Here is a 72089-nt window from a genome sequence, read left to right on the forward strand (position 1 = left end):
TTCATAACTAACTTCTTATAAGCTTTTCAACATGTAATGCTCTTCTTAAAGACTTTGCATATACTGTTTTTCTTATTTGAAACAACATACCTTCTCTTTCTACCTCTCCCAACTTTTTCTCTATCTGGCAAACTCCTCTTCTTCATTCACTTATTTACTAATGATTTCCCTTAAGAAACTCTTTCTGAATTTCACCTCACTCCCAGACTCAGTGACGCACCCCTGTCTTCTGTTCCTGTCATACCATGTGCTTTCCTTATTGTGAATTTTATTAGTCTATTTTTTAATTAGTCGATTAATACAACAGTCAGAACTGACTGTTAATTCCATTGATACAATAATCATGTCTATCTTCTGCATTTATCATAGCACCTGCCTGACACATAGTTTGAAATTCCATGAAGAGTATGAATTTCAGTTACTATATATGAAACATAGGCACTAAAGGACAGCAAGAGTAAAATATATAAAGATCTTTACAATTATAATGAGAAGGTTTATATTAAAACTTACTTCTTTTAGTTTATTTATAAATATTTTTCTCTGAACTGAACTCCTTTGCTCTGAACTGAGATCTCTGTCGCTTAAGCTTTAATGCCCAGATATCACAAGTCTTGGATCTTTTCCTACTTTTAAAAATCTATAGATATGTGGTATGTTCTGGTCGCTTGGAGCTTGCAGAACAGAACCGAAAAGCTTACCTCTTAGCCTTCTATTTATAAAGAAAAGGCTTATCTCTGGAGAACTCTATCAATGCAACTCACAATTGTTGCTGAAGCTTCTAACCATTTGTCTCCAGAGAGTATACTGACTTTCTTGATATGTGGATTTCTATGAATTATGTGACTCACTTCTGAAATGCCCTTTCAGTTTTCTCATTTGCTCTTCCTTTCATGGGAAATAAAGGAGAAAATGTGCCAGAGGGTGATCAATGAAGTTTTTATCATGTCTGATGATAATATCTATCCAATAAAAAATGATTTTTGTGGCAACTAAACTTAATATAATTTTACTCTACCTGATATTTCTGTCTTCAATCACTATATTATTTAGATAGAAATAACCTCCCGGGGATGAGCCTTCTAGCAGTTTTTGTTTGTAACTTGACCTTCTGTTAAAGAGTTTTTTAAAAAATAAATCCTTTTCTCCTTAAACATTTTAAAGATATTTTAAACAAACTTAAATATTAGTTTCTTGAGTGTAGTTACGTGTTATTTATTACACAAGAACTGAACTTTCTTAGACAGGGTCATCTTCCCATGGAAAGAGCTTCAGATAATTGAGGATGAAAATAATTCTAAGAAAGAGAGCACAGATTTTTAAAATTTACAACTCAGATGAAAGTATATAACAGAAAGTACAAATGTATAGAAATACAGTCACCTAGATATAGCAGGGGGAACATCAACATTTATAAAAAATGTGAAAATGTTGTCATATTCAAAAAGACATCTATATTTAACCTGAGTAGTGTTTGAAATACATGGAGCCAAAAAGATGTATTTCTATTTTTTTCCCCTTAACTTTATCTTTTCTCTTCTACTCTGAAGTGGATGTGTCTCTTGAGAAAACTCTTTTTTGCTCTTATTTTTTCCCTTTTATTTTGTTCTTTTATTACTTTGAATATCATATGTGTAACTTGATATAAATACTTTGCATATAAGACATTTAAGTGTAAATATCTTAAATATAATAGTTATATCCAGGCATGATAGTTTAAACATGATGACCAAGGTGTAAATGTGTTTTTTCCATCTCTCATACACACACACACGCACACACACACAGGCACAAACACATAAATACACAGTTAGGCACATAGATAATATTCATTCCTATAGTAGGATATAGGAATTTATAAACATGAAAAATATAAACTTCATACATTCATAGATATACATATAATAGTTTCCTATTAGAAAACTATCAGTGTCTAATATGTTTTAAAATATTTGTGTGAAAAATTTGTAACAAAATGGGGAACTGAGAAGACTTATCTCCCATTTATATAACTCCTCAACTAAAACCTAATAAAAAGTCTTTCAATATAATTAAAACATAATGGAGTTGACTATAAGAAAAAATATCCACTGATGAGCTAGAAATGATAAGAAATTCTGAGAGCTAGAAATCAGATGCAGTCTGATTGACATATGGGCTCAGAAGACTGGTAGAGCAGTAGAAGCTATCTAGGATCACAGGTAATGAATAAAATGAGTAGAAATGGCCAATTAGGCAAATATTTGACAACTGACAGAGCATCCATAGTCAGAGCTATTGGATTGGTCTTCCCTTTTTCTGTGCTAGTGGAGCAGTGGAGTGGACAACAATATTAGCTATCACAGGCTGGATATGACAGTGAGGAAATCTTGACATTGAGCATTTCCCTAGGGAGCTACTGAACCTCCTCCTCCCCCCGCCCCCCAGGATACGACAAAAGACCAAAGCTAAGGAGAAAACAATGGCACAAACAACCAAATACTTTTCCAGAAAAATAAACAAAGGCTAGATCCTGTCCTCAGAAACTACATCCACAGAGAATAATATAGGAGTTCTAAAAATATGAGACTCTCAGCTCCCAAAACAAGAACAACCAAATTTTTAGGCAAAAAATCTAAAAAATTACTGCAAAAGAAAGACACCAAGTTAAACTAGCAAAGAAATTCCTGGTTGAGGGGACAATTAACAGAACATATAAACCTATATGCTAAAAGCAAGAGAACCAATCATAAATCTTATAAATTAAAATTTTCACTACAATATTTTTGAAAATTGTATGCTATTCAATAGCATAATAGAAAAAGTAGAAGGGTGAAATAGAAACCCGAAACACTAAGAGAAGGGATTTTTCCAAAACATGGAAAAAAAAGCAAAGGGATAGAGAATGCGAGAAGGAAAATGTCAGCAGACATTTAACATTAATTAGTTAGCAATACAGAGTCTACCTAATAGAGATTCCAGAAAGAGAAAGCAAACAAATGAAATAAATAAAATAAAATAGGAAAAAAATCATGGTCAAATAAAGCGACGAAAATGACAGGCTTATGATAAAATTCATTTGGAAATACAGGACCCAGAGAAATCTTTAAAAAGAAGAGCAAAGTTTGTGTGTTCACATGTCCTGATTTCAAAACTTATTGCGAAGCTACACTAATCAAGACAGTGTGGTACTGGCATATGGTTAGCCATATAGATCGATAGAATAAAATTGAAATTCCAGAAATAAACCCTAACATTTATAATCACTGATTTTTCAACTAGACTGCCAAGACAATTCAAAGGGAGAAAAAGTCTTTTCAATAAGTGATATTGGGTATCTACATGCAAAAGAATGACTTTCTACCCCTACCTCACATCACACACAAAAATTAATTCAATGTGGATTATAAACCTGAAAGTAAGATTTAAAACTATAGAACTGGCAAAACCACAACAAAAATCAATCAGCCAAATGTAAAAATGAGGAAACGACTGGAATAAATATTTCTCCAAACAAGAAACTAATGATCAACAAGCACATGAAAGTCAAAACCATGATGAAATGTCACTTCATACTTACTAGGCCATCCTTTAAAACAAAAAATAACAAGTATTGGCAAGGATGTGCAGAAATTGGAACCCTCAGGCACTGCTAGTGGGAATGTAAAAATGGTACAGCCACTATGAGAAACAGTTTGACTTTCTCAGAAAGTTAAACATAACATTGCCACATGATCCAGTAATTCCACTACTAAATATACTCCAAACTCTAAATTTTTAATGAAAAAGATGGATATATCCCTATGTGGTTAATATACAATTAGTAACTTTTTTCTCATTTGCTGTTAACTGTATTCCTAACATATTTCTGCATATGAAAATAATATAAAATTGAGGATAACATGGAATATAAATTATGATAGCAATTGAGAATTCAGCAAATGTGAAGGAAGCTAGAAGTTAACTAGAGGAATATCCAATGGACCTGAATGCATGATAAGAATACCCTTGGCAAAATTGAAATAGCACAGAATTATTCTACCTTCTACATAACTTAAAGCAAAATGCATAATACTTACATATAACACTATAAATGTATCATATTCATTCTCTTTTTTTTTTTCTTTTTTGAGACAGCATTTCGCTCTTTCACCCAGGCTGAAGTGAAGGGGCATGATCTAGGCTAACTGCAACCTCCGCCCCATGGGTTCAAACGATTCTCCTGCCTCAGCCTCCCAGGTAGCTGGGATTACAGAAGCCCTCCACCACGCCGGCTAATTTTTGTATTTTTAGCAGAGAAGGGGTTTTTGCCATGTTGGCCAAGCTGGTCTCGAACTCCTGACCTCAGGTGATCCACCTGCCTTGGCCTCCTAAAGTGGTAGGATTACAGGCATGAGCCACCGCACCTGGCCCATATTAGTTTTCAACTTAAAAAAAAAAAAAAGAAAAACAGAAAAAAAACATGTTAAAAAACGTATGCAATGTTCATATCATTTACAAGCAGAATTTAATGTAAGAAGACTTGATCTTAAAAGTGATAATGAAATTTTCAAAAAGTGCACATAGTATACAGAGGAGAAATTCGAGTGGATAGTATTTTAATTCTCTCATATTTCATAGCAAGAAAGTCCATAAATACTGTCAATAAATCAAGCATTAGCATATGGCTTAATATAAAGCAAGCCAATAGAAGAAAATAAAAGTCAGAAGTTGAAGAATGAGGGAAATACAGGAAGTCGTGTAAGTTAATTTTTTAATTATTTCCAAAGGAGAGGTAATGTATATTTTCTAGGGCAGATAAATCAAGAAATAGAGGCATATGTAGACACTATACAAAGCAAATAATGGTAAGCACAAAGAACTAAAGAGAAGCTGTTGTATTAACATTTGCCTCAAGGGAATAGATGTGAGCCATAGAAAGATTACTATTTTTCATTTTGTTTTGTTTTCTTGAAAAATGTTTTTCATGTACATTTTATAGAATTTGCAAAAACCAATGAAGTACATATTTTGGAGAAAGAAAAATTCCAGCTCTGCTTTGCATGACTAGAGTCCAATTACTGGAATGCCATCCATTTTGCCATATATAGGTAGCAAAGTAAATGAAAGCACATGGAGGTTATACCTAGGTAGCCAACTTTTCCCGTAATTGCCCACAGCTCATTATTCAGTAACATTACTTCTGATGCTCATGAATATTCTGCAATAGGCTTTATTTTAATATTTTTCCTGTGTTCATCATATTTCTATATATTTTTAAAAATCACATGGTAATTCAGGGAGACATGGTTGAAAATATTTTACGATATATTTTCTTGACCTCATGCACTTTAAGTCACATCTTTTGTTTGAAGAGGAACTTTGTGGCCTTTCTATCCCTTCCTTTCTGTGGACTACTGAGGCTTATTCCTGATTTTTTATGTATTTGGTTCTGCAAGAAAACTGAAAAGCAAAACAGAAATTCACAGACTTCTGGAAGTCTCGGAAGTCCAGCATCCAAATGTAATAGTTAAAAAAAAAAAAAAAAGGGTGCTCAGACTTTCAGACTTACAAAAAACAAGAGGCAGACAAAAATATACGTAAAAAGATTGCTAAGAACAAGCATGCCAAAAAAGAAAAAATAGGTTAGCAGAGTTAGATACTGCTATCTTCACAGATAAAAGTAAAGCCAAGAGGGGTTCAATTAGACAGAAAATTTAATACAAGTACTGATATAAAGTGATTAAACAATGGGCCAAAAATGAGCCTAACTTATAAAGTAACATAGAGAATTAAAGAAGGAAATAAGCCCAAAGCAGCAATAAATATTAACATAGACATGAGGACTAAAATTCACAAATGGAAGTTAATACTATTATGAAGGGTAAACAATTGTGTGTATTTGGGGGCAAGGAGCCAATAGTTATGAAAAGATTTATGTCCTCATGCCAAGGACTGGTTTGGGTAGAATTCTGACAAAGGGTACTAATGCAAGTCAAGGAATTATTGGTAACATTAAACACAATCCAATATTTGTTTATCCAGTCTACATCCTACATACATTAATGGTTTTAATTCCACATGTACAGTCTTAATCTTGATTGTGAAAAGATTAAATTTCTTAAAATGAAAATTTCTTAATCGTAATATTCCATGTAATTCCTTTATATTTAAAATATGTTTAGGATGTATATTATAGGTCATTATATATAATATGTATTATAGATACACGTATATATAATATGTAATAGTATATATTATATGTAATATATATAAGACTGTAGAACACTAAAGAGTTTAAATATTTAAGCATTACTGAACAATGTAGAAAATATCCTATTTTTAAGTATTTCTGCCTCCAGAGTTAGTACGATCAGTTCTTTGAATTTGTGGTCCAAGAGTGAAATTGAGCTCTTTGATAATTAATTCTCTGACAGTTTTATACTGAAAGAGAAAGATCATAATGATGAAGACTAATATAAATGTTGACATTTAACAAAATGTTGTAAAAGAAAATTTTATTGTACTACAGTGACTACTTACCAATTGATTTCTTAATAACCCAAAAGAATAAATGGACCTAGCAAAAGTCCCTAAATTTCTCTTAGAGAATAGCTTCCATGGGTATATCTTGCTTTTAAGGAGGATTTGAAACTGTTCTACTGCTATCTTTGGCTTCCCATGGATCATGAAAAATAATGAATTCAAGTTTCTCAAGCCCTTTATCCTTGGGTCAAAGGAAATTGAACAGGCTTGTGAGGTTACTACCACTTGTTCATTGTTGAGATTAAAATATATTCAGAATATGAACAAAGTTTAGCTCAGATAATGGAAAAAATAAGTATATCTATAGAGCTTGTGATTTTAAAAATATTTTAAAATCATATAAATTTGCAACATTTTATTTCAATATGTTACTTTTACGTTTAACATGTAAATCTAATTGCACAGCATTTTATTTTTATGTTTATAAATGTAATAATGTCAGATTGATTGCTTAGGTGTGTTGACCTATGAAATTCTCTTGGCATATAATGGGATTCATTAACGATAATCGTTAAGTCTGTAATAAATAATCAGTTTCTGGAGTTATTTTTTAAAGACACACTGATAAAGCCTAAAAGATAATTATTTTGCATGTATCTTGCCCTGGAACAAGATGTACAATTAAAATGACCACCAAACAGCAATAACATCTTTATGAAGATGGTTTGATAAGAAATTTAGGTCAAGGATGCTAGCTAAAAGACTATTTCATTTGCTTTAACAGGCATCCTTTCAGACATTCCTTGCTACAAAAAGACAATAGATTAAAGAGAAAGAAGGGAACAGAGATTCTTTGTAAATATTGGCACTTAACTCTGTGAAGCAGATGACTACTGACCCTGAGTACTCTAATTTCTTTGTTCAACATTCTGCCTCTTATACCCCTGTCAGGTTGTAAAATCAAAAGGTTCTCCAGGGTTGCTCTGAACATAAGTGTCTATGCTCTTTTGTACATACTGAATACTGTGTCAGTATTTTTTTTATAACATATCAATTTTTAGTGTGTCCTTTTTCCTGTTTACAAAAAGTGCTGCAATATAGGTTTGGGGCTGGATATCTGTGCTATCATTTTCAAACTTTGTGAAATATTAAGAGCCCTATTTTATTATCCTAATTTTTTAGTATGCCATATTCAAGACAGATGTGGCATTTTAAAATATGTCTTTAAGGAAACCAACACATTTAATGTTTTGGGAGGTTGAGTGTTACGGCATTATCCAAAATCATTTTTAAAATAATTCATCTACTTGTCATATGATTTTGTTTCTTCGGGATGACCTAAGGATTGGAGAAATTTATTCCTCTCATTTGTGCTTGGTATTGATGCTTGGTTTCAGATGTTATAAAATCAGTGTTGAATGTGAGTAAGTTATTCATAATACAGCTTCTAATGAAGTGTAGACATGACTTGAATAATAAATATCCCAGTCCTTTAATAAGGCTTATCTTATGCTCATAATAAAACCCTACACTGTTTCCATAATCCAGTGGAATTTTACCAAAGTTAAATTAAGACACACAAAAGCACATTCTTAAAGTACGATTTATAATCCTTAGGAAATGACTGTAATTGATTTACAACAAACCAGCTGTACTGAGAACTCAGCAGCCCCAGGTGACTGTAGCGGTTTTGCTTGAGTAAACCTGCGCACACAACATGCTAGTCTGGAATTTTTTGTCAGATTGTAAAATCCAAAGATAAAACACATGGTTAATGGAGGACTTATAGCCAAAACTACTGGAGAATAATTTTGCTTAGGTAAACACTTATTTAAATACATTTCTAAAAATGTCATGCACATTTAAAAATCATAATGTATAGAAGCTACTTTATGTTTCTAAAAAGGAAGATTTTTTTAATGCCTTTTTCTTTTGTGGATTCTGCCTACTTCAAGCTTTCTTCTTTTTATAAAATTCTGGCATATGCAATGTACTGTATCTGAAAATGATAGAGTGTGCCTTTCTGGTACAGTCTTGTCAATTACATGTGCCTTGTTTCATTAACTACAGCTAATTATTAGCCATAGTGTTCTAGGCTATGAATTTAAATTGAGTAAAATGAGTGGTCATTTTTTATGATTTCTTTCTAGTCATCTCAGATTCATCAGACTATTTTTATTACATGTGAAAATATTAAAAGTATAATAATCCAAATCTTTCACTGCCTTATTCAGTAACCAAATAAGTGTTCATATTAAAGGTGACAGAGATAGATGGCATTAACTCTGTTTTTTTACTTGACAGCTCTTGCCCACAACATATGTTCAGTGCTATCAGGGTTATTACAGAGAACACAAACTAATCAGGTGGACAGATTCACAAACAGTGTCTAGAACACATGGTGGCCTCCCAGTGTTAACAAGAAATGTCTGAATCGCTTGTAAACATCGTCAAATAATGTGAAGATTTGTCATTTTGATTGCTGGTTCTTAAGACTGTGGTTAAAATAATCTTGTTGACTATGGACCTGCTAGATTGGAAGGTGAGATGCTGTGACCTGACCTTATTTGCTGTTGTGTCACGGAAAAGAGAAAAAATTATGGGCTCTGTAATAGTTCTGATATTGATTCAACAATCCGTATGTTTTACCTTTAAAAATAATTTGGAATTAATGTTTGCTCTTGAGGCTGAATTTATTAAAAGGGATTAATATACAAAACCTTTTTGTTCAAAAGTTTATTAATAGTTACCCACTTATTAATTTCTTTCTCCATTAAGAGAAAACGTTAACTAAATCTGATTGCAAAGAAGATAGTTCAGGAATTCTAATTCTAGGGTAATTTGATGATCTAATGTTACAAAGATTAAAATGTACTTGAAAACTACCACTAGCTTCCCATGCAGTAGCACCTCTATGTGCATATGGGTACATGAGTTCTTATGTTTTTATCTTTAATCTACTACGTATTGTGTGTGTGTGTGTGTGTGTGTGTGTATTTGTGTATATTTACATATACATATGTCACTGCAAAATTTCTCCTTGACACCTAACAAAGATATCACTTTTTACTTGCAAAGAAAATCAGAATGGAAAAATAATACCTAAATGGTGAGCCAGGTGAAGTAATTATTTTGGGATTATAAGGAGAATGTTGCTGGGAAAAGAGCTTGAAATTGTGAAATTTCTAAATAAAGAGGCCTTTCAACAAACTGGAGCAGTCTGCAAGGGCACTATCTAAACATAAAGCCTACTGATCTCAGCATTTATTCCACTGACTTCTGGCAGGTTTTAAAGGGAGGGGGGAGATTTTGTTATAAAGTTTATATTTTTAGGTGTATAGCTTTTTTTCTAATTATTTTTATCTCCACTGAGTCTTCTTCCCTCAATCTATTTATCATACTCACGGTCAGAGGTAATCTTTACTATAGCATGACAATATCCTAAAAATTAGAATTATATGAATTTGAAGTAAAAATATATACCATCTTATTAGTGAATTAGCTTGTCCAAAGCTTAAATACTTGGTGGTTCTTTCCAGATAAAATAGAATATTGTATAAGAGTGTAGGCTTTAGAGACACGGAGGTTGTTTTGGAATGTTGATTACGACACTTTATAGATTTGTGAATTTGGGTTACTCATTTAACTTTTTTGAGCTTCAATTTTCTCATCAAAAAGTATAGATGGTAATATCTATTAAATGGAGTTGTTAAGAAGATTAAAACAAAAACCTATTTTGGCAAAGCATTTACTAGAATGGCTGACCCATAGGAAGTCTTAGTCAGCTGCATCTGTTATAATTATGTGACAATATCCATTGTTACTTCCATTTTGAATTTTCAGGCTAGCCTCTAGGTTCTAATCTTGGGGAAAACTGTTCCTATTAGTTATCTTAATTTCTATCAACTAGATTAAGTTTCTCTCCTATTTATCAACTCATTATAAGAAACAGTGACTTCTTCTACCTAGAACAGTGCCTCTCTTTTGCTACAGTTTGAAACTGCATATTATCAATCAGCTGAAAAGGGAGCTACTTCAACCTCCTACCATCCTCCGGGCTTCCCCCACCCTGTGCTGCTGTTCCTAATTTCTCTCTTTTGTTCATTAAGTGTCAAATCCTGCTGTTGTCTCTACCTCTTCAATAAATATATTCTTCCTATAGTCATCAGTGATCTCTGATTTGCAAAGCCCAATTAATTACTTTTCAGTCATTTTCAACATTCAAAAAGTTGACCATCCACACCTGGAAGTTCTCCTACTATAAGTTTCTAATAGCATTATTCTCTCTGGTTCTCCTCCTATCTCTCCAGATACTTGCTATTAAAGTCTATGAGATCCTTTTTCCTTTTCCTGATTCTGCATTGTAATTATTTTATCTTTAGTTTTCTTCTTCTTTATTCAATCAAGAAAAGCATATTGGTTGGTCTGACACACAATACGATAATTTTCAATCTATATCTCCAGCTCAGCATCGTACTCAAGGTGTCAGCCCATACAACCGCTACCTAGTAAACACTACTTAGAAAACATTTCAAACACAACTTGTCCAAAACAATATAACATGACCCCTCTACAACTCACTAACTTTACTTTCTACTCTGGTAACTTAAACCACCATATTCTGTCTTAGCCACCCTGGGCTGCTATACCAGAATGCCAATATAGGTGGCTAATCAACAACAAATATTTATTTCTCACTCTTCTGGAGGTTGGAAGTGTGAACTCAGGGTGCCAGCATGATTGAGTTCTAGTGAGCACCCTCTTCCAGTGGCTTTGCCCTCATAGGTGGGGGGGGGGGTAGGTGTTTCGGGTTTGTTTTAATAATGGCACTAATCCCATTCATGAGGGCTCCATAATCATGACCTAATTACCTCCCAGAAGCCCTGCTTCCTAATACATTACATTGCAGGTTAGGATTTTAATATATAAATTTTGGAGAAACACAAACATTCAGTTCATAACATATTTCCAGTTTTCCAAGATGCCTAAAGGTCATTTTATATTTCCCACTTTCCGATATTCCACTTAAACATTATGTCAATTCTACCTTCATAATATCTTACAATTTATTTTCCTTCTGTACTATCGCTGCCTTTGCCTTACATTAAACCCTCTTCTTTTTTACCTGGATTTCTTATGAATTTTCCCTTCTCCTAGTCTTCTTTCCCTCTATCCCAAATCCATTAGCCATACTGCCACAAAAAATCATTTTTCTAAAGTATAAATTGATTGCATCATTCTCTTAAATCATTCCAAGTTTTCGTATTACCTTCAGGATAAGTACCACCATAGAATACATCTTTCCTGTTATTTTTCTCCCCCCCCCCCCACTTTCCTATACAAATGCTCCTTGACCTAAGATGTTGATATGGTTTGGATGTGTGTCCCCTCCAAATCTCATGTTGAAATGTGATTCCCAATGTTGGAGGTGGGGCCTAGTGAGAGGTATTGGAAAATAGGGGCAGATCCCTCATGAATGGATTGGTGCTGTCCTTATGGTAATGAATTCTCACTCTATAAGTTCACATGAGATATGGTTGTTTAAAAGAGCCCAACACTTCCTCTCTTCTCTCTATTGCTCCCTCTCTCATCATGTGACACACAGGTTTCTCTCACCTTCGGCCATGATTGTAAGCTTCCTGAGGCCCACACCAGAAACAGATGCCAGCACTATGCTTCTTGTATAGCCTGCATAACGGTGAGCCAAGATAAACCTCTTTTCTTTATACATCATCCAGCCTCAAATTATTTTGTTATAGCAAAGCAAATGGACTAACACAGGTGGGGTCATGTCCTGATAAACCCTTGTTAAGTTGAAAATATTATAATTCAAAAATGCATTTAACGTACCTAACCTTTGGAACTTTGTAGCTTAGCCCAGCCTACCTTAAAACTGCTCAGAACATTTAGACTGGTTCACAGTTGGGCAAAATCATCTCACACAATGCTTATTTTATAAAAGGATTGTATATCTCCTGGTTGTTACCTTCATGATCATGTCCCTGTCTGGGACCTGTGGCTTGCTGTCACTCCCCAGCATCCAGAAAGACTACAGTACTGCATATCACTAGCCCAGGAAAAGATCAAAATTCAAAATATGGTTTCTACTGAATGTGCATTGCTTTTGCACAATTGTAAAAATTAAAAAATCACGTCTAACCTTTGTAAGATGGGGACTGTCTGTGTATATTTTGTGCTATCAGCATGATGCAATATTTGTGTACCCCTGAAGATTCTGTACACATTCACATCTTGGCTCTGCCCATACTTTTCCAACTTGCCTAAAATATCGTTCACATTCTTCTTCAATCACATTGTTCTGGTTCTTCAACATTTATCTCAGCTTTCACCTGCTGACTTCATCTCCTGCCTGAGATAGGTGTCCTTTTCCTGTGCTTCTCTTTGTCTGTATGCATTGCTATCATAACTCTTACCATTCTGTACTTCAACTGTTCATTGATTTGTCTTATTGGACAATGAGATTCTCTAAGACGAGAACATGAGGCACACTTTATCCACTACACAAATCCCCTCACCTGATACACATCTGGCACTCTATAAATGTTCATTAAAGCAATAGCTAAATAGCCAGTGCCGTTCACGTTTTGTGATCTCTACCATCATCTTCCCTCGGTTCCTTCCCTGAATCATCTTCTTGATGTGTGTACGCTAGGTTCTTTTCTCTCCATCTTTGCTTTTCCTACTTCCCCATTTCACACTTTACTTTTCAGGTTTTCTAAACAGGTTATTACCTCAACATAGCCATTATAGAACTCTCTCACTCTTCTTTCTTTGAGTTCTGATTTTCACTTATATTTTTCAGTGAACCCAAAGTTCACTAATTATAGGTTCTTAGCTCTTCAAAGCATTAGTACCTCAGTAGCAAAATAAGATCTACCTGGAGATTTCATTCATCTCAAAGTTCATCACATCTCCCTCAAGAAGTTACTAATTTAAATACACTATCACATGTTAAATTGGTTTGATGTATTGGGAAATGATAGCACTGGTTTATTTTAAAACATGCAATATAACTGAGGCTTAACATTCATATTTTATAACATCAATTTCTTTCCCTTCCAGAGGTTATATCTGAATCAACAGTAATGCTTTAGAAAGAAGAGTGCTTTAATGGTAGCCAGACCATTTAAAAATATTCCCTATACTCACAAGCAAGAGCAATCTAAGTGAAAATATACCACAAAATTAACAGTTATGAATTTAATGTAAACATTTAAAAGAATGGGATATCATAGAAAGCTCTTTCTAATTATCAATAGGACTATTTTTGTGTTTTTATGTTCGAAAAAAAGGACATTGCTTTAAGGCATTGATAAAGGAATAACATTTTTAAACCAAGTGATTTCAAAGCCTTGTCTAAATTACAATCTCAAAATGTCACCCATCTTTCTTATTTCTTTGGAGTCAAACTTAATTACAGGGCCTTTAAATTGATCAGACCTGATATACCAGGAGGATTTCCCAATATATTTTAGCCAAGTAGAGATACACCAATGATGTGCTGAGCTGAATAATTTTAACCATCCTATCTTTTTCTGCATAAAATTGAGTTTCAGATCATGCCTTCAACTGAGATTATAATTAATAACAACTTTTCTCTTGAAATGCTGAAATAGCATGCATTTTGCTTAGATGAATATGTTCTAGAAGCCAAGTGCCAATACAAAAAAAGAGTACACAATTTGTTCTTTATGTGAGGCCACATTAATAACTGAGATTTACAGCTAATCAGTGCAAATTGTTATTATTTCCAAAACTATAAGCCTAGCTGCCTATACAATTCTACATATTTACAGTGACTTTAAAAGGGTGTGTCTGATTTTAAAGCTCTGGCCTTTAAACAAAAAGGTCTTTCATTATGCCAAACAGAGAGGTGATGCTGTTGAATAAATTTATGCTGTTCTTTTACGTGTGTGTGTGTGTGTGTATGTGTGTGTGTAGATACATACACTTATATATAACATGGAGGACTGCAATAAAAATGACTATAAAATTGGGGGAAAGGTAAAATGTTATACAAATACTGTGTATATTCCTTGTCTATCCAAGGTTTCCTTCAAAATTTAGACATTGTTTGTATCTTGTATATACCCTAAATTGCCCGATTTCACTAAATCATTTGGACTTTTTATAATTAACAGGAATATGCTACATGAGAAGCGTAACTTAAATTTTCTAATATTGTCCAAGCTGTAAACTGCTTTTAGAGGTATAATCTCTATCATTTAGCCCCATCACGTACTTTATGAAGGTATTACCTGTATTTTATACTCTTAAAAAACAGTGAATTAAAGCATTTTTTGCCACTCATATAGTGAAATAAGATTCTGTAACATAAGCCTAAACAAACTTAACTTAGTCCTTTTGTGATTTCCATAAAATTAAAAGATGATAATTTGACACATTAAAAAGCTGAGTGGTTTATATAGCCATAAGAAATTTGATACACATTGTAGCTTCAACATCTATTCTCCTGGAGGAGCTTGCCATAGCAGCATGACACACAAATACTTATTTTTAAAATATATCTTAACCCCTAAACTAAAAAATGGGTAAAGAATATATATATATATATATGCAATTAATAGAGAAATATAACTGGCCAATTAGCATTAGAAAAATGTCCAACTTCAAAAAATAAACAAAGAAATAAAAATTTAAATAAAAGATAAAAGTGTTGGTGAGGTTTTGCTGTGTTGGACTGATAGAACTTAAATTGATAAGAAACTCAATACATGGTAATTTGACAATAATTTAAAGAAACTGATAAAAACATATACTCCTTTTAATACAGATATTCAACTTACCAGAATTTATCCTAAGAAAACAATTATAGATGTATGTAAAAACTTAGGTTCAAATATATCTTTAGCGTTGTTGTTAATGATGGCAAAAAAAGAAATAGAAACGATTTGAGTCCAAAGATAGAAAAATAGCCAATTTACTATTTAATAGTATAGCATTACAGACATTAAAAATAATATTGTAAGAGAATAAATTATGTCATTGAAAAATAGATATATTTAGTTAAGGGGGAAAATAAGAGCAAGAAGAAGATTGAAATTATATGTATAATATAATCCCAGTTTAGAGGCAATATAAGTTTTGTAGCCAAGACCCACTCTAGTTTGAAGCCAGATGAATGAATTCCAGTTTGGGCTGCACCGTTGACTAGTTGGGTAACCTTTAGGATGCTATTTTAACCTTTCTGAAATTCAGTTTCCTTATCTATAAAATGTCATTAAGAAACTTTCAAATTTGCAGGGCCTTTGTAAGATTTCAAAGGAATAATTTATGTATGGCTGTTAGTACAATGCATGAATAAAGTGGGTATTCAGTATATGTTAATTTTATAATTCTTATTATATAATATGTATATTTTGTGTCATATTTTATGTTTATGTTACATCTGTATAATATGCATATTTTATATTAAATGTATGTTTATGACCAAACATTCACTGAAACTGTTAAAATGACAGTTTCTTAGTGGTAGGATTCTGAATGGTTATTTCATATACACCTGGATTTTTCTTCAGTGAATACATATAACTTCTATAACAGGGAAAAAATAAAATTATATAGGAAAGATTAAGCTAGAAGCTTCAGCAGCAATATCCAAACACTGAAAGTTCAGGGTCTTATTTCTTGTTTCTGCAGTCTCCACGGGTTAGGTGGCTCTCCAGAGAGGTGCCTGCCGAACAGTGATGTGAGTCTGTCTACATCATAAAGCAGCAGTATCTAGAACATGAGATTTCTAGACCTCTATAGCAGCAGAAGTGAGCTAGAGGGCTCTCTGGGGACTTTGCACTGCTTCTGCCCAGAGGTAATACATGTTCCTTCCACTCCCAATCCATTAGCCACACCAGTCACTTGGCCCTTCCCATGTGCAAGGGGGTTGCAGCAGGGGCGGCGGGGGGACACATGGATATGTGATGAAGATCAAATGTCTCTCCCACAAAAAAGCGAAATCTAAAAGAAAACTAAATTAATAGATTTTACTCAAATCAGACATTATTTCATGACTTCACTTGGCAATTTTGATTTCATGAATCTTTCAAAGAGAGTACAGGTTACAAAAGCTCTTTAACTTTTTCCCTAGACAGACCTTCCACAGCAGCTGCAGTTGAAGAGCAGAATTAAACAGGCACACTATTCTAGGACCTGCCTCTCACCAACTTGCAGTATGACTCCAAAATACGAGTCAGTACACATCTTATTGTGGCATAAATCTAAATGTCATAGAATACTTATTTTTGCAGCTTTTTCATGGAATGCTTGGTAAAATAAAGACAAATAAACATATTCATAGAATGAATTATAATTCCATGTCAGCTTAGCTCTTTTCAGCTTTGGTGAAAAGCATATACGTAGCAGAAGTGGGGTGAAATTTATACTTTTTAGTAATTGATGCTTATAACTACTGTCTGAGACAAGTACGGTTGTACTCAGTCTAAAGGCATGAGACTTATCCAAGTTAGTAAGTAATCAAACTGGGTTTTGAACATACCTAGGTGCTCAACAATTTTGCACACAACCTTCCTGCAATCAAGTTGGGGGTAAGAAGGAACAGCAATACTATTGTTTCATTTTAACTAAAACAGAGAACTGGGAACCCTCCTCAACTACTCTGGGAAAAACTGGGCCATGTTACTGCAGTCAGTCTCTCAGTCAGAAGAACCCAAGAAAATTGCCTTGTGGGAGTAACTACAAAGGAAAATGAAACAATGCCTGCTACTCCAGTTTATTTTTAATAAAATGAATTCATTTTCATAAACGGTAGCATTATATGTAGCACTATATGATTAGAGGAGACTGAACTTGTAGCCAGACTGTTCCGAGTTTGAATCCTTACTTCACTACCAGGTAACTTACATAAATCACTTAACATTTCTAAAGCTCATTGTCCTTATTAGAAAGTGTGAACAAAAATAATTATAAATCTATGTCATAGGGTGTTGGTGTCATACATTTTATCATCAGATAAATTTAAAAATAAATGAAAACTGAAAATACCACCTTGGATCTTTGGAGGGACTCTGCAACATTGGTGACACCAGTGTTCCTGGCCTGATCCTCCATAGGATGGGATTGTTGAAAATTGAATAAAGTTGATGGTAATTGCTGCATTTATTTCTATTTTCTGGACTTCTGTTTCTAGAGCTCACGGATCTATCCTAGACCCTAGAAGAGACTACTGTGCACTGGCACATAGACACTTTGACTGCAACGCTGGATAGGAAGTTTTACTGATGAGAAGGAACATTCGGACATAGACAGGTTAAGTAATTTTCCCAATTGCAACATATTTCAGAGTTGACAAAAGTCTAATCATGCTTCTCTCCTTGGACTCCCTAAGTAGGTCAAAGATATCATCATCCTACAAGTTTCTGAGCTAGAAATGTCCCTGCCATCATCCTTCAACTCCTTCCATCACCAAATTTTATCTGAAGCAAAAGTTGGATAATGCCACCGAAAATCCTCATATGTATCTGAATGCTTATTGGAGGAAGTATAGACAAATGGGCAGATAATTCATTCATCACACTCTCCTCACTGCAGCCTCAGAGATGCAAGTTCTATAGGTACAACAACTTTGCAGAGGCTAGAAAAAGAGGATCATCTCAGCAAAGGGCAGCGGTAGTATACCCTGCCCACATGAATGTTAACAAACCACGTTGTGAGTCTCTCATTTCATTGGTTTTCCATTGCTCTATTGCTTAGTCATAAGGCCCACTCATCCTTTGGCAGCAGTTTACAGAGTTCTCTTTCCTCCAGCATCTCCTGGGAAGTGATGTGAGCCACACTCTGCAGGTCAGAGTCAGAGGTGATCAGAGCTCAAGGTCACACAGCCAGTCAGTAGTGAGTGGCAGAGTTAGAAGTACAGCCAGCTTGGGCTGTATCTCCAGGACTCTTTTCTCTCTGTCGACCATGTTAAAGTAATCCTTTGTGGCTAGTCATTCAAGATCATTGAAAGCACCAAGCACTAAGAAAACATTAAAAGAAAATACAATGTTTCTTACATTTCTCTCTTGCAAGGAAGGAAGATTCATCAATATTTATTCTAAATCAGGATCGAGGATAAAAGAGTTTAGCAAAAAAGAGAATATAGAAAAGAGAATCCCCCAAAATACGTTTACAGCCCTTTAGGATTCATCTATAAAGGACATTATATATTGCCTTATTTAAGCTACCCTTCAACTTGGTGCAAGCATAATACTATCAATCCCACTATATAAAGGAAGAAAGCAAAGCTCTCAGAGATGAAGTGACCAATTCAGGGTACACAACCAAGCTAGGATTTGAATACGGATGTGTAGAAAATCTACAGGTGGAAAATAGGAAGGCCTGGATAAGAGTAGAGGGGTCTAGAGACCAGGTGCAGCAGTGGGGTCTGCTTAGCTCTGTGGGTGTGGAGGGGCTGTTGGTGCATGGTCCACTCGCTGTTTCTTCCCCCGTGCTCCGTAATTCTGTGTGACTTCTTTAGCTCTGTGTTGCTGGCATGGAACTCCAGACTGGAGCTCACGTTCTCTGCGCTCAGCTGCCAGAGGCAGCAGTGTGCTTAAAGTGATGAAGACCATTGACTGGTTTCTTTGTGCTTTAGTGAGTTCCATATTTTTTTTTGTATGAGGTCAGTATCTCCTTTGTGTCATGTTATTACATTCAGTGGAATCCATATTCACCAATATTTGAAAAAGTCAGAGACATCAATTAGGCAAGGAAACCCTGGGTCCAGCTGACAAATGAGATTGACCCTTATTGATTCTTGTCCTTTTCCTATGTTTCTAAACATGTCTACATTCACAGTTCCTTTTCTTCATCTTTCTATTAGAAGAGAGAGATGTAAGAAATGGGAGCTCTCAGGAAAGACAAGAACATCAGCCGTCTAGGGCAACAGGTTGATGAGGGACAGAGGGCAGAGAGGAAACTAGGGCTTCTATCAAAGCTCACAGACACGCCCCCACCAACCTGGGTGTGGTAGAGAGCTCCAGGATAAAAATCCCAAACATTGTGATGCTGAGGCTACAGGCTGGCTTACTCCAAGAGAAGAGGCCCGCAACACTTACTCATAGCCACCTTTCCATCTGATGTGTCTTTGGGTCAAGCCTGTCCCTTGCTTTAGGGCTGAAATGCTGAACTTGTAAAAACCTCCTATCAGATATGACTTAGTCTGTCCTCAGGGAACAGGATCCTATGGAAAGGAGCATATATAACCCTGAAGACTCGAGATCCTATGTCCTTGTCATTCAGCAGAGGACTACTGACTGAAATATCAATTTAAGACCATATGCAGAAAAACTATCATCACTTGAGTTTTTCAGAAAGGGATCAGTAGAAATTATTTATATCCACTTTCAAAAGGAAAGAATAGAGATCTTTAAATCAACATAGGAAGTCACATTATTCATTTATAATGAATGTCTGCTGCTTGCTTAGAAAGAGGAGACTAAGAAATGGGTTCCACCCTCTAATTTTTTTTTTGCTTTCAGCATCAGTGCAGACAGAGCAAGAAGAACAAAGTCATAGCTTTAAAAGATAAGGTTCTGCTATTCAATGCCAGCCTCCCAGCGTTAACCTTAATCTCTCTTATTTCATGAGATCCCAGGTCCACAATTGCTGAGGATGTCAGTTTCTAGAGGAAAACAGAGCCCTGAGAGGAAAGGCCCAAAGGAAGAATATCAGAATTTAGGAAACTTCTCCAATTAATGCTCTGCCCCTCCATGGGAATTAAATAACAATAGAGCTGGGCAGTGGGTCTTTCCTACTAAATGTTGATGTGAGATATAGTGGAAAGGATATTGGCTAAGTTTGGAAAGAAAATTTCCAGGTCAACCCTTTGAACAAAGTGTTAATTTCCCTGAGTTTTAGACTCCTCCTTTGAGAGGGCATCCTGCCCACAAATCTCATTGAGTTGTGTTGATCACATGGGATAATGTATATCAAGGCCCTTTTTAAGTGACATAGCACTGTACCTATGTGAGCCTAACTATTAATGTCACTGACCGTTGGACCTTGAATTCCTGGAGCTCTCAGGGCCTAAACTTAAATCTATTCCCAATGAAGCATATTACAAACCTCCTACAAAGTACCTTTGCTCCTACCTTCACCTGATGCAATACAAGCTACTTTTTCTATTTAAAATAGCTTGTTTGCAAAGGGCTAAGGTAGCATAAGACCACCTTTGTCTTTGCAAAAGGTAATTAATCTCTTCTGTTATCCCAGATAACCCACTTTCTAGCTTGTCCCATGGAATTCCAGTGTCCCAATGCAGTCTGGGTTTGACATGAGAAGGAGAACCCAGAGGGAAGGGAATGTGAACACCAGATGTGGGGTGAAGGATCACAAGAGTTTCATAAATTCCAGGATATTCAGGTATGTGACCCTTGCCAGGCCCGCCAGGCCCTCCTGTCCCCATTCTCCTTCTGGATCCACTTTGTGCCTCCTGACCCCTACTGGTGCAACATTTTTACTATCTATGCCCTTTCTTTTCTTTGTTGTTTTGGTGGTAGTTTTCTGGAGCATATACAGCAAAATTTGTGCTCTGTAGGGTATAATAGAGCAACCACAGAAGCAGACATTCTGTTCTTCTATGAGGAGGCAGGAAGAGATGCTGTGCTTTCTCCGTCACCTTTGGGATCGCTGAGCATCACTCACTCGGCCTTCCTTCCTCTGGCCTCCACCCTCCCACTGGACCCTCCCATTTTCTCATTTTCCTTTGTTTTGCCATCACCACTGGGTATCTTTCTTCCCCCAGAGTCTAGTACAAAACTGGATCCCATAGTGTCCACATAGCATCTTTTACCGCACCAGTCTTTTCTTTTCCACCCCCAGAACACACTCAGATACTGGACCCTATTCCCCAGTCACACCCTGCTTTGTCTTTGGGCCTTACCTCCTCACCTGACTCCACACTCTCTTAGGATTACAACCTCTCTCATCAAAGTTGACACCTGACTCTCTCCCCTCAATCATAGTTTCTAGTGTTTCACTGGACTGTCTCCTCACAACCATAGTTTCATATAAGGGACTCAGGAAGGTTCAAGACAGAAAAAGACACGGACGGGGGCCTCCTGCACAGTTTCAAGAGGAACCTAATGAAGGGTCTCAGGGCTGACTTCCAGGAGGAGATAATAAGTAAATTCTGTGAGACATTCACAAGATGATTTCTCAAGGTTCCCAAGGAATAACCTAAACAAGAGGGTTACTGAAAACACCCAACCCAAAAAAGTTACTTGGGGAAGAACATGGGGCAGACCAACTAGATGAGGGTCCCAGTGGCCATGCACCCTTCATGGACTGCTGCCCACTCTACATTGTGCCATCTGGGAAGGCCCACATCCACCCAGCCACCATAAATATCTTCATCTGATCAATAATATCACAAGAATGCTTCTCTGGAGCTTTCCTTTCTTAATTTGTGTCCTCAACAGTTTCTAGAAGCTCACAGAGTGTACTTTTGGATACACCGGATATGGTGTCCACTGTGTGAGGTCCTTGAATCCAAAACATTGTTTGAGGTGAGCCAGGCCTCTTCCCCATCCCACTTTCCCTGGCTCATTTATTCATATTTCAAGAGCTGATACAATAAATGAGGCAGTGATGATTCTTGAGGTAAACCCTCAAGCAGTCTAGGGAGAAGAGGTTGTATCAGAGTCAGGGTTTTACAGAGAAAGAGAACCAAAAGGATGTATCGATATAGATACAGAGATAGGTAGGTAGGTAGGTAGATAGATAGATAGGATAGATAGATGGATAGATAGATAGATAGATAGATAGATAGATAGATAGATAGATATACAGATAGATTCATAGATACATAGACAAATGAAAAGGCTTATAATAAGAAACTGGTTCTTACCACTGTGGAGTCTAACAAGTCCTAAAGTCTGCTGTCAGCAAGCTGGAGACCAGGAGAGCTGATGATGTAAGTTTCAGTCTAAGTCTGAAGGTCTGAGAACCAGGAGAGATGATGGTGTAGTTGCAGTCTGAAAACTAGCTGTCTCAAGACCCAGGAAGATCTGATGTTTTGGTGCAAGCCTGCAAGCAGAAGGAAAACAATGTCCCAGCTTAAAGGCAGTCGGGTAGGAGGAACCTAACAAGTTATACCTCACTCCCAGATCTGTGCTTATCTTCAAAGACACACAGGTGTGTGGTGAGGTAGTCCAACACGATGTGTGCACATGAGGGGGTGGCTACAAAAAGATCTGCCCAAAATGTCTGCACACTACCGGAAGGATTTCTTACTCTAGCTTGGCTTCTAGCCCTGGTTCCCCTTCCCCTTCCCTAACTCTTTCCCACATAGGAAATAAAGAAGGCCCTCAAAAGCAGGAAAGTCTATTAGCTAAATGATGATGGGCAGATGAGGACCTATTCCAAGAGAAAATTTTCTAGTGCTTTTTTGCCACACTCAAGGCCCAAGTGTAGGGGCAGAAGGATCAACTCCAGGAGGCATTATTCACATTTTCTACAGTTGTGTTTGAGGAGGAGCCATAAATAACAGAATGCAACAGGGATATGGCTCCCTGGTAATCCTTGGTGATTATCCATCACCAAGTCCTACACCCCTGTGCTCAATGTTAGGGTAAACAAAGTGCATGGCTGAGCTGGCACCTTGGTATGGAGTGGGCACAGTGTCACCAAAGGGCAGCTGTTGATGCCCAAAATTCCAAGAGCCAGCTCCCATCTAAAGGGCTTGGATTCCTGGAGGCAGCCCCATGGAGGGAATCAACACGGAGCATTGAATCCAAATCTTCAAGTTTAGTGCAAGGCCCTGGCTAGTTGAAGGGTTCTGCCTTTTGAGTCCTCTCATCTGGAAATGTCATTAGCTGTGCAAGCTGCAGCCTAAGTTACCCTTTTAACTTGTTGGGGTCTCAAGGACAGGTTTGGGTTCATTTAGAGAGGCCAGTGGCAGTTAAGAGACGCAGAATTTGCTCCCTCTCACCTCTTCTGAGAGCCCTGGCAAAGGGGTCAATGATTATCATGTCATTTTTAGAGGGTTGGGCCAGGCTTCAGTGTGAGGGAGTTTAGGCTGACAATGACATAAGGGTAATTTCTGAAACAATCCCTGATCTACCTGCTCACTCTGTATTATGCAATTTACCTTCAGGACACAATATCCAAGTTATTAATTTCTATACCTATTCCCTGCCAGAAGAGACACTCAGAGGTTGGAAAGGTCACTTTGCCCACCTCTCCTCCTGGAAATTCTAGGCTTCTGGTCTCAGAGTTTGTTAAAGGTATTATATTTGCATGGACCAATACAAAAGTTGTTAAGTATCTTTAATATATGTTTAACTGGATTTTTGTGTGGGAGGGGAATGTAGCCACATGTTCCTGAGAGGGAGGGGATGGAGTGTGGGGTGGGAGGGGTGTTACTGTGTTGAAAGTGAGGGATTCACCCAAGGATAGCAGTCTCTGCAGTCTTGAGAAAAGATAAGTGGTGATGTGTGTGCTAATGTCAGAGCCTGGGTTAGAAGTACCCCAGGAGGCAACAGGACTTTTGATGAGTGGGCCAATGTGTTTGCTGAGGAAGTGAAACTTCGTGCACCACAGACTTGAGCTCTGCAGCAAAGGATGACAGCACCCTACCTGGCAGAGAGGCAGTGGAGCCACCTGCCTTTGAATGGATCATGTCGCCTCGTACAGTGACCATCTCATTTGCAACCTGGATGGACTAAAGCCTAAAGGATATTTCTAAGTATCTGACAGTGTTTACATTGCCAAACAGAGAAATAAGTCCCAATTAGTGGTTCATATTTAGTAACTTGGCATCATATTAAATGGGAACTTAGAGGCAGATTCCATTGAATTTTTAAAAATTAAATAATTTGGTATATCTTATACCTCAGTTGTAGGCAAATTTATAATTTTTTATTTATTATCCCATTTAAACTTTACAACTCTTTGAAATGAATATTGCTTTCCCCTTTTTCAGAAGGAGAAACTGAGGCGCAAAGAGGCTCATATATATTTGGTGGCCTAGCATAGAAAGAATCATGATTGGAAAAGCCCCTTGTAATGTGGAGAAGGATTTGGAGGAAAGTGACAGAAGATACAATTTAAAAATATCATTTCAGATCAAGCTCAACTACAAGCCATATCATCAGGAGGGGCTCTGAATTTTAAAGTCTAGAGTCTCACCCTTTGATCTCAATCTCTACTCCTTTCAATACATGCCCACCAAATGCCAGTTCTCCAGAAACTTTGGTCCTGTCCACGAGCAACTCATCTGCATTCCTCCTTTGCCGTGTTAGACTTCACAGTCCAGCACTTAAATAATATCTAACACACCCTTGTCCCTTTCTATTTTCATCTTTTCTGTCTGACAAAATCCCAACTCTCTGCTTCTTCCAGACCTACCTTCTGATATGTGACTAAGACCTACTGAAATAAATCACACAATCAAGTATATTGTACCACCATAATTTTAAAGTCTATAACTAACAGTCAATTCCAACACTGTATGGTAATAATTCATTCATTCATTCAATCATTCATTTCATATAAACAGTAAATATTTTCCACGTGTTTTTTGAATGCACAAATGAACAAAATAGATAAATCTCCCTGTTTGTTGGGTCTTATGTCATTATTTCTCATTCTTAACAAAACTACTTCAAATGTTTCTCACTTTAACAAACTTCTGTTTCCCCAATCCCCTCAGAAGATGGACTGGAACCCACTTCACAGAGAAGCCAGAAGTCAGCAGGATGCAACTTTTCTTCCTCAATACTCTGTGTGTGTGTGACTTTTGGTTCATATTCATCTTCTCCAAGAATAGGGATCATATCCATTATCACACACTTCTCATGAGCAACTTGTGCTTAGCATCTAGCTTGTATTTAAGATCCATTTGAAGAAATGAAATCATGCAGGATTTCCTCCAGATTTTTCCAGTAAAACACAGTAATCTTACTGGTAAACAACTGAGATTTTACATAAAAAATTCTAAATATAGCTTTCTAATGTGACATTTATGACTTTTTTCGCTGTCAAGAAAAGAAATCAAAGCTATGGGAGCATCATCCAAAGTTGTCCTGCTCATAAGAATTTGAAAAAGCAAAGCCATCCACTAATTACATGAAAAATATCCTCCTCTGGGAGAAAGCAGATTGGAATACTGGCAAGACTTTTATGTTAAATGGGGATGTCACATAATATCACTGTTTTTTAATGTTGGAAATCATGTTATTAGATATCTCATTTTACATTTTGATAGAATCATTAATGTTCATATTATACAATAGCTCCTGGTATAAAAGTCATGGATATGGGGAAGAAGTACTTGGAAAACTTCCTGTTAGTTACCTCCAAAAACACATGCTATGGAAGAAGACCGTTTTTAGCTAAGAACTGTATTACAAGTTAGAGTATGAAAGGTGCATTGAAATCAGTGCTGATGAAACAGTTGTGTGATAACAAAGTCAGGGGTTACTCAATGGATAATAAAGAATTGTGTCTGATCATCGATTCTGATATGGTTTGGATCTGTGTTCCCACCAAATCTCATGTGGAATTATAAGCTCCCATGTTGAAGGTGGGGCATGGTGGGAGGTGATTGCATCATGATGAAACTTTTCTTCCTCAAACTTTTAAAACATGTGCATCCTACTTCTCCTTTTCTCCTTTTTCTTGCTATACTGACAGAGGGTTAGCACCATCCCCTTGGTGCCTGTTTTGGTGATAGTGAATGGGTTATCATGAGATCTGGTTGTTTAAAAATGTGTGGCACCTCGCCCCTCTCTCTGCCTACTGCTCCGGCCATGTAAGATGTGCCTGCTTCCCCTTTGCTTTATGCCAAGATTGTAAGTTTCCTGAGGCCTCCCCAGCCGTGCTTCCTGTACAGACTGTGGAACTACAAGCCAATTAACATTCTTTTCTTTATAAATTACCCAGTGTCAGGTATTTCTTTATAGCAATGCAAGAACAGACTATTACAAGTCCTTACTCTTGTTTTATTTGTTTTACTCAACAATGTATGCCTTCTAATGTACATTTTAGTACTGAACACATTGGTGAGATTAAGAAGAGGATAAAACCAAAACCATTTAATATATGCTTTTTAGGGATTGTGCAAAACAAAAACCAACAACAAAGACTGTACATCCATCCTGAAGTATGGAGGCAGCCAATCAGAATGGTACTCACAAAAATTGTTTGAAATGAGTAGTAAATAATGAAAACATTCTTTCATGATCATGGTCATTCTGGTAAGTATCATTTCCACAATTTCAGTTGGCTTTATCAAGTGACGTACCTCGGCAATGTATTAATATCTTAAATACCTTTAAGTTATAAATTCAAGTTGAAAATAACAAAACTTTTAATTTGATATGTAATATAATGAGGTTTCCTAAGATTATTGAGCTATGATGTAAATGCTTCAATCACCTAGGTTTTGACTGCCAATATTAGTAATATTACCTACTTATTAGTGAAAGAAACCAATGATAGTTTGAGGCAATATACACAAACTACATTCAGCATATGAAGAAGTATGGCCCTAAGTTGTCTATAACCAAGGAGTAAATTGAAGATCCATTTGCTGCCATTTCAGAAGTCACTAACATTCAAGCTTCCATTTTTATTTTTTTAATGTGCTATGAATGCTGACTTAGTATCTTTTGTGAGAAATCATTCCACAATTTCAGATTAATGTTTGATCTAAAAATATGCAGAACTGCCTTACAAAGTCAGGATACACTTGCTAACATTCTCAATAGTATATAAAATGAATTATAATTTCCTACCTTAAAAGAAATAAGAAAAAATAACATCTGGATCTGGGACTGACTCAAACTATACATCACCAAGCAGAAATAGATACCTCAATGAAAATTTGCAGAGAATTGTATCCTTCTTAATAACTGATCACTTTTACAATTGTATTTTATTTTATTAAATTACAACAAACCTTTTTCTCTGAACTTTATGTAAAACTGATAGTCTCTTTGTAGCTAAAAGCCCAAATTTTCAGGGAAAGAAAAATGCAGATAGTTTGGCTAAAGCACTACCATGTTTCTTTGAGCTCCTTGAAAAGCGTTATTTTTAGCAGAACGTAGTTAAATGCCCTCTCCACCCCATTACCCTGGTGGATAACTTTCCAGATTCAATGTGTTTACTCAATTCCCCAAGCTAGAGTCTACAAATTCTCCTAGACTCTTCTTAAAACTTCCATTCACCTCTTGACAAGCTGAAGACGGTAATCAGAATCTGATTAATGTTTCCTCTTGGGGGAAAAAAATAAGGAGAACATGCTGACCCAAGTCAGCAGACTGTTCCTTTTAAAAAGACACAAAAGTTTAGAAACTAAAAACAGAACCTCTATTTTCAGTCTATGAAGCAATTCCTCTCTATTAGCTCAAAGAATGTCAAATTGAATCCCTTAAATATGTGTTGGCAATGTGAATTATTTTAATTATAAAAAGGAATACTACCAAACAAACCACGTTTAATTCAGTAAACAACCATCCACAGGAAATAGGTTTTATCAAATCAAGTAATCCTCACATTATTTAACAACCCAAAAGGCACTGCTTGGACATTTCATTATTAATGACCTTAATAGCTCAAAGGACACTTCAGGCTGCTGCTGGAATAATGTTTTGTGGCTGAGGCTTTCATTTTTTCCTGACAAGAGAGCTAATTTGACTGTTTATATGTCAGTGCCACAGCAGTGCTGATCTCATCATATTACCTTTATTTTCAGTTCTCGCCCAATGGTCCCAGGGATGTTTTACAACAAAAGAAATTTTCAACAGAAACATCTTGTGATGACCCTGACTGCACAGATGTCTTAGTCTGTTTTGGTTGCTATAATTGGTTGGGTAATTTGTAAAGAACAGCAACTTATTTTCTCACTGTTCTGGAGGCTGCCAAGTGCAAGATCAAGGTGCCAGCAGGTTCAGTTGTCTGGTGAGGGCTGCATCCTCTGGAGGGGAAGAACACTGTGTCCTCACATAATAGAAGGTGGAAGGGCAAGAGGGACAATTTTCCTCTGTCAAGCCTTTTTATAAGGGCACATAATCCCATTGATGAGGGGAGGACCTCTCATGACTTAATTACCTCTTAAAGACTTCACCCCTTAATGCCATCACATTGGCAATTAAGTATTAACACCTGAATTTTGAAAGAGAAACATTCAAACCACAGCAAGAGACAAAGACACAGACATACAAACATCAAATAACCAACTAATCTGGATAACCAAAAACTTCCATTTTTGAAAGAATAAGTTACCATTAGAAATGAACAGTGAAACAGGTTTCTGTAATCGAATATACTCAACTCTCTTCTCTAGGAAGAAGAGAATACCTATTTCTTTAAAAATAAAAGGAAGAAAGGGAGAGAGGGAAGGGCAGGAGAAAAGAAGGGAAGGAAGAAAGAGAGAAATATTAGCTGAACTTCATTTTTCTTATTTGGCTTTCTTCTAAGAGTCCAAACAAATGGAAAGCATTTCTGTTCAAAATGAGATTGCTTTTATTCCTAACACTGATCAAGATTTTTGCTCTTTCTTCTTCTTTCTTTTTTTCCATCTCTTTTCAGGACACCAACTCTGGGGCACCTCCCAGCTTTTGCTTGCTATGCTCAGACAACAACCTACACAAATCCACAGTTAGGCCAGCAGGCTGGACAGAGACTAAACTCCTACTCCAGCCACATGGTGGGATTTCTCAGTGCAGCCCCAGCCCAGCCTATCCAGCGCCTCTCAGGGTTACATTCTCTCAGATCGACAAAATTTATTTCTAGGACTTTTATTGTTTTAATTCTCAACCGTCTCTTCTCTCAGCTTCCACACACAGTCACCTTGACGCATTGCTATTCTTTTCTAAACCCACCCTCGGAAGAAAGTGACAATAGAGTTTCCCAAGTTCCATGGGTAGAAGATTGGACGGAAGAAAAGGGAGCAGCCAGGACACTGCGGTAGATCCAGTTTAGCCCTTAAGGTCTGTGAAGCGTTCACACACAAAGGAAATGCGAGTCTCTTGCTACTTGCAGATGTTGCTCCCCTCGGGCACTTTGACCAAAAAAGAAAAAAAAAAATGGAAGAGATAAATAAGCGAAGAAGAACCTTTGTGGAGGGGAGGAAGTTAGGAAAGCCCTTTACATTTGTGTTCTCCACATACTCCATGGCAATTAATTCGGTTTCGTCCCGGGAAAAAGCTCTCAGTATAGCAAGCAACATGAAGCTTTGGGTGTTTTCTTTGTTCAAGGTTAACTTTTTGCAAGTCTGATTTCCCCCTGCTCACACAACTCTGCCACAGAGCTCTGGTAGGTAAGGCATTCCTGAGCAAAATAAAATGAAATAAAATAAAGCCTCTATTGTCTGCTCCCAAGCTTGTCTTATTGGCATTTTAAGACAATATTCAACTCTCCTATAGACGTAATTTTCCATCAGTTATTCTGCCCCAGAGTAGAACACAAAGTGCAGAGAGAAGGAAAGAGACAGAGGCTGCCTGGAATCACCTCTATACTAATAATATCTATCAAGGTTCACTTGGGAGCGTGCCTTCCTCCTTAGGCTGCAAGGACTTTTTTTTTTCCTCCTTCTGCAAACCTGACATGCAGCCAAAAACTCCCAGTGAGGAGATATATTCATTTAACTGTGCAAAGGTCAGACAAAAATGTGGTAAGGGCATTTTATTTTTCAACGCATATTAATCTCGATTTTGCTCCCCTTCAGAGACTCTTAAAAAGCCGTGGGAGTCAGCTCAGCACCTCAATGCAGATTTCTGGCAAGCACCATTCAAGGATCTGTGGGCTGCAATGACACGGGTGGTCAAGGGCGGAATTACACAGCTCAGACCCGAGTCAGCTTCTTTGCTTTGACTGTTTTCCTCTTGCTGCGTCTCTTCGGTCTTAGGAAGGAAATCTGTTAGGTGGTTAACTTTAAGTGAAGGGCTACCTCTAGCATTAGCACGCCCAATGCAAATGCTTCCAATAACAATTCTACAATTTGCCTCTGTGAAGCAATAAAAATTAATGAACACAAGAATGATGGGTGAATGTCCAGGAAGAATTTACTTTTGTTCTTTGTCAATTAATTAAAACGCACACACACACTTTATTTTATTTTATTTTATTTTATTTTATTTTTTTACAGCCATGCTCTCTTCTTTTCTGGGAAAAGAGAACAAGGATGTATCATAATCTTTTTACCACATCTGGCTGTTGCATTTTCCTCTATTTTTCCAGCTCACCTAAGATTCAGCTTATGATATAGCTTCTAAACATATTATTCATTACTACCTCAATCATAGCCAAAACTTATATGTGTTTACCAAACAAATCCTATTACTATGTCTTACCTAGGTTTTGCTTATATTATATAAAGGGTCCTTTCATTTAAAATCAGTTATTTCCTTTATTAAGAACAGCAGGGAATTTGGTTGCGCACTGCAGTGGTTAAATTGCCAAACCTGATTCAATCCAAAGAATCATCTCCAAACACTCCCAGTTGAGAATAAGCCTTGGGCAGAACTCCAATTTGTTGCAAAAAACTTTAGCATATAAAACGGTTATGAAAATATGACAACAGAAGATCCATTTCAGTACTGCTACAAAACAGTATGTTTCTGGTGTATTTTTGACCAAACATCCTCCCGTGCCCCCATTTACTTCAAGCAAGTACACCACCTCAGTGCTGGGGAGTGTAATAGGAACAGTCTCATATTAGGATGCACACACATTTATGTGGCCATGAACATTCAAGATGTATTTGTAGAAGAATTCTGCTTCTATAAATTACGTTCTCATAGAGAAAATGAGAATCACTTTTAGTGCTTTGAGGTTATGCTATTTTCACATCAGATGTGAAGCTGCTTTTTGAAATCTTAGATAAAACTTTTAGATTAACAGCTACTGTGCACAGTTTAGCCCTAAGGCAAAGAAGGATGGAAAGATTAAGATTTCTTTCTTATTTAAATCTTACTGTTAAATCACATGGAGCCAGCTGAGTTCTTGGGGGGAAAAAGTCAGGAAATAGTAGAGTGAGAAAAGTAAGCACTTTAAATTGATAACTCTTCATACATTTCCCCAAACCTGCTTTTTATTAGACATTAAAAGTAGTTGGAATACATTTAATAAGTTGTTTTCGCTCTACCACTTGGAACACAGTGAAGTCTTTCAAATGGTGGTTGAATCAAACATTCTGAAATGTTTTCCAGGGTGTATAATATTAAAAAAAAATGCTTCTGAAATAAGATAAGGAATGTTTAACTATTATATATCACTTTATATAATTTATAGCTGATTATCAGCTATAATAATAAACATATATTGAGAAATTAGTTTTCTAAATTCTTGTCTTGTAAGAAGTAATGTAGAAAGGAAAAAATACCTAAGAGAGACTAATCTTTCCTAGTTAAAATCAATGGTTCACCGCATTACATAGAAAGCTTCCTTCCACGTTCCCCAATCTACAGAAACAGAGAGCACTGAGTATAAGAGCTAGATTTGAGGTAAACAGTGAATTCCTTTTCAGATGACTCCCTTTATTGTTATTATATTTAAAAACATAAAGGGAGATGATGCTTGCCATCTTAGGTTATATTATATCTTTAAAAATGTTTATTTATTAATGCCTTTTAAAATTGAATTGTGAGACTTGATTCATGGTTTTCAGAAATAAGATATTTGTTTATGCGCATGTAAGAAAAACTAAACATATTAAGAAACCTCCATGCATTGAAACAACTGGCTTATTTAATCTTGAGTTATTGCTGTTGGCTAAATATAATACCAGGTTGTTTTTCCTTAATTTTTAATATTGAATGAACTTGTTCAATAACTAAAATAGTAGGTGTATTTTGAACTATGGATCTGGAAATTTTTTATATTCATTCTCTATCCTCACGGAAGAGACCAGAAGCAATTTTAGTGTCCATAATTTTTGATGTAGCACAAAGGTTTTCCCCAATATTTCGCAGCAGAGCACTAAGATGCTTGACCTGCCTGAATCTGTCTCACTTGGCTAGAGATGGCCTGTCAAATCCATCAAATACTGATTGGAATAGATTACTGAGTTGATGGAGCACTGGGATTAGGCCCATCCTTCTGCAAGAGACTCCGTAATCATGATGAGAGGTTATTGTTGCCAACGAACTCAAAAGAGACAAACCACACTGCATGCAAGGATCAACTAGAGCTTTTTGTAATGCAACAGACATTGAAAAATGACACTATTCATGACATGCGCCCCTAAGCCCAGTGAACATCAAAAAAAAATATGTTTAGCAGTCATAAAAGTACAACTGCAACATTTTAACAAAAGTAATAAATTTGGAAGGTTTCCAGGCCTTCCAAATAAATTTAATCTTTCCTTGAAGCTTAATGTTTCTATTTAATTGAAATGTAATGTTTTATTTTTTGCTCTTATAAACAGAACATGATATCTCTTAAAGGCAAAGTATAAATTATTCTATTCATAAAAATAAATAAATGGGAATAGGTATATAATTATTGTTCAAACATTGTAAACATGGGCTTTGAGAAGCTAATATTATTGGGATTTTACTAGGTTAAAAGCCAATGACAAAAGCTTTTCGTTAAAGTAGGCTCACTGAATGTATTAATATAAGGATGTACAATTCAGCTTGCTTAAATTGTACCAGCACTAAAATGTATGACATGGAGGGTTAAAAATATATTTCCACTGGACTATCATTACTGTGGCATTTTTCTTTTTCTTTGACCCCTAGAAAACTGACTTTTCCTATGTACTACATTGCTGTTTTCCTTTAATTCATCAATGAAATGGAACCACTTTTTAAATATATAAATTCAGTCAAACAGTAAGGTATATGTGCCTTAATTGAAAGAAGATGTAAAATATGACACATTCATATAGAGACCTAAACTCTGAAATATGGAGAGCATTACTAGTGACAACATCTTCTTGAGCAATGTATTATGATGACAGAAAAGCCAAAATGTTTTTTTCAATATAGCCAGAACCATAGCATATAGTAATAGAGAGGGATACTGGTAGGAATAGCATTATATAACTGCATTTAATTTTAATAAAGATCCTAATCTTCCTAGTCACTCAAGGTATTTCCACATTTCTAGTACAGTAGAAATTTGAGGGATTTAGGCATTATAAAAATGAAATACTTTTTTCTTACAAGCACCCCTGGTCAATAATTTTTAAGAATTTTGATATCAAAGATGGTATAAAGCATGATAAACAACACCTGGTTTGAAGTCTGTTAGACATGCCCTAGCAGCTTTACATATAATGTTTTCAAAATAGATCTTCCCAAAGTTTCTTGAGGTAGACAGTATTATCTTTATTTCATAAACGAGAAAACTAAGGCTCAGAACACTTGTCCGCCATCACACCCCAAGTCAGTTTGGTTGAATTGTATTGGATGAAAGGAGCCAGATTATAATAGTTATAATGTGTCTCCTCTATGCTCTCAGAGGCAGTGTTTTTACATGTAACTAGGTATGACTGTTCAATAGCCATTATTGAAAAAACAGAGAGTGAAATTATATGTAATTACTTACTATCCTATTCCTTTCTCAATTTGTATATATCATATGGTGACTGACATCGTGTCAATTGCCCCCTAAAAATCTAAAACTTAAATTGTGCTCTTCAAAAGGGCTGTGCTGTGTTTTGTTCTTTTTTTAAATCCTATCATTTAACAGAATGCCTGATTATAGGAGAAAAGAGCTATATGAATACATAAATGAATCATTGCATCAAAAAATTAGTTGCTTAATCTTAGAAGGCTGAAATGAAGAAATTATATAAAAATCCAATCCAAAATTGTTTCCAGAACTGTTAAGAAAAATTAACCACAGACCAGTGACCACAATATTTGTTAGCTTGCTGGGTTTATCCTTCTCTACTTTATTATTTCCAGGTTGAGGTCATCTCTATTCTAATTTCATATCATCACTAAACAAGCAGTGTTCATGTAACTGAATTTTGTTTCTAGAGTGTATTTGAATTACATAAAAAATAACAGTCACTTTGGGGCCCTTCATGGATTCAAGGATTCACTTATTTACTCACTCCACACATACACTTACTGAACACTTTCTAAGAAATAAGTGCTAAGGATAGAAATATGAATAAAATACAGTCCCTACTAATTATAAGTATACAGTTTAACCATTGGAAAAGGCTGCAAAAGACCATTATGCAATGTTTTAGGTGCTACAGAAGTGAGCTCAAAATGCTAAGGAAGAATGGGAAAGGGAATAATCAGAGAAGAGGTGTGAACTCAGTCGTGTTAGAAGACAAGTTTTTCAAAAAAAAAACAAAAAACAAAACAAAAAGGGTAGGGCATTGTAGGAAAAAGGTTAATGACAAATAGGACTTTCCTCACATAGGTGGCCATAGGTGGCTGGGTGGATGTGTGGACACATCCCAATACAGACGGCACATCACTGTCTGAGGTTTCCTTGAACTAGCCCATGCATACTGGTGGGCTTGATGCCTGTCTGCTCCTTCCACTTCTTGCCTTGCTTTCCTCTAGATTTCAGAGTTTTCATTTCCCTTGGGCCAGCTTCTGACTCCTCTTGGTCAAATCTTACTACTGACATCTCTGTGATTCTCCTGTAACCATGCCTCCTTGATTATGGATAAAAATTTGTCCTATTACAATACAAGCCAGAATCTGCTGGACATTGTCTTTGGCTCAAGTCTGTGTAATGGGCAGAAGATCTCAGTTGACTTTGGACAAGTCACTTTTCTTTCTAAGCCTTGATTTTCTTAACAAAATGCAACATTTTTGATACAGACAGGGAAATGTTGGGTAGAGGAGGGCGGTTCTCTGGCAAAGGCCCCACCCCCAAGCCTGGAGACCCACAGCCCTAAGTGGGAACAGGCATTTCTGTTTTTGCACCAAAAACATTGCCTTTTGGCCCCTCACACCTCCCTATCCTATACCCATATAACTCCCAAACCCCAGGGTGCAGAGGCAGACAAACAGATGAGGAGAGGAGGAGAAAACACAAGAAGACAAGCAGACATCAGCAGAATGGCATGGCGGAGAAAGACAGAAGGGAAGGAACATCTGAATGCCAAGAGGAGTTTGGCAGGGGACGGTCAGAGGGGAGTTCAACCACTGGACAGCCAAACTCCAGGGGAAGATCATCTTCCCACTCAATCTGTCTTCCAGCTCCCCATCCATCCTGCTGAGAGCCACCCCCACCACTCAATAAAACCCCACATTCCAGCCCCAGTCAGGGGCTTATAACAGATAAAACTCCCATCTCCCTGGGACAGAGCACCTGGGGGAAGGGGCGGCTGTGGGCACAGCTTCAGCAGGCAGACATTCCTGCCTGCTGGCTCTGAAGAGAGCAGTGGATCTCCCAGTGCAGGCTCAAGCTCTGCTAAGGGACAGACTGCCTCCTCAAGTGGGTCCCTGACCCCCGTGCCTCCTGTCTGGGAGACACCTCCCAGCAGGGGTCGACAGACACCTCATACAGGAGAGCTCTGGCTGGCATCTAGCAGGTGCCCCTCTGGGACGAAGCTTCCAGAGAAAGAAGCCGGCAGCAATCTTTGCTGTTTTGCAGCCTCTGCTGGTGATACCCTGGCAAACAGGGTCTAGAGTGGACCTCCAGCAAACTCTAGCAGGCCTGCAGAAGAGGGGCCTGACTGTTAGAAGGAAAACTAACAAACAGAAAGTAAGAGCATCAACATCAACAAAAATGACACCCACACGGCTGGGCGCGTTGGCTCATGCCAGTAATCCCAGCATTCTGGGAGGCCGAGGTGGGCATATCACAAGGTCAGGAGATCAAGACCATCCTGGCTAACATGGTGAAACCGTGTCTCTACTAAAAATATAAAAACAAAATTAGCTGGAGGGGAGGTGGTGGGCGCATCTAGTCCCAGCTACTTGGGAGGCTGAGGCGGGAGAATGGCGTGAACCCAGGAGGCAGAGCTTGCAGTGAGCCAAGATCGTGCCATTGCACTCCAGCCTGGGCAACAGAGTGAGACTCCATCTCAAAAAAAAAAAAAAAGGATGCCTATGCAAAAACCCCATCCAAAGGTCTCCAACATCAAAGATCAAAAGTAGATAAATCCATAAAGATGAGGAAAAACCAGCGCAAAAGCCTGAACATTCCAAAAACCAGAATGCCTCTTCTCCTCCAAAGGATCACAACTCCTCGCCAGCAAAGGAACAAAACTGGACAAAGGATGAGTGACGAATTGACAGAAGTGACAGAAGCAGTCTTCAGAAGGTGGGTAATAACAAATTCCTCTGAGCTAAAGGAGCATGTTCTAACCCAATGCAAGGAAGCTAAGAACCTTGATAAAAGATTACAGTAACTGCTAACTAGAATAACTAGAGAAGAACATAAATGACCTGATGGAGCTGAAAAATACAGCACGAGAACTTCGTGAAGCATACACAAGTATCAATAGCCGAATTGATCAAACAGAAGAAAGGATATCAGAGACTGAAGATCAACCTAATGAAATAAAGAATGAAGACAAGATTAGAGAAAAAAACAATGAAAAGGAATGAACAAAGCCTCCAAGAAATATGAGACTATGTGAAAAGACCAAACCTACATTGATTGTACCTGAAAGTGATGGGGAGAATGGAACCAAATCGGAAAACATACTTCAAGATATTATCAAGGAGAACTTCCCCAACCTCGCAAGACAGGCCAACATTCAAACTCAGGAAATACAGAGAACACCACAAAGATACTCCTTGAGAAGAGCAACCCCAAGACACATAATCGACAGATTCACCAAAGTTGAAATAAAGGAAAAAATGTTAAGGGCAGCCAGAGACAAAGATCGGGTTACCTACAAAGGGAAGCCCATCAGACTAACAGCGGATCTCTCTGCAGAAACCCTACAAGGCAGAAGAGAGCAGGGGCCAATATTTAACATACTTAAAGAAAAGAATTTTCAACCCAAAATTTCATATCCGGCCAAACTAAGCTTCATAAGTCAAGGAGAAATAAAATCCTTTATTGACAAGCCAATGCTGAGGGATTCTGTCACCACTAGGCCTGCCTTAAAAGAGCTCCTGAGGAAGTACTAAATATGGAAAGAAAAAACCGGTACCAGCCACTGCAAAAACACACCAAAATGTAAAGACCATCAACACTATGAAGAAACTGCAACAACTACTGGGTAAAATAACCAGCTAGTATCATAATGGCAGGATCAAATTCACACATACCAATATTAACCTTAAATATAACCAGGCTAAATGTCCCAATCAAAAAGTATATCAAAAATTTTATCCACCATGATCAAGGTGACTTTATCCCTGGGATGCAAGGCTGGTTCAACATATGCAAATCAATAAATATAATCCACCACATAAACAGAACCAATGACAAAAACCTTATGATATTCTCAATAGATGCAGAAACGGCCTTCGATAAAATTCAACACCACTTCATTCTAAAAACACTGAATAAACTAGATATTGATGGGACGTATCTCAAAATAATAAGAGCTATTTACGACAAATCCATAGCCAATATCATACTGAATGGACAAAAGCTGGAAGCATTCCCTTTGAAAACAGGCACAAGACAAGGATGCCCTCTCTCACCACTCCTATTCAACATAGTACTGGAAGTTCTGGCCAGAGCAATCAGGCAAGAGAAAGAAATAAAGGGTATTCAAATAAGAAGAGAGAAAGTCAAATTGTCTCTGTTTGCAGATGACATGATTGTGTATTTAGAAAACCTCATTATCTCAGCCCCCAAAATTTTAAAGCTGATAAGCAACTTCAGCAAAGTCTCAGGATACTAAATCAATATGCAAAAATCACAAACATTCCTATACACCAATAATAGACAAACAAAGAGCCAAATCATGAGTGAACTCCCATTCACAATTGCTACAAATGGAATAAAATACCTAGGAATACAACTTACAAGGGATGTGAAGGACCTCTTCAGGGAGAATTACAAACCACTCCTCAAGGAAATAAGAGAAGACACAAACAAATGGAAAAACATTCCATGTTCATGGATAGGAAGAAGCAATATTGTGAAAATGGCCATGCTGCCCAAAGCAATATACAGATTCAATGCTATTCTCATCAAGCTACCATTGATTTTCTTCATAGAATTAGAAAAAAACTACTTTAAATTTCATATGTAATCAAAAAGAGTCCGTATAGCCAAGACAATCCCAAGCAAAAAGAACAAAGCTGGTGGCATCATGCTAGCTAACTTCAAACTATACTAGAAGGCTACAGTAACCAAAACAGCATGGTACTGGTACCAAAACAGATATATAGACCAATGGAACAAAACAGAGTCCTCAGAAATAATGCCACACATCTACAATCATCTAATCTTTGACAAACCTGAGAAAAACAAGCAATGAGGAAAGGATTCCCTATTTAATAAATGCTGTTGGGAAAACTAGCTAGCCATATGCAGAAAACTGAAACTGGACCACTTCCTTACACCTTATACAAAAATTAACTTAAGATGGATTAAAGACTTAAATGTAAGACCTAAAACCATAAAAACCCTAGAAGAAAACCTAGGCAATACCATTCAGGAGATAGGCATGGGCAAAGACTTCATGACTAAAACAGCAACACCAATTGCAACAAAAGCCAAAATTGACAAATGGGAACTAATTAAACTAAAGAGCTTCTGCACAGCAAAAGAAACTATCATCAGAGTGAACTGGCAACCTACAGAAAGGGAGAAAATGTTTGCAATCTATCCATCTGACAAAGGGCTAATATCCAGAATCTACAAGGAACTTAAACACATTTACAAGAAAAAAACAAGCAACTCCATTGAAAAGTGGGCAAAGGATATGAACAGCCACTTCTCAAAAGAAGACATTTATGCACCCAACAAATACTTGAAAAAAAGCTCATCATCACTGGTCATTAGAGAAACGCAAATCAAAAGCACAATGAGATACCATTTCACGCCAGTTAGAATGGTAATCATTAAAAAGTCAGGAAACAACAGATGCTGGAGAGGATGTAGAGAAATAGGAACACTTATACACTGTTGGTGGGAGTGTAAATTAGTTCAACCATTGTGGAAGACAGTGTTGCAATTCCTCAAGGATCTAGAACCAGAAATACCATTTGACCCATCAATCCCATTACTGGGTATATACCCAAAGGATTATAAATCATTCTACTATAAAGACACATGCACATGTACGTTTATTGCAGCACTATTCACGATAGCAAAGACTTGGAACCAACCCAAATGCCCATCAATGATAGACTGGATAAAGACAATATGGCACATATACATCATGGAATACTATGCAGCCATAAAAAAGAATGAGTTCATGTCCTTTGCAGGGACATGGATGAAGCTGGAAACCATCATTCTCAGCAAACTAACACAGGAACAGAAAAACAAACACTGCATGTTCTCACTGATAAGCGGGAGTTAAACAATGAGAACATATGGGCACAGGGAGGGGAACATCACACATAGGGGCTTGTCAGGGGATTGGGGCAAGGAAAGGGATAGCATTAGGAGAAATACTTAATGTAGATGATGGGTTGGTGAGTGCAGCGAACTGCCCTGGCAAACGTATACCAATGTAACAAACCTGCACCTTCTGCATATGTATCCCAGAATTGAAAGTACATTAAAAAAAAATAATAATGCAAAAAAAACCCACTTTTATCCTTTAAGTCTATGTGTGACCCAATTCTTTCAGGATGCCGGGAAAGAGCTCAAGATACAGAAAGCTGTCACACTGACCCTCTGCCCTTGTGAAAAGGCAGAGGGTTAGTTGAGCTTGTTAAAACTTAAGCCATCTGTGGACAGCAAGGCTAAAACAGCATTGTAAAACTGGGGCTGCAGGCATCCACCCCTCGACAATACTGCAAGGCCAGAGCCCAAAGCACTAACCCCAGCCTGTCAGGGGTTTGAGCAGTGGTGGCCCGGGCGAGCCACACCCCTGTCACACGTCCTGCAAGGGGGACCAGTGAACTCTCCCATTTAATTTTCAATGAGGCTTATCCTGAACACTACATTAAATGAGGCAAACTGCCCTTTCCCCCTACCTCCATACAAACATTCCCAATTCCCTCGTCCATGTCCTATATATAAAAAAAATTTCTCTAGCACGTATCTGATAATACTCAAATTATTTAGATATTATCGTGTAGTAAAGAATTTAACTTTGCCCAAAGAAAGCTCTGGCCATTGCCTTCAGCCACTGGGAGGTAATCTCTAAACCCTTTGGAGTATTCTGCTTGATAAAAGTGTCTTTGTTTACCTGGGAGATTGGGATATGCCCTAAGTCTAACAGTGGGATTTATGGTAGGAGCTTTGAATCACACAGAGTAAGCCCAACCTCCACAGGGACTGGAGACTGAGGTGGGTAGTTGACCACGTATACGGGATGGGGCTTCAGTAAATACTGAACACTAAGTCTCAAGCTTCCTTGATTGACAATACTCTGAGCTTGTTATTACACATTGCTGCCTGGAGGAGTTATCTCTGTTCATGACTCCACCAAGAGAAGACAAATAGAAGCTCCACATTTACAATGCTCCTGGACTCTGCCTTGTGCATATTTTCTTGATTTATCTTATCTGTATCTTTTCACTGTAATAAACTATAAATGATTATAACAATAAACTGTGCATGAGTATAACAGCTTCTAGTGAGTTCTGTGAATCCTTCTAGTGAATTATCAACAAATGTTACTCAACAAATGTAACTACTCAGAAAGGCCATCTAGGATCTAGGATTTGGCCTAAAGAAGGGAGATGGTTTGGACTTTTCATAGTTCTAAATTGTCTTTCTTTGTGCAGGGATTTAGCTAAGCAGGTCTATAGAATTTGAAAAGAGGAAATGTGAACTTAAAGCCCAAATCACAGATGAAACTATTCACTTATCTTGGTCTATTGATTTCATATATTCATAGAAAGCAGATCTTTTAAAGCTGCTAATCTCATTCTTATTACATCAATAGTGTAAAGGCCGAGAGAGCACCAGGAATGTATACAGGCCCATTCTACTACATCTAAGTTACTCTACCTAATAAAATGTCATAATGTATGTGTTTATATGTGACTCCTGACCTCACCACTACTAAGTCAATTAATCTGTTTCAGCTACATTAAAACAATTTCCAGACCTCTATGCTTTAATTTATAATTCTAATCAATTATTTCAATACTGTATGGAGATAGAAGTAGTCTAACTTGCTTACCACTGCCATGTATATATGATTTGGTTCAGAACTAAGCACAATTGCATCTCTCTGGCCTAAGAAATGCCTATTCTGACTCTTGCTTTCCATTTATTTGATAATAATACCAATTTATACCTTGTCACTGAGGCTAAAATAATAAATACATACACAATTTTTGAAAGTCAACCTTTTACCTCATCATTCCTATCCTGTCAAAATTCTTTTGATTTTACTTTCTAATATTCTTGCTGTTTGTCTGCTCCATATTCAATTCACATTGCCACTGTTTTGTAGATATCTTTTGGTTCACATTTGCCTGGATTATCACCATGGAATTACACAATTATGACACTGATGTTCTGAGTCTGGCTACTGGATGCAGCTAACTGGGCATCTGAGAAGCTTTCATGTTACCACTCAGATATGGAAGTTTGGATATGAAACATTTTGGGTCTTCTCAGTAAGCACAATTTGCCAACAAGCAGAAATCTAGAGAGCCGATGGCTAGCAACATAGATGGTGTGCAGCATTCTGGGAGAAGTATAGCACTTACAGTCACAGCAGACCACTGAAATAACCAGTTGTCTCCATACTCCTGAGCCCCGTTGAAAGGCAACAAGCTGGAGAGAGGCAATGAACCAGAAAATGAAGAAGGGACAAGTAAACATAGCAGACTGGGAAGTCATCCATTTCTCCCACATGCTAAGATCTGCAACCCATTTTACCTGACAATAAACTCAATGAGGCTTTAAAGATGGGCTGGGGCATGAATTGCCAGATCATTCTCTGTTAAGGATAGGTTTTAGTAATGAATATATATATATATATATATTTGCATTATATATACAGGCTTGTCATTGTCATATATATATATTACATTGTCATATATATCATTGTCATATATATGACAATGACAAACCTATATATATAGAATACAACCTTGGGTATCAAAAGATGGAGCCTTGCAAAAAGCCCAGGGCTAGTTAAATGTATTAGAGTAAAAATCCCGACTTTGTTTAGAGGCTGTTCTCTAGTTTTCCTATCAAGAAGGAACTATTGGACAAGAATGAAAAGTAAAGACTACATAGAATTTAGTGAGAGATTTACACAAAATGGAAGTGTCTTCTAGAAATAAGACTTGATGTCAGTGATTGGGATTTATCCATATAAAGACATGAGGGTAATTTTCCCTACCCATAAAAGAGAGGGAGTGACTCTGGGTAGCCCTGGGTGATCAGCAGCCTAGAAAACCTTAGTAGTCATGCTAAGGCAGAATGGTGGCCACCTGAAAGCGGTCTCTGAGGGTGTGCAGGGAGTGAAGGAGAAAGTTTGCCAAGATCACAGTTCACATCATGATGGGATCTGGATGTTTCAGCTCTGTCTTCCTGTCTGCCATGTGGCTACCTCTTCTCTAGAACCTTTTTGCTTCGTTGATCACTACCCAGAAAAAAAAATCTCATGTCATCTCTGAACTCTAATCACCAAGTCTGACTGGCATTTATGTTAATCTCAATGTTCAGATGGGGCCGGACTAAACACCTGAGTGCAAGACTCCCTTCTCAAGAACATCTTTCACTTCTTCATTGTACATTCCACCCCTCACTCTCCAACTCCTCATGGTCCAGGACATCTATTTCAGATAGAGGGGAAGGAAACCCTGCTCTGAGTTGTAACATGTTTTTATAGCTTCGAGTTCCCATGGGCCCTGTGATTTTAAAACCTAAAACCCTTACTCCTCTTTTCAGTTATAACTACCTTTCCCTAAGGCATGAATGTGGCAAGTTCTGGCTCCAGACCAAGTGAGAAACAGGTCAAGTTTACAGGAAATGCCACTAGTTACTGTTTCCAAAGTGTTATCTCATCGCAATGTAATGGATTCTTCCATGGATTCACATGGAAATTAAAGGGCCTCTCTTATTATCATAACACAAGAAAACTGGAGAAAACTAGTTGCCAAAGAGAACAAATAATATGCTCAGATTACAGAAATAAAGGCCTATATCATCACATACCAAATTGTTTCATTCATTCATTTATTCATTCAACAGACACCTATCGAGCACCTGAATACCTACTATGTACCAGGTCATAGGCTCTGGGAATACAGCACGTAGAAATAAACAAAATAATCCCTACCCTGATAGAGTGTACATTCTAGTAGGAAGAGAGAGACAAAAATTAACCTAGAGCAGTGGTTTGTAGTTCTCCTTGAAGAGGTCCTTCATATCCTTTGTAAATTGTATTCCTAGGTGTTTTATTCTTTTTGTAGCAATTAGGAATGGGAGTTCACTCATGATTTGGCTCTGTGTTTGTCTATTATCAGTGTATAGGAATACTTGTGATTTTTGCACATTGTATCCTGAGACTTTGCTGAAGTTGTTTATCAGCTTAAGGAGATTTGGGGTTGAGACGATGGGGTTTTCTAAATATACAATCATGTCATCTGCAAGTAGAGATGATTTGACTTCCTCTCTTCCTATCTGAATTCCCTTTATTGCTTTCGCTTGCCTGATTGCTCTGGCCAGAACTCCCAATATTATGTTGAATAGGAGTAGTGAGAGAGCGCATCCTTGTCTTGTGCCAGTTTTCAAAGGGAATGCTTCCAGCTTTTGCCTATTCAGTATAATATTGGCTGTGGGTTTGTCATAAATAGCTTTTATTATTTTAAGATACAGTTTATTGAGAGTTTTTAGCATAAAGGGGTGTTGAATTTTGTTGAAGGCCTTTTCTGCATCTATTGAGATAATCATATGGTTTTTGTCATTGGTTCTGTTTATGTGATGGATTACATTTATTGATTTGCATATGTTGAACCAGCTTTGCATCCCAGGGATGAAGCACACTTGATTGTGGTGGATAAGCTTTTTGATGTACTCCTGTATTTGGTTTGCCTGTATTTTACTGAGGATTTTCACATCCATGTTCATCAAGCATATTGGCCTGAAATTTTCTTGTTTTGCTGTGTCTCTGCCAGGTTTTGGTATCAGGATGATGCTGGCCTCCTAAAATGAGTTAGTGTGGAGTTTGTCTTTCTGTTGTTTGCAATAGTTTCAGAAGAAATGGTACTAGCACCTCTTTGTACCTCTGGTAGAATTTGGCTGTGAGTCCATCTGGTCCTGGGCTTTTTTTGGTTGGTAGGCTATAAATTACTGCCTCCACAGGACACAAACAAATGGAAAAATATTCCATACTCATGGATAGGAAGTATCAATATCGTGAAAATGGCCATACTGTCCAAAAAATTTATAGATTCAATGCTATTCTCATCCAACTAGCATTGACTTTATTCATAGAATTAGAAAAAAAACTACTTTAAATTTCATATGGAATAAAAAAGAGCCTGTATACCAAAGACAATCCTAAGTAAAAAGAACAAAGCTGGAGGCATCTTGCTACCTGATTTCAAACTATACTACAAGGCTACAGTAACCAAAACAGCATGGTACTGGTACCAAAACAGATATATAGACCAATGGAACAAAACAGAGTCCTCAGAAATAATGCCACACATCTATAACCATCAGATCTTTGACAAACCTGAGAAAAACAAGCAACAGGGAAGGGATTCCCTATTTAATAAATGCTGTTGGGAAAACTAGCTAGCCATACGCAGAAAACTGAAACTGGACCACTTCCTTACACCTTATACAAAAATTAACTCAAGATAGAGTAAAGACTTAAATGTAAGACCTAAAGCCATAAATACCCTAGAAGAAAACCTAGGCAATACCATTCAGGAGATAGGCATGGGCAAAGACTTCATGACTAAAACAGCAACACCAATTGCAACAAAAGCCAAAATTGACAAATGGGATCTAATTAAACTGAAGAGCTTCTGCACAGCAAAAGAAACTATCATCGGAGTGAACTGGCAACCTACAGAAAAGGGAGAAAATGTTTGCAATCTATCCATCTGACAAAGGGCTAATATCCAAAATCTACAAAGAACTTAAACAAATTTACATAAAAATACAATCAATCCCATTGAAAATAGGTGAAGAATATGAACAGCCACTTCTCAAAAGAAGACATTTATCCAGCCAACAAACATATAAAAAAAGCTAATCATTACTGGTCATTAGAGAATGCAAATCAAAACCACAATGAGATACCATCTCACACCAGTTAGAATGGTGATCATTAAAAAGTCAGGAAACAATAGATGCTAGAGAAGATGTGGAGTAATAGGAACACTTTTACAGTGTTGCTGGGAGTGTAAATTAATGCAACCATTGGGGAAGACAGGGTGGCAATTCCTCAAGGATCTAGGACCAGAAATACCATTTGACCCAGCAATCCCATTACTGGGTATATACCCAAAGGATTATAAATCATTCTACTATAAAGACACATGCACACATATGTTTATTGCAGCACTATTCACAATAGCAAAGACTTGGAACCAACCCAAATGCCCACCAGTGAAAGAATGGATAAAGAAAATGTGGCACATATACACCATGGAATACTATGCAGGGACATAGATGAAGCTGGAAACCATCATTCTCAGAAAACTAACACAGGAACAGAAAACCAAACAACTCATGTTCTCACTCATAAGTGGGAGTTGAACAATGAGAACATATGGACACAGCGAGGGGAACATCACACTTACAGGCCTGTCGGTGGGTGTGGGGCTAAGGGAGGGATAGCATTAGGAGAAATACCTAATGTAGATAATAGGTTGATGGATGCAGCAAACCACCATGGCACATGTACACCTATGTAACAAACCTACACATTCCGCACATGTATCCCAGTACTTAAATTATATAAAAAAATTAAGCTAGATAAGTAAAAGAAATATAGTATGATAATATTAAATGTTATGAAGAAAAGTAAAGCAGGGAAGGGGAGAGAAAAATTTATGAAGTATTACAGTTTTAAACAGCCAGAGAAAGGCCTCACTTAAAATAGAGATGATCAAATAAAGACATGAAAGAAGTGAGGAAGAATGTAATGTGGATTATCTTTATAACAGTGATGATGATTACGTGTCACAATTATTGATCCTTTACTATTCAATTATGCGTGGTGCTAAAATGTTTATACTTTTTATTTCATTTACTATTGATAACATCTTCATGACCCAAATACCATTATTAATTTCATTTACAGATGAGAAAAAATCAAGAATAATTTCTAACTTCACATAGCTACTTAATTCCAGAGCTTAAATCTGAACACCATACTACCTGACATAAAGCCTCTGAACCTGACTGCTATGCTCTGTATGTAAATAGTAATTATGCCCCAAAGAGTCTAGAAAGATGTTTAGTCAATTCTGACAGGCCCCTATATTACTCACTAACTTGCCTGAACTCATATGGTGGTGTTAAATATGACTTTGTTGCTCTGTCAGTTCACCTTTTAGTTTTAAAAAGTTCACCTAAGATCACCATCCCCAAATTCTTTTAAGTTTGGCCTCCTTCTGTTTTTCTATTCTTAACATACCCTGGCCAGGGCTTTAGTTTTAACCTGCTACCACCTATTGTTTAACGGCCAGAAGGCTTCATATCCCCCTTAAAAAGAACGACAAGAAAATTGTTTGCCCAATTTTCTCTCTCTCTCTTTTTTTTTTTTTTTTTCTTAGTGGAGCATTGTTTTTCTGTTTACAGTAATCCCTGTTTCAATCTCAAAGAATCAGATTCGTCTATATAGAGTAGGCAGCTAGCAATTTGACAGCAAACCTGAAAGAAGCAATGTTGCCTAGTAAGAATCAATTCTTAAAGATTAAGTACTTTGACTACACTACAAACAAATACCTAACATATACATTTATAGTTCAGTCGAATGGGCTCACAGTAGGGACAATCAGATTGTAGTACCCATCTTACAATGCTGTTCTAACCAAGCCCACCCTTGTCTGAGACCACTATATATTTTATTTTCATATGTATTATCTTCGAGCCTCAGATTCAGTGAATATGATGTAACCAGTATATTAAAAAGCCAGAACTCAGCAGGGCACAAATTTGGACCTGTTTTATTTTTCTCTAATCACTGCTTTTTAAGTTCTATTTCCTTTCATATACAAACAGCCCAGAGATACACCAGCAATTGTATTTTTCCTAAGGAGATATCTAACCAAAGAATTATCAGTTTTTCTTGTTTGTAGTCACCCCGATTTGCTGAGTGACTCTCTTGAAATTTAAAATTTTCTTCTTTGATTTAGGAGTTTTGCTACCTATGTTAGGTCTTTAAAACATATGGAGATTATTTAGCATATACTGTTCTAAATTTAGGGGTTTTAACCACAATCCTGAGACAATAGTAAAAATTTCATTCAAAACTCCATAACAGAAATATTCAAAATTGTTTCAGTTTCAGTTAGTGGCAGAGTAGCTGATATCAGAAAACCCTCCTACTAATAATTATTTAAAATGCTAGACAAAATATTATAAAACTACTATTTGAAAGTTCTGGAGACTAGGTAGTAAGTAGAGAGGTTAGAACACTTGAACAGAGAGAACTATACAGGATGAGGTCCATATTTATCTGTTTGGATTCCTTCCCCTTGATGGGGCTCCCCAAATTTGCTGAGCTGGGTGACAGAGCTTAATCAGGACAGAGTAGTATTATTAGGATAAGTAGTCAGAAGTTGGAGTTGAATTACTTTGTAACATTAGGAAATAGAGGGGAAAATTCTATAAAGGAATGAATACACAAGGGAAAGGACCCAAAATCTGGCTACAAACTCTGCTAAAATACTTGGCGGACTCTTCAACTACATAGTCCTGAAAAGATATTCTGAGAAGTCCAGGGAAAATAATAGCTGAAAGTATAAAGGAGCTGATTAGTGATCTCATAAGGTACCTGCCACTAGGATGCAGAGCTGGGAATGCAATCATTCAGAGTTATAGAGGCTTGATAAACACCTTGAGTAATACATTGAAATCCTATTAAGACTACAACTTAGGAGTAAAGATCATGCCCCCGAACTAAGGGATATGTGCTAGTATTAAGGGCAAAATTGAAATGGATTCATCCAACCAAAGCTCATAACCAAGCCTCCCTTTGATCAAGTGATCTACCAGTAATTTAACTGCCTCCCCAAACAAAAAGCAACACTCTTCAGAAAAAGACAAAAGAAAAATGGCAGGCCTCTATAATGTACTGTCTACAATGTCTATTAGTCAACTATCACCAGACATGCAAACAGACAGGACAGAATGTTAAAATAACTATGACATATGCTAAAGAAAGCATGGGAAAATGTAGACATAATGAGTAAAGAAGTTAGAAATTTCAGGTGTGATAAGAGAATTCAATGGAAATCTTTGAAATGAAAAAATATAACTTTTGATCTGACATTTAAGTCTTTAATCCATCTTGAATTAATTTTTGTATAAGGTGTAAGGAAGGGATCCAGTTTCAGCTTTCTACATATGGCTAGCCAGTTTTCCCAGCACCATTTATTAAATAGGGAATCCTTTCCCTGTTGCTTGTTTTTGTCAGGTTTGTCAAAGAACAGATAGTTGTAGATATGTGGCATTATTTCTGAGGGCTCTGTTCTGTTCCATTGGTCTATATCTCTGTTTTGGTACCAGTACCATGCTGTTTTGGTTACTGTAGCCTTGTAGTATAGTTTGAAGTCAGGTAGCGTGATGCCTCCAGCTTTCTTCTTTTGGCTTAAGATTGACTTGGCAATGCAGTCCCTTTTTTGGTTCCATATGAACTTTAAAGTAGTTTTTTCCAGTTCTGTGAAGAAAGTCATTGGTAGCTTGATGGGGATGGCATTGAATCTATAAATTACCTGGGGCAGTATGGCCATTTTCACAATATTGATTCTTCCTACCCATGAGCATGGAATGTTCTTCCATTTGTTTGGATCTTCTTTTATTTCATTGAGCAGTGGTTTGTAGTTCTCCTTGAAGAGGTCCTTCACATCCCTTGTAAGTTGGATTCCTAGGTATTTTATTCTCTTTGAAGCAATTGTGAATGGGAATTCACTCATGATTTGGCTCTCTGTTTGTCTGTTATGGGTGTATAAGAATGCTTGTGATTTTTGCACATTGATTTTGTATCCTGAGGCTTTGTTGAAGTTGCCTATCAGCTTAAGGAGATTTTGGGTTGAGACACTGGGGTTTTCTAGATATACAATCATGTCATCTGCAAACAGGGACAATTTGACTTCCTCTTTTCCTAATTGAATACCCTTTATTTCTTTCTCCTGCCTGATTGCCCTGACCAGAACTTCTAACACTATGTTGAATAGGAGTGTTGAGAGAGGGCATCCCTATCTTGTGTCAGTTTTCAACGGGAATGCTTCCAGTTTTTGCCCATTCAGTATGATACTGGCTGTGGGTTTGTCATAGATAGCTCTTATTATTTTGAGATACGTCCTATCAATACCTAAATTATTGAGAGTTTTTAGCATGAAGGTTTTTGAATTTTGTCAAAGGCCTTTTCTGCATCTATTCAGATAATCCTTAGAAGATAAACCCTAGAAGAAAACCTAGGCAATACCATTCAGGACATAGGCATGGGCAAGGACTTCATGTCTAAAACACCAAAAGCAATGGCAACAAAAGCCAGAATTGACAAATGGGATCTAATTAAACTAAAGAGCTTCTGCACAGCAAAAGAAACTACCATCAGAGTCAACAGGGAACCTACAGAATGGGAGAGAATTTTTGCAATCTACTCATCTGACAAAGGGCTAATATCCAGAATCTACAATGAACTGAAACAAATCTACAAGAAAAAAACAAACAACCCCATTAAAAAGTGGGCAAAGGATACGAACAGACACTTCTCAAAAAAAGACATTTATGCAGCCAACAGACACATGAAAAGATGTTCATCATCACTGGCCATCAGAGACATGCAAATCAAAACCACAGTGAGATAACATCTCACACCAGTTAGAATGGTGATCATTAAAAAGTCAGGAAACAACAGGTGCTGGAGAGGATGTGGAGAAATAGGAACACTTTTACACTGTTGGTGGGACTGTTAACTAGTCCAACTATCGTGGAAGTCAGTGTGGTGATTCCTCAGGGATCTAGAACTAGAAATACCATTTGACCCAGCCATCCCATTACTGGGTATATACCCAAAGGATTATAAATCATGCTGCTATAAAGACACATGCACACGTATGTTTATTGTGGCACTATTCACAATAGCAAAGACTTGGAACCAACCCAAATGTCCAACAATGATAGACTGGATTAAGAAAATGTGGCACATATACACCATGGAATATTATGCAGCCATAAAAAATGATGAGTTCATGTCCTTTGTAGGGACATGGATGAAGCTGGAAACCATCATTCTCAGCAAACTATCGCAGGGACAAAAGACTAAACACTGCATGTTCTCACTCATAGGTGGGAATTGGACAATGAGAACACGTGGACACAGGAAGGGGAACATCACACACCGCGGCCTGTTGTGGGGTGGGGGGAGAGGGGAGGGATAGCATTAGGAGATATACCTAATATTAAATGACGAGTTAATGGGTGCAGCACACAAACATGGCACATGTATACATATGTAACTAACCTGCACATTGTGCACATGTACCCTAAAACTTAAAGTATAATTAAATATATATATAACTTTTGAAATTTATTAGATGAAATCAATAACAAATGGGACACAAAAATGAAAAGGAACCAATGAACATAAGCAAGACTGTAGAAATTATACAAACTAAAGCCCAAAGAAGACGAAAGGATTGAAAAGAAACAAATCGGCCCCAAAGACTTGGGCATAGTATCTAGTTGTCTATCACATGTGTAACTGAAGTCTCAGAATGAAAGTAAACAGAGAATGAAGCAGAAAAATATATTTGAGGAAACATTGGCTAATATTTATTTTCGTATGTGATCAAAACAACAACTCACAAATTTGGGGGAGCTTAGTTAACCCCCCAACATAAAACCACAAAGAAATTCAGAACTAAGCTCTTCAAAGTCTAACTGCTGAAACAAAAGAAAAAGAGAAAAATGTAAGAGCCCTGAAAAAGAGAAACATAATACTCAAGGAAAATATGATGACTGACATCAGCAGAAACAATGGTAGTCAGAGAACAATGGAATACATCTTCAAAGTGCTAAAAAAAAAATAAACTGTCAGCCAGAATTCTATGTCCAACGAAACTCTCTTTGACAAAAGGAAAGCAAAGTCATTTATCAAATAACATAAAGCTAACTCATAGGTAGACATGTTATAAAATATGCTAAAGATAGTTTTTTATAAGGAAGGGAAAGAGCATCAATGGGAATTTAACAAGGAATAAAAAGCACAGGAAATGGTAAATATTTAAAGGACTACTTTTTTCTTATGTTTTTAAGGATAATTGGTTGTTAAACAAAAATAATATATTGTAGCTTTCATATCATATGTATAAGAAAAGTGCATAAGTATATGACAATAACTCAAAGACAGATGAAAGTAAGTAGAACTATTCTATTGTAATAATCTTACATTATATATGAAGTGGTAAAATATTAATTCAAAGTAGACTGTGAAAAATTAAAGATAAATTATAACCACTACAGCAATCATAAAAGAGAATACAAAGAGGTATAGCTTTAAAAAGCCTTTGGAAATGAGAGAATGAAATACTAAAATATACGTGTGTAGTTAGATAGATAGATGGATAGATATCCAAAAGGAGAAAGAACAAAAGAAATAATGAAACAAGGAACAAAAGCACAAATAGAAAATTAACAGTCAGGTGAATAATTAAGCCCATGATATAAATTGTGAATTTATTTACTTATGTTTATTTATGTGACTAGAATAAACATTTTAAATAAAAGACAGAATTGTTTAAAAAATCAATATCCAACTAAATGTAGTTTCCAAATGATGCACTTTAAATATAAGCATGTAAATAGATTGAAAGAAATGTGTGAGAAAAATATACCATGCCAACAGTAAGCATAAGTAAACTTGTGAGCATTTATTAGTGTCACAAAAGTATATTTCAGGGCAAAGTACTACCACCAACAAACAGGATTATTTTATAATATTAACTGGTCAATTCATCAAGAAGATAATAAAAATACTAAATGACATTCACCTAATAACAGAACTTCAAAAATACATGAACCTGACAGAATCAAAAGGAGAAACAGACAAACCCCCAATCATTGTATGAGATTTTTATACCCTTCTATCAATGACTGACAGAACAAGTAGGAAAAAATAAGTTAGGATATCAAAGATTTGAACAACTCTATCAATAAACTTGAACTAAATAACATTTATGGAACGTTGACACAAAAATTGTATAATTCACAGTTTGATGCTATCCCTCCCCTACCTCCCCAACCCCCCACCAGGCCTCTATGTGTGATGTTCCCCTCGCTGTGTCCATATATTCTCATTGTTCAACTCCCACTTATGAGTGAGAAAATGAGTGAGAACTTATGAGTGAGAACACTAATAAATGCTCACAAGTTTACTTATGCTTACTGTTGGCATGATATATTTTTCTCACACATTTCTTTCAATCTATTTATGTGCTTATATTTAAAGTGCATCATTTGGAAACTGCATTTAGTTGGATATTGATTTTCTGTTACTGTGTCAGTTTTCTGAGAATGATGGTTTCTAGCTTCATCCATGTCACTGCAAAAGATATGAACTCATCCTTTTTATGACTGCATAGTATTCCATGGTGTATATGTGCCACATTTTCTTTATCTAGTCTATCATTGATGGGCATTTGGGGTGGTTCCAAGTCTTTGCTATTGTGAACAGTGCTGCAATAAACATACATGTGCATGTGTCTTTATAGGAGAATTATTTATAATCCTTCGGGTATATACTCAGTAATGGGACTGTTGGGTCAAATGGTATTTCTGGTTCTAGATCCTTGAGGAATCGCCACACTGTCTTCCACAATGGTTGAACTAATTTGCACTCTCACCAACCATTGTGGTTGGTGTATAATAATATCCAATGGTGATTTTAATTTGGTTTTCTCTGATGACTAACTACTTAAGCATCTTTTCTTGTGTGAATTGGTCATTTGTATACTCTCTTTTGTAAAAGGTCTGCTCAAATCTTTTGCCCATTTTTAATTAAGTTTTTGGTCTCATTAGTGAATCGTACAAGTTTATTTTATATAAAATTTATTTGTAAAAATGTATGTATAGCTAATAATTTTTCCTTTACATATCTTGTCTTTTCATTTTTTAATAGTTTTCTTCAAATAAAAAAAGTTTTAAATTTTAATAAGGTGTAATTTATCTTTTTTTTTTTTTTTTTGAGCTCATGCTTGTTGGTTTGCATGTAGAAAATCTTTGTTACTCCAAGGTTCCAAAAAAATCTCTTACATTTTCTTCTTTATCTATTACATTTATATCTTGTTCTATTCAAGTTGGTTGTATTTGGTGTGAGGTAAGTGTTAATGTTATCTATTTTTATTTGGGGTAGCATAAAAATATACAGCTGTTTTAGCACTATTTGTTATGAAGAATATAATTTTTCTATTGAAATGCCTTTAAATCCTTGTCAAAAATTAACCGGTCTTATCTGTACCATTCTATTTCTAGATTCTCTATTTTGTTTCACTGATACATATGGCTGTGCTTTCACCAATACTAGACTATCTTGACTACTATAGCATTATATAATAATAATGTTTAAATCAGGTAGCGTAAATCTTTCTACTTTGTTATTTAAAGCCCTTTGATTATCCTAGGTCATTTGCATTCCCATAGAAATCTTACAATTAGCTTATCAAATTCTACCTAAAAACATTCTACTGAGATTTTGATTGGGATCGCATTTAATCTATAGGCTAATTTGGGGAGAATTGGCATCTTAACAATATTACCTTTACAGTTCATTAAATTGCAAATCTCTCCATTTTTAACCACTTCTTGAATTCTTCTAATTTTCTATAGCTTTTAAGAAAAATCTCATACATCTTTTGTTAAATTGATTTATAGTTTATATAATTTCTTTGTTATTGTGAATAGAAGTTAACAAATTTTTATTTCCTATTTCTTCACTTACAGTATGTAAAAATGCAATGGATTTTTGTATCCTGTGATATTGCTCATTGTTTTTGTATCCCGTGACATTGCTAATTTCACATATTAGTTCATATAGTTGTTTCGTAGATAACAGGTTCTTTACTTAGCACCAAGTCACCTTTAAATAAAAATAGTTTTCCTCCTTCTTTTCTGTATTTTAATGATTTTATTACTAACCTTATTACAATGATTATGATCACTAGTATAATACTGAATTGTAGTGGTAAAAATAAGCATCCTTGTCTTATTATTCCCCGTCTTTGAAGGAAAGCATTCAACATTTCTCCATTAAGTGTAATGCTAGCAATAGGTTTTAGTAGATGTCTTTTCTTTATTTCTAGTTTGCATAGTTTTTTGTTTGTTTTTATCATACATGGATATTGAATTCTGCCAAATATTTTATGCATTTTCCTCATACAGTATATAAAACTCTTCATATAAATATTTTAACAATTTGTCAATTTCTATTAAAAATTCTGTTGAATTTTTGTGATTTGATAGATCTGTTACCAAAAATCCAGGGGTTCACTTTAGTTCCTATTGCTCACCACAGTGAAAGCCAATCACTGAGACAACGAGCATTGCTAGAGAGGAAGGCTTTTTATTCAGGTGATGTCAGCTAGGGAAACAGGAGATCTCTCAACTGTTTAAAATTGGGGGTTCATATAGTGGGGAAGGAATGTAGCTACATGCAAAAAACATGTAGCTACATGCAGAAAAACAGGATTTAGGGAGGGGTAAAGATGCAATCATAAAATCATGATGGATTAGGGCTCTGACATCTCACTGTCTGGATTCAGTGATCTGATGAGTTTCAGTTCCTTGCCTAAGAGTCTGTTTCCTGAGGCGGGAACTCAGATAAGACAAATGTACATTTCAAGTTTTAAGAACAGAGAAGGTCAATTTCTATGTTTATTTAAAAAAAAAAAACAAACCATAAGCACTAGTTCTATGGGACAATTGGGCTGTTTTCAGATCAATTTGTAGAGAACTGACTTTTGTTTTGTTTTGTTTTTTGAGACGGAGTCGCGCTCTGTCGCCCAGGCTGGAGTGCAGTGGAGCGATCTTGGCTCACTGCAAGCTCCGCCTCCTGGGTTCACACCATTCTCCTGCCTCTGCCTCCCAAGTAGCTGGGACTATAGGGGCCCACCACCACGCCCAGCTAATTTTTTGTATTTTTTTAGTAGAGACGAGGTTTCACTGTCTTAGCCGGGATGGTCTCGATCTCCTGACCTTGTGATCCACCCGCCTTGGCTTCCCAAAGTGCTGGGATTACAGGCGTGAGCCACCGCGCCCGGCCGAGAACTGACATTTTAAAGATATTATTTTCCATTTTGCGAAGGTTGCAGTGAGCCGACCGCGCTCCAGCCTGGGCAACAGGGCGAGACTCCGCCTCAAACAAACAAACAAAAAATTGTCTTCCATTTTATAAATATGTTACATCTTTCCATTATGTAGGGAGAGTCTTTCTTCATTCCTTTCTTCAATTTATACAATGTATACATTTGTTAAAACTTCTCAAATGGTCTAATTAAAATAGTTAATTTTATTATATATACATTTTATCTTTACTTGTTTTTGTAAATACCCCTTTTATTTCTGGTTAGGAACTGGAGGCTCAGAGAGAATGATTAACTCAATACCTAACTCAAAAGATTTTTAAAAGTATCTAAGACAAACTAAAATAATAATTTCAGACATCTAGTTCCAATTAATAAGAGCATACTTTCCACTAGTGTCTCTTAATTATTTCTGAATGTGATATTTAGTGGTATAATAAGCAAGGTGTCAGGAGAGCATTAGATATTCCAGAAATAAACACAAACACATGGGGGTAACGATATCTCAGGAATTTGTACAAGATTTTTAAAAATCACTTTCCAAATTTGTATTTCCTTTATTGCAATTAAAAAAAATGCTTTTAGAAATACATTAATCGACACTTAATGCAGTTAGTAACCTATTCATATATTTTTAAAGTAGCATCTTAATTTTATAATACTAAGGGTATATGATAGGAATGATGGTAAAATAACCAATTTGATAACTAAACTCTGATATATGGGTGCCAACATATTTTGCAGAATATTATCTCTTAGGGAGATCTGTAAATATTTATTGAATAAAATACACTGATAGAAGTGGCAAATTAATTTATCATAAATTTTATGTAGCATCAGGAGTTATGAACTAAGTAGTAGGAGTAAGAATACTGCAACTAAAATATTGCATCTGACTATGCTTCCGACAGTGTATATAGACCAGATTCATTCATTATTGAAGCAAAGTCGATACAGCTTTCCATTTACCATATGTGACTGAAATATAACATATTTGAAGAACAAAGATGTTCATATAAGATATTTGAAAAATTATTCAAAGCAATAGGATCTTATATCAGTCATTTCTACCTTATCGTCAATGTGAATCAGTAAATTCATTCTAGGGTTACTTCTAATGAAACAAGTGGCTTTGCACTTTACCATTTCACAGTTCACTTTTCTAACCAATGTGTCATGGAGAGGATAAATAGATCATAATCCTTTTCCATGTTATCCTGTAGGCTCTTTGGAATTAGCTTATTGAACACTTCTTTTTAAGTCATTTGTCTACCCTCTCAGGCCATGATTTCTGTCATCTTTTTCTGAATTTGGCAGACCTCTTGATGCCAAGCTCAACTAGTTATCTGCATCAGATTGTTGAAGTTTTTTATTAAAAACCCACATAGAAAAGACAAAGCAAGTAACCATCAGTCATTTTGACAACAGCAACTCCAAATATGGTCTTCAGTTTTTTTTTAATGGTGAACACTTTCTGTCAATAACAAAATTTATTCCATGGGAGTTACACAGGGAGTTTTCACCCAGAACAATTTTAGTAATTATTTTCAGTTTTCTCAATGTAATTCCATTGCTCTGCGGATCAGCAAGGCTCACTTCAATTATACAGTTCTTAAGGTCATCAGATACAATTTTGGTTTTTGAGTCCTTGCAACTAGTATCTTCCTGATATTTTAAATGTTAAACATAGTTTGTGCTTTACATTACACCAATCTTAGAATATAAATTATTTTTTAGTCTTGGCTTCTCTTATGCTGACTTTTCTTAAGTTGCTTTTCCTTCTCTACTGCCACAGTACTGATCAGAGACCCAAAGGGCAGCGAACGTATTTTAACCTAATTCCAGATATCCCAACCACCATAAAAACTGTATCCAAAGAAATAAAATGTATTTGAAGAAAACAACATTTAAAATCCTCTCTTGAAATTGTGGCATAGCACTTACGTTGAAACAGGATTTTTTTTTCTTTTCTTAATCTCACTTTAAAATGTTATCCTTTTTGAATTTGATTTATGTAGCTGCTGGATGAAGGAGCTCTTTTAAATAATTGCCAAGAGAACAAAATAGGAATCAAAGTGTCAAATTCCCTAACATTATTTTGTAGGTAGCCTTAAATACTTCTTTAATGCCTGTGAGAAATCAAATATTGGTAATCTGTCTCTGTCCATTTCTCCCTTCACAGATAGCTAATGACATGCATTATACTTCCCTGACTGTGTGTACCTTTCATTTTACGCAAAGCCTTTAATCCTTCTCTTTTTAGATAAAATGCCGTAACCATAGTGTAGTAGGTTAAGATTGATTGACAAGTGCATATAATTATGGCTTCAATAGTGGAGTATGTTTTACAGTTGAAAAAAAAATGCACAACCTTGAAAATAAAGAAGTTGTGCCCTTTCTCTGGGATAAAAGAATCATATCAAATTGGTTCATTTCTTTGCTGGAATGAAATAAAAGATTTCCTGTAACAAAGAACACCACCCAAAAGGCTACAGGAGGATGTCTTTCTTGACCAGATAATGCTTTGCCAATAAGAAAATCAAAAGAGATAAAAGTGGAATTTGAGGAGCTTGTCCCCTTTTACTTCATTTCCCATTCATAGTTCACACATAGTTGGAAACAAAAAGAGCTAATAGTAGAGAAATACAACATTCAAAGACATAAATTTACTAAATATAGAAAAATTAATGTTCATTAATTAAAACCAAGGATTATACTAGGTTAAACTAGCTTCCCCTACTTTACTTCCAGCCTCATATTATAACAAAACCTGCAATAAATTCATGTCATATTTCTGTAGTCTTAGTATTGTTTCAATCTAAGTACAAAAATATTTATAGATTTAAGACTTTGTGTTAAAATGAGACTGAATGCACCAGTTGGGAACCTTAGATCTGGGCAGTCAGTGGGAAGACAGAGGCTTCACCTATCCCATGATGGGTATGCTAATGGTATATAGACTTGTGGGCATGGGTGGTTATTTGCTCACCCACTTACTGAAGCATTATTTGAACACCCACTATGGGCCAGATATCATTCGAGGTTCTGGGAATACACCAGTGAATCAAACGGTCCCTGCTGTGTAGAATTTACATTCTAGTGAAAAAGACATCTAAGACACTAATACATGCATAATATGCCAATTGGTGATAATGGCTTTGCTATGGAGAAAATGAAAACCAGTATAAAGAGGACTGGTATTGTGAAGTGTGTGCTATACTATATAAAGTGGCCAGGGAAGAAGTCTATAAAAAGATGACATTTGAGCAGATACCTAAGGACAGTAAGAGAGTATAATGTGGCTATTCAAGAGCTAAACATTCAAATTGGAGAAAATGCAAAGGCCCTGAAGCTAAGTATATTGGATGTGCAAAGAAGGAAGATAGGGGCAATAAAATAGAAGATAAATGCAAAGGAGTGATAAACATGATGTGCTGTGGGATTTGTTGAGTTAGCAGAGAAGTGATAATATAAGGAAATATGACCCTAAAAAGGTGATGAGATGGATGAATTCTAGACTCAATGGGTTAAATATGTTCAGAATCAGGATAGAGAGGCACAGTAGCTTTAGAGTAGGAGCTGGGGATCAGAAAATAGAACAGTTGAAATTGTGGGTGGGGTACAATTAATGGTAATGAAAATGTCTAGGGTATGACCATGAAAACAGGTGACTGAGGAAGGTCAGATGACAAGAGTTTAAGAAAAGGAGGTTATGAAATTAAAATGCTGAAATACTGAATGAATCACCTATAAACTATTGAAATTACCAAGGATTATAATAGGATTAGTATTGAAAAGAATGATAGGATTAGTTTCTTAAACCTTCAGGGAATAAGGAATTGACCCCATAGGCTTATAGACGACCAGGAAGGGTAGAGCGTAGTGTGATCTGATAGTGTAAGTTTCAAAGTGAGGGAGCTGAAGAAAGAAGGGAAAACGATAGTCTGAATAGCATAGAGGAGGGAAGAGAGCACTTAGCCTAAATGAAAGCATATGAAGTTTCAGGAGTTCCTGAAAGAAAGACATACTACTTGAGAGAATTGCAGAGGGAGCAGTGTTGTCAGAGGAGACCACTGTGTTAAAAAGTTTCGCTCAAATAAAGAAGGTGATTATAACACTCAATGTTTGTGCTTCTGGAAGACTTCTTGGATGGCAGCCCATGAGTTTAAGAAGGCATTGACACAGGGTTTAGGAATTGGGGAATGAATGAAACAAGAGTCTGATTAAGCGATAGACAGATGATGGGATGAGGAATGACATCACAATGAGAGGTGGGCTTCTTACTGAGATTAAAATTAAAGGGGATGTGGAGCAGGGTAGACAGTCCAAATAGTCATCTTGGCAAATTGAAGTAGAGAGGCTGGGCATGTGGGAGAAGGTTGGGTACCATTATGAGGAACATCACAGTTCTGGATGACCTCTTAATTCCTCTTATGGCAAAGGAGAAGATGCATGAGGGTCCTTTGCTAGGCTAAAAATGCCCTAAAACAAGAAGAAAGATGTTTTATTTCATGCTTATGTCAGCATGCAGTTTAGGACCTTACATATCGTGTACACAATAGATGTCTTATGAATTGGAAAGATTCAAATCATAGTATGAATTACCAAAAAAGAAATTTCAGGCTCTGACTTTGTTAAGGTAAGATCTCCTAATGCTAGGCTGTTTAGAAGACAAAATAGTCTCTTCCTTCTATACAGTGGGTTCTCACGGATGCAGAAAAGCTTGCTTATGTCAAGATACCTCCAATGTTGGCATTTTGCAATGCTCCCAGACAAAGAACTGAGAGAATTTGGGAATAAAAAAGTCTGGTGGTCTTGCAAAATATTTTTCTGACCTATTAATCTTTCATTGTTGCTTTTTAATTCAAAGGGATATGCAAATTATATGCATATTTAAAGTGATACTCTTCTTAAAATGAGAGGCTACCAAGCCCCACATTCTCAGTGCTTGTCCTTCCAGTTGCTCTAGATCAAGCTTGTCCAACCCACAGCCTGCAGGCCACATGTGGCCCAGGATGGCATTAAATGTGGCCCAACACAAATTTGTAAACTTTCTTAAAACATTACAAGGTATTTTTTTACAATTTTTATTTTTTAGCTCATCAGCTGTCCTCAGTGTATTTTATGTATGGCCCAAGACAATTCTTCTTCCAATGTGGCCCAAGGAAGCCAAAAGATTGGACATCCCTGCTCTAGATTGTCTCCTCAAGACACAGTTTGAAAACCATAGTTCTGGCCCATAAAGAAATGAATTTATGTAATGTTTCTGTTTCCTCATGTAGGGAAAAAGAAACTTTTCCTCTACTCATATATTCAGTGGCTGAAGCCTGTGAATTAAACTGACAAAAGACAAATCAACAGGAGTAAAGGCATACAGCTTTTATTGATGTTAATACTTTTACATGTGTAGGGGCTTCACAGAAAAGAAGCAAAAACCCAGAGAAGTAGTTAGACTCAGCTTATATAACATTTAAACAAAGGCTGATAAATGTGGAGAAACGACTAGACAAAAGAAAAGGTGGTTGGGCTTCTAGGAACAATAAATTTTGGAAAGGTAAATACATGGAACACTGATGGAAGGTACAGGTTATTTTAGTAAGGTTTGCTTGTGCAAACTCATTTTGATGCCAACTTTATGTCTTATTTATGGCCACAAAATTCAACTAGAGAGGGGATTTATAATAGTCTTCAACTTTGAGAAGTTTCTTCTTTTAATCAGATAAGGAACACTCTAACTGTATCTGTTGATTCTCAATTGCCTTCACCTCAAAATAATTCTCATGTTTAAAGCAGCATTTTGGGAGGTAGCGTATTCTGATCCTCTTCACTTACAAGGCAATACCTTCATTTTGCAAAAGTCTTTTTCCAATTAATAGTAAAATCTTGACTTCCTGAACCACAGTGGTTCTGGGGCTATCCTAGAGCTTAGTGGATTAAATTAAATTTGCTTATCACAAGACTACTCTTTAACTCTTTGAATTCCGCTAATAGAACCTCATGTGTCTTCTTTTTGCTGGGCTAAGCACTTCTGTTTCTTGGATAATGTAATTTTAGGTGGCACATTATTTTGAAGCCCTGAATGTTGTCCACGAAAAGAAGGATGTTTCAAGCACACGAGCACTGTTATCTTGGATAGCATGTTTTTATCCACAGCCACATCCTGCCCTAAAAATTCTTTAAAGAATTGGAGTGCCTTTTATTCAATAAAGAAAGAGAAGAGGACGGCTGTGGAGAGATGATCAATAAACATACTTTGCAACCACTAATACTCTATAGATAAACTTATCAAAATACTTAGCTGTCATTTCAGAAATTTGAAAACAATATCCAAAAGCAATTGGACACTGATAGGTTATTTTGAGAGGAACAGAAGTGTAATCCAAAATCCCAGACAATTGGCCAATGAGGTCAAGACTTGGCAAAACATTTCCAGAAGAGACAGCAGGAAGCTGGAGGTAAATGGGAAGTCAGAGTGGAGGAAGCTATGGCGTGGAATATTTGTGTGGAGAGAAAGCTTGGGTAGTAGGGAAGAGAGAAAGAAAATATTTAAAGACAAGAGAAAATAAATGCTAAATTTGGCTACAAGAAATGTATCAGCCATAATAGCAGTGGAAGGAAAGATAACTGAGCACTAAATATTTTTTTATTATTATTAGCTGCCAGTGGATGATGTTGATGAATAAAATGACTGCTAGAACAATGTGGCACCACCGCCTTGATTCAGGCTAATGAGTCAGCACTTATACCCACAATTTGCTTTTGTAACAGGGCTACAAATGTCAATATAGTGAATAAGACAAATGTTGCCTTAGTATTATTATGAAAATAGTTTTGATCTTTCAGATTCCTTGGAAGGGTGTTGGGGACTCCTAAGAGTCTACAGATTTCACTTAAAGAAGTGATGCATATTTTATTTTATGATTTTTGTGACAATCACCTTTTAAATCTTCATTCAAAGGTAAGATTTCTCCCACTCCCCCAACTATGGCCTGACACAGGGAAAATGGCAAGGCAAGGAGCTATGTTTTTTTCTGTCTAGTTCACTATCTATCCCACTGAATAATAAATGTTTCTGATCCCTCTGCATTTGGGAAGCTGGTTTAGTGCTTGCTGAGCCTGCCACAGGTTTAAGGCTTTCCTAGATGATTTCAAGGATTCTTCAAGGACACCACTTCTTATGTCTAGATATTGTTCCCCTCAAGTTTCCTTGATGAGTTAGATGTGTCTCTGTTCTCGCAGGTCACTTCCTCCTTCTGTAAGCTCTAACATTGCAGTTAGCTTCACTTTATCTCTGGCCAGGATATTTATCCCAGAAATTGGTTAAGTTCCATTCTATTCCCTATCCTAAAAGATTTGTCCTCATTTCTGAAAATTTTCATAAATATTGGCATCCAACTGAAAGAGTTCTGAGTTACATAGTATAATTGTCCATCAAAACAAATATCCGTAATACCAACCAATTATAAACTAAGAACAACATTATGCTGAGAAAGAGATATTGCATGTAATTGCTGTAAACAAACATTCTTAGAGTTCCCTCACAGTAACTGTTTTTATATGCAACCTCCAACCTGACCTACAATATTGTCAATTATCATGACCATCTTTACAATCAATATGACTCACTATGATGGAACTAAAAACAAAGTAATTAATATTTTTTGTTAGAGTGGCCAAAATAAAGTAGTTCATCATCTATGTTTCACTATATTATAATAAAACCAGACTATTTACATTTACTTATATATAACACATATACACATATTATTTCATACAATTATATTTATATATAATAAATATATAGTATTTCACATAATTACATAATTTATGGTTAAAATCCAAAAGGTTTAGCCTATTTTTCATAGCATTTTCTCAGGAAAATAGATCATTTATATATTAAACTTGTACCAGGATCAGAAATATTTCAGCAAGATAATACAAAGATAGTAATTATATACTTAAAATGTATCCACTAATAATGTACAGTCATTGAAATTTAGCAACAATGTAGGAAATCCTTATCTTTTGTATTATTTCAATAAAATCTCAGTAAAGTTTTCTAAGTAATTTTACTTTAATTGATATAAATAACTCTTCTAATAAATTTAATTTAAATGCCTATTTAAGACTTAATTTAAAGTGCTGCTCTCTAAACTGTGTAGTCTGACCATACAAATGTTCTTAATGCCAGGGATGATTTGTACTTTGAAATCCTCAGGGAAAAAAATAGATAAAAAGAAAAATGGATCAGCACATCCTTAGTAGCTAAACCATTATTTACTTACTAGGTTTAGTACATGAGAGGGATATTGTTAGACTGCTCACTTCTGCGATAAAATGAAATCACGTCAGCATTTTTCACACCCAACAAAAGAAATATGTAATATATACAGAACTGTACTTCCTTTTAAAGAAAAAAAATCACCTTCTCAGCTCAATAGCCTACCTTAATCTGGTGATTAAATTCCAAGGATGGGTGATCTTGAGCTGTCATAAAAATACAAAGTGTATCCATATATTGGATTTTATTAATCTCCTGATTTTGACTGCCTTGGTTTTATTCTTCAAATAAGCTAGAAAAGTCCATTTATGTTTACATTCTAAAGCATAATTATTATGATTAAAAAGTCACAGTAACTTATGAGCTGTAAAACTAGTAAATTATATCCAGTCTGTAAGTAGAACTAATTATAAAGCTGTTGCTTGATTAAAGTGTTTATACTAAGGAGTATTAAAGGGATTAGTCCAAAGCTTTACATCCAGCAGCACGGAATTAATATGCAGGATTTAAACACTCAAATTAATTCAGGTGCAGCAAACAATTACATGAAATAGGAACACTCGACCCAGCTAATGACCACACTAGTCCACCAACCTAATTTATAATCATGTACTTATTGACCTCTCTGCATGTTCACAAAGGACTGTTCTCATGCTAATTCCTGCCTGCAAGCCACTGTCATAGCCCTATGTCTAGTCATCACAGTGATTAGTACCAGATGGGAACAACAGACTCTGCTTCCCTAATATCATTGCTAGTTTTGTTGCAATGAGACATCTCATCTTGCAAGAAGTTACATGTAAATGATAAACTATATATCACCAGCACCATTAAGAAGAAGCATTTAGCAAGAGCTTACTATGAAATTTTCTAGTGTCTTCACCAAACAATCTAGTTATGCTCCAAACCTGACTTTTGTGTTTATCAGCTAATTGGAATAAATGTGGGGAAAGAGAGAGATTAGGTCAAAATAACAAATAGTAAAGTATTTAAAAATAAATAATAAATTAGTCCAGTTTAATATTTCTGCATCTGACAATCAAGCTAGTCAAACCACACCCCAGTCTATGCTTACCTTTCTTCAGGATTTCTTTTTAGATCAGTGAACCCAGTCTGGGTCCCCTGAAATGTATTCATTAAAAATTTTCATCAAACATTTCTTAAGCTCCTACCTTGTACATCATGAAACATTTTTTTAAAAAATGTATAATGCAACACTTGCTCCAATGAACCAAGAAGCATGCGCTTTGCAGGAAAGAGAAGGTAATTTTACTATTAGTTATGCATAAATTTGAAAGAGTATTGGCATAGTAGAGGCACAAATAATTATGTGAGTTCATATACAGGAAGATGATACCACAAGTAGGGCAAGTGTGCTATATAAACCATTAGACCTCGAGCCCAAAGACATGGGTTAGAATTAGTCTGCTTGTCTTACTAGATGTGTGACTTTAGACAATCTCTTTAACGTACCTGTGCCACATTGTTGAAAATTTTTATTTTATACATATTTAACAGCATTGTTGAATTGGGATGAAATCTAATTTCTCATATCCATATAAAAGAACATCTTTGCGTTACTAGCTATCTTACCAAAGACATGGCTGGTAAGGTGACCCACTGAGACCAAATACGACTTGTCTGATTTCTTAAATTCATTCATTCATTCACTCATTCATTCACTGATAGCTGTTTTGGCCAAAAACTCTTCTGTCCTGAGAGAGGGTAACACAGCAAGCAAGAATGATACATTTATCTTCCCTTGAGGGAGATTTTTCACTAGGCTGTCTTTATCTTTAAGGAAGGGTAAAAACATATCGTAAAAACCCAGAGGCCATTTCTGATGAGCCATAACCAATCTGTATAATGGACAGTATGAAACTAACAGTTCATGGGCTTTGAGGATGCACCCCCATAGGAAAAGTTGGAGTATATCTGGAAATATACCAAGGGGAAGCAATATAAACAAATGATTCTCAGTCTGAGGGTCAGATGCCTGCCTCTGAAAGCTGTCTTTTAGATAGTTTGTGACTACTGCAATACCGAGACCCCAGCAATTGCCCAGGAGTGCTAATGAAACAGGATATTTCCCTGATCCCTTTGTGGGTGGGAACAGGAGTGCATGGGAACTGGAACTAGCCAGCCGCTTTGATGCCAACAGGAGTGAACTCCACTCACTCAAACCTGCTGTGCTCCACCCCTTGCAGGAGGGTGAGTGCAGGTGAGCAAGTGCAGGAGCCAGGTTGTGAGCTTTTTTTTTTTCTTTTTATTATACTTTAAGTTTTAGGGTACATATGCACAACGTGCAGGTTTGTTACATATGTATACATGTGCCATGTTGGTGTGCTGCACCCATTAACTCGTCATTTAACATTAGGTATATCTCCTAATGCTATCCCTCCCCCCTCTCCCCACCCAACAGGCCCCAATGTGTGGTGTTCCCCTTCCTGTGTCCATGTGTTCTCATTGTTCAATTCCCACCTATGAGTAAGAACATGCGGTGTCTGGTTTTTTGTCCTTGCGATAGTTTGCTGAGAATGATGTTTTCCAGCTTCATCCATGTCCCTACAAAGGACATGAACTCATCATTTTTTATGGCTGCAGAGTATTCCATGGTGTATATGTGCCACACTTTCTTAATCCAGTCTATCATTGTTGGACTTGGCTTGGTTCCAAGTCTTTGCTATCATGAATAGTGCCGCAATAAACATACGTGTGCATGTGTCTTTATAGCAGCATGATTTATAGTCCTTTGGATATATACCCAGTAATGGGATGGCTGGGTCAAATGGTATTTCTAGTTCTAGATCCCTGAGGAATCACCACACTGACTTCCACAATGGTTGAAGTAGCTTACAGTCCCACCAACAGTGTAAAAGTGTTCCTATTTCTCCACATCCTCTCCAGCACCTGTGGTTTCCTGACTTTTTAATGATCGCCATTCTAACTGGTGTGAGATGGTATCCCATTGTGGTTTTGATTTGCATTTCTCTGATGGCCAGTGATGATGAGCATTTTTTCATGTGTCTTTTGGCTGCATAAATGTCTTCTTTTGAGAAGTGTCTGTTCATATCCTTCACCCACTTGTTGATGGGGTTGTTTGTTTTTTTCTTGTAAATTTGTTTGAGTTCATTGTAGATGCTGGATATTAGCCCTTTGTCAGATGAGTAGATTGCAAAAATTTTCTCCCATTCTGTAGGTTGCCTGTTCACTCTGATGGTAGTTTCTTTTGCTGTGCAGAAGCTCTTTAGTTTAATTAGATCCCATTTGTCAATTTTGGCTTTTGTTGCCATTGCTTTTGGTATTTTGTGCACAAGCAAGAGCGAACTCTGTATCGGCCCTTCCCCAGCATCTAAGGGAGGGTGCTTGTGACCCCTGGAGACCCAGAGGAAGTGTTACAGTACTCTTTTAGCTCTGCCGTCTGTGGATGGCTTAAGTCTTATCAGCTCACTGGAGGATCAGTGTGACAGCGTTTTGCACCCGCACTCATGGCACCCGAGGTCTTGTCCGGTGTCCAGGAGGAATGAAGTCACACAAATAAATTGAAGATGGTAAATGCGGGGAATTTTATTGCTGATGAAAGTGGCTCTTAGCAGGAAGGAGAGCTGAAAAGGGGATGGAGTGGGATGACAAATTTCCCCTGAAGTCCAGCTGTCCCAGCTAGACTCCTCTCTGACTACACTGTCAAGCTGTCCCTCTGAAGTCAAGCCACTTCTCTCTGATATCCAGCTATAGTCTCTGATGTCTGGCTGCTTCTCCTCTCTCTGCCAGCTGAGCCTGGGATTTTATGGGCACAAGATGGGGGGTGGGGCGGGCCATGGTTAGTTTTGGAAAAGGCAACACTTGAGTGGGCAAACAGCGATGTCAGTTCTCACCTTGGGCCATGGTATTGAGCTTTTCAGCTTAAGGTTGTGGCCCTCACTGAGGACCCATCTTCTTCTGCCCAGAATTTCCCTGCTCCTGTCCCGATCAGTACTGGACCATAAAACTGACTCCAGCTCCCCAAGAGACCACTCCCTATAACAAGAGTAAGATGGAAGCAAATTGAAAATTATATGAATGAGGCTTAGGCTTTAGGACTTCTTACGTGTCCAGGCCTCTCCAGGAAGTTAAGGCATCTGATCTAAAGTCATACTTCATACCTAATGTGTTTAACAATCATATTGCTGAATGAGTGAATAAGTTTGTCTTGGGTCAGTTTTACCTCATCCTCACTTTGCCTAACTTCTCAACAGACTGGAGGCAAAGTATATTTAGGAAGCAATAGATTCAGTAAACTTCTCTGTAATGTTTGAATATCGTACTTTGAAAATTATTTCAGAAGATGTTGAGAAATCCTCCATATCTGATAAGAAAGTTTTGCTTCTATATTTTATTAGCAAATAAAGGGCTTATTATTTTAATTTTTTGAGGCTATGGTTGTCCTCAGATCCACAGGAACTGAGTAATTTGGCCTCTAGCCTAATGGCTAAAGCTTATCTGAGTCAGTCCTACAAATAGGCCACACCAGAGTCACATAAAAACTAAACTGTATGGTATATAACCTGCTGTTGTGTAGATTACTCAATTTTAAAGTAATATGGTAACAAAAATTTGCATTTTAATATACAAGAGATTTTGAGGAGCAAGAGACAAAGATGGTGGATTAGTACTGACAGTAAAGATGGGGAAAGGGGTTCTCAGATCATAAAACTGTATGCTTCTCAAAGTAGAAAGTTTTCTGATTCTCAGAAATCCTAAAACTTGACATGAAGTCTTGGCCATAATCAGCTACTAAATAATTACTTGTTTCTAATAAAGCTGATAAAAATGATCAGTTGGAGAAGAGATAATACAATTTCAGGAGCTGTTTGAATGGAACAAGGGCCTGAGGTCAGAGATGTACTCTTGGAAGAAACCTGTATGGGAGTGAGGAAGCAGAATAGGGCTGGGAGAAAGGAAGGCGAAGCTGTGGTTTCAAGGAAAGTCTAACTTCAGCTTATTTCTATGGGGAGCTTTGGAGTATAAATTTAGCACTGAGATTGTTCCACTAGAGGAATGGGTTGGGCTTTTATCTACCATATCAGTCAAGCATTATCCAGGGCCTACTCTTGGAGAAGGAGGCATGCAGAACCCCTCAGTCATCTCCAGGTGGCTCTGTCAGTTGAGAATACTTGTAGAAGAGGTATATGGGTGTGAGCCATCATCAGCCAACACTCACAGCAGCTGAGGCATGGGTGTCCCAGCCTAGTAAAGAGTCCCAACAGCAACTACTACAAAAGTAGACCAGATATTCCAGGTCCTCGCTTGGAAGGCATGAGAGAAAAAGAAATAAAATTGCTGGACCATGGGAGAAAAATTTACTCCATGAGAATAATTTTAAAATATAGAAAAAATAAAGTTTTTCTTAAAAATAAAGATTTCTTAACTACATTTGCTAACTCTGTGGCAGGCACTAGGCTACAAAATTTATGTGTGTGTGTGTGTGCATACATATGTATATATATATGTATGTATGTATGCATGTATCTGTATATATAGTTTTCTCTAACCCTAACAAAAATTCAATGGAGATATCATTGTCTTCATTTTACAGATGAAGAAACAGACTCAGAAAAATCACTTATCTATTAAGTGGTAGTTATGACAGTCAAATTTGGGTCTATCTGACTCCAAAATCCATTCCCTTGGAACATTAAGCCAATTTAACAGACTGTTTTATAAATATTAAATATTATATCAATAAAATTCTGGTATGTTCTCTGAGTTGATGTGAAACATTTTCTTTCTAAATGTATTTCTTCTTGCTTAAAGAAGAAAGGAACCCACAAAGGACTCCATGATTGAGTTTAATATAATGTCCACTGAAATCATAAGGTGTTTTTAGGATGTAAAAACATAGTTGTTACCATAAAACATAGTCGTTCCCTGGAAAAGAGAGAACTGTCAAATTAATGAGTGGGTTAGACTCTATTAGAAGCTTTCCTCTAAATGTGCACTGTAGACCTCTAGGGTCCTTATATATTCCTCAAAAAAAAGTATTATTATGTGAAATAATTTTGGGAAAACTACATATTTGATCTGCCTCCTGGAGAGCCACAAAGCACATTACCATACTAAAGGCTCCAAGTAATCCTGAATTAAGAATTCTGCTGAACTTTTTAACCTTTGCAAAATGATTTATCCACACAATTCTTTTTTGAAAATTTTATAAAACATTTATGAGCATTTCCCAAGATACTAGAAGTCTGTGGACTTTGTTTTAGGGAGCATTGGTGTACTGTGTATGAATGCATCTAAAGGTACTCTTCCTTTTGAAGAGGAAAATATAATAAAATCTATGAGGAGACTAGAATCTGGAAGTGTTAGCAGAAAGAACAAAGGGATTTGGCAGTAACCCTTTTCCATTCTAATGGGGGCACAGGACAAAGGGAAAGACAATGAAAATTGATGAAAAGCTCAGCACTATGCACAATGACATGTCTAGAATTTAGGAAGAATCTGTGCCATATACATATTAGGTGTAAATCAAACACGGATTTCACAAATGTTCCAATGCAGAAAATCAGGAGAAAATATATTTGAATTATGCAGGAATAGAATCATGGCAGACAAATTTAATTATCATGAAATTAAAAGATAGAACAGGGTCAAAATATATAACAGGGTCAAAATCTTTGACCAAATTATAACTCCACCACTCCTAAAATGTCACAGTCTCTCCATTCTGTTTCTTTCCATGCATGTGAAACAGGACTTATTCTACTATTAGGGAATGTTTGCCAAACTTCTTACATAAGTGATTTTAAAAGAAATAAATGTTTTTTTATAAATATTAAGTATCTTATGTAAAGAAAAATGTTGTGAACAATTTTTGGGATTACTAGAAAATCGCACTTTTTCTCCTAATGACTTTTCTTCTTTATGCTAATGAGCACAGGTGGGCAATCTTCAATGAACTATGAGATTAAGTTTGGATAAGTAACAAGCCAGGTCAAACTACATGGAATTTTTAAGGTGAAAATGTAATCAATTTGTGTATTGATTTAACTTTCTCCCCACTGCGGAGTGAATTCTCTGAGCATTTGTGTCTCAGTTAGTCAGTGTGTTTTGGGTTGAATGCTCTTAGCTGAGCAGGATTCTGCCTGAAAACATCTCTTTGAGTCAGGAATACTCTAACAAAAGATTAAACCTATAAATGAGATAAGCAAGGTCATATATCAAGTAGATACACATCTGAGTGAAAATTAATGAACTTGAAGGTAGAAGTGCAGGATAGAACATTTGAATGAGACAAGTAGCAAACGACTTCCACATTCTTATGAAACTAGTCAAATGTGTACCTGCCCTTTAGAAATATACACAGTGACTCCAGATTAGCCAGATGAAGGAAAAAGGTATCTCTTCCAAAATAGTCCCAGAACCACAATTCAGTAATTATGAGAAATTTGTTTCCAAAGCTCAACTCAAACAACAATTCTGCGTGCAACAATACTGATTTCTTTAGGTTGGGCACCTTATCTTTTTTGTTTTGTTTGTTTCTATCAGATGTTTCTCTAGCCATGGATTGTAACTATGGCATCATTCTGACTGATATATGAGGGCATACATATGAGCATGTTTGAGAGTTAGGCAATAGAGACTTGAATTGACTTTCATAATCTCTAAGAGATTTAGAAATTATTGTGAAAGACTCGTGGATTTATAGAAATTTGGTCAGTACAGGAATGCAGAGCTTCTAATTAGGGAACTGAAGACCACAGTTCATTACATACCACATCCTAACAAAGGAATTAATGACGACCATGTTAGTTTTATTTCTTTTGTGTGTTACCTCACCAATTTTTAGATTATGTTGGCCATTGCTTTTGATAATTTTT

The sequence above is a fragment of the Pan troglodytes genome, chromosome 4 (genome assembly GCF_028858775.2).
Source record: "Pan troglodytes isolate AG18354 chromosome 4, NHGRI_mPanTro3-v2.0_pri, whole genome shotgun sequence".
Classification (NCBI taxonomy): domain Eukaryota; kingdom Metazoa; phylum Chordata; class Mammalia; order Primates; family Hominidae; genus Pan; species Pan troglodytes.